Consider the following 71,210-nt stretch of genomic DNA (forward strand, 5'->3'; position numbering starts at 1 on the left):
AGCTGGGGGCACGGATGGTGTCACAACAGACACAGTTTGTAAAGCGATTTTTCTCTCTTTATCCATTCTACTGATGTTCAGCTTGTTTTCAAAGGTCTGTAGATTTCCGATCAGATCTTCAAGCCTCAATGAGTCCACATCACTTGCTTCCTCTATAGCAGTGACCTTATATGCGAACCGGTCTGGCATAGATCTTAGCACTTTACGAACAAGTTTTACTTCAGGGTAAGTTTCACCGAGGCCATGGGCTTCATTTGCGATGTCGCATAATTTGGAGTTGAAATCGCTCACGGTTTCAGTTTCCTCCATCCGAAGATCCTCAAAACGAGTAGCAAGCATCTGAAGTTTTGATAATCTAACAGAGGTAGTCCCCTCATAGGCTGTTTGAAGTTTTTCCCATGCTTCTTTGGCACACTCACATGCTGAGATGATTTTGAATTGATTGATATCAATTCCATTGAATATGGCATTCAATGCTTTGGAATTCATATTTGCGGCAATCTGTTCAGTTTTGCTCCAGTCTTTTTCATGTTTCTCAGTTTGAATTCCTTTTTCATCTGTGGCAACAGGTCGTTTCCAGCCAGTCAGAACTGTGCGCCATGCATCTTCATCCATTGAGTTGATGAACATCTTCATCTTGGTCTTCCAATAAGAGTAATTGGTTCCAGTAAGCAGTGGTGGGCGAGTCGTGGAACCACCTACCATATGAGCATTCATAGTTCCTATGGAAGATAAATGGCAAATAAATCAAATTCCCAAAATCACACACTATGTATATCTAGTGAGAGGCTCTTGATGCCAATTGTTGATTTATATGCCTATAAAAATCAATTAACCTAAGTTGTAACAGTTAAGTTGTGGAAAGAGTATTCAGTTACAACTATAATTCTTGTGTTAACACAGTTATAAATCTACTAAAAGCAGAATAAATGAACACAAGAAATTAATGTGGTTCAGACACAAATGTGCCCTACATCCACGTGGACCTGCAAACACGATTTCACTAGTTCAGATTTACAGTGTACATTAATAGGACTTATTAAAAACACTAAAGACTCCCTCTTTATGTAATATGCCGTTCTTGTACACAACTCGAACTTCGTGTTTCTTCCAACAGCAGCTCCACCCGCGTGCCTTGAACTTTCTTCAAGCCTGAACTCCCTTCAGAAAACGCGGCTGATCTCCCTTGAGATCTATACAGCAAATCTGTATATGTTGGCACAGTGCAACGATGGCACAGTCCTGCTCCGCAGAACGCCTTGGCAAAACTTCGATGCTATGAAGAGGTTTTTCTCCCAAATAATGCCCACGGTTCTTGTATGTCTTGGAGGCTTATATAGCCACGAAAATAAGCCCTAAGACCTAACTTGAACCCCAAGAAATCTATTTAACTAGGTAATAGAATCCTAGTTGATTTCTACTTCTATTCTAGATAAGTACAAAAGATACCTAATTAGAATAAAATACATGGAAATAAATCTAAGTCCTAATAGAAGTATTATAAGAATAGGACTCTAATAAATTCCAAAATAAATATGGAAAACAAATATTTGCCAATCTTTTAATTCCAAAACTTGGCGGATTTCCTCGATCTTCAATAGCCGGAAATATGGCGCCAACAAATAAGTAAATTCGTTAAGCCCAACAGTGCAACGCAAATGATCCCACCAAGCAAATATCATATGCTCATTAAATAGCATATGACTCGTCTCATGCTCACACATTTTTCTATCCTTAATTCAGCACCGCACCCACACACTAAAAAATCAGGACAGATGTAACACACTCAGACATTGTGCTTCACAACATTTAAAAATACTGCATAATTTATTGCATCATCAAATCATTCAATTTCTTGATCTCTCTTAACACCAAGTTATTCCATGTTGTTACTATGATAAACACACATTAATTGGTATCAACTCAAACCACAATGAGCTTCACTTTCAAAAAATATTGCCACATAGTCAGTGAGGTTGCAATGAAATATGTATAAAATAATACATGCTATTATAATGAAAATTGTACAAGTAAATAATAAATAACAAATATGTGTTGATGTTTTAAAACTTGCAGGTATATCTAAGATATCAACAATATTATAAAATTCGTGCGCCCTAAAAATAAAAAGACATTAAAAATTCTAAATAACTTCTCCTTGATCAGATTTCTTCTGGTCGAGCCAGATCTACTCACGTCTATAGTTCAAATGTACCCACAGACGGCACCATTTGATGAGCTTTGGACCTCCTCATCGTATTTTGTGTATTTTTGTGTGTATTGTTTCTCATGTATGTGCATACGGTGTTGTGTGTGCGTGTGTGTGTTTCTCTTACATTGTTCTGTTTAGTTTTGTGTGGTTGGTGAGAGTTCTGCTAGAGAGTGGCTTCTTGTTCCCTCTTTATCCCCTAATCTCCTTAGTTTGTGTGCCATCTACAGAGATAAATCGAGAGATATGAGGGGGGCTAGTGGGGTCTGGTGGACTTATTACATATGGGCCCGGTTGGTAAAGCTTAGGCGGGGAGAGAGGTGGGCTTTTGGGCCCGTTTGAGGGATTACTTAGGCTTGGACTAGGGGTGGAAATTGGAACGAAAATTCCGATTTCCGCCGAATCCGATCCGAAATATTCCGATTTTGGAACGACTTTTTCAATTCCGAATTCCGAAATTCCGATTTCCGAAAATTCCGAAAAAAATCGGATCGGAATCGGAAATACATTACAGAATTTCGGAATTTCCGATTTCCGATCCGAAATTATTCCGATTATTTCCGATTATTTCCGATTTATTCCGATTTTTTCAATTATAATATTAATATTTATTACTATATATAATATATAATATATGTATATATCTATCCGGCTGTACTAATTAATAGTATATTACTAATATTTTTTTTTACAATTATTATATATATATATATTATATATATATATTATTATTATTTTTTAATTTTCTAAAACATACAAAAGTCAAAAACTCAACATTTATTAAAACTAGTAATTCACCCGTGCGATGCACGGGATCAATTCTAAGTACAATTTTTTAATGACTAAAACACGACGATGAGGTAAATCAAACATTTTTATGAATGAAAAGAGAATGTTAATCGGCATGGGAGTAATATAAAAAATGAAAATATGTTTTAGATAAAATAATCGAACGAAAGCTTTGAATATAGTTGATATATATTACGATATAATCTAAAAAGTTTAAAAACAATAGCAATTCCATATGATTTAAGTACCGATATAAACAAAGTACATGACAAAAGAAAATATGAAATACCAAAATTGTGATATAAAAATTAAGATACATTATTTGATCCAAATTGTACAACTTTCTCGTCCAATACACTCGTATCCTTAACATAAACTTAATTCTCAAAGTAGTGATTTAGAGCATATGCATTAACATCGCTTATAACTCTCTTTGCGAGTAACATGCACATTTTTCGTTGTTCAATTGCAATCAGTGATACACATTACTGAAACATAATCACCCAAAAGTGTAAAAAATAAATACAATTTGTACTAAATCACCTTTATTAAAAAAAAAAAAAACAAATTCAGTGGAGTATGCAATAAAATTAGCATAAAGTGCAAGTAAACTAACACGGAAAAATAATTATACAAATAAAAAATACAAACAACAAATGTATATTTGAATCACAATATACAATTTTCTGATGTACATTCATATTCCCTGAAAAACTTCCTAGTAGACATTATTGTAAGTAATATTAGTCGTCTATTCCTGTTTGATGAATATTTTTATGCCACCTATACTCTTAACTCTCCATATTACTACGTATAATAGTCCATGACACCTCTACTCTTAACTCTCCATATTGCGACGTATAATAGTCCATGTCACCTCTAATACTATATTAATATTCATCTAATAGTAATACTAATATTAATACAAAAATCAATATTAATACTAAAATCATTACTAAGAGCAACTCCAATGCAAGAACTAAATGAAGTATCAAACTAAAAAACCATCATTTTTTTTCTAAAAGTATCAAAGTATTATATCAATTATCAAATGAATATTTAATGCTCTATTTTGATATCTCCCATTGGAGTTGCTCTAAGACTAATATCAATATTAATACCAATATCAATACCAATACTAAAACCAACACTAATATTTATACCAATACCAATACCAATACCAATACCAATATTAATACAAATGTCCAATACCAATACCAATACCAATACCAATACCAATACCAATACCAATACCAATACCAATACCAATACCAATACCAATACCAATACCAATACCAATACCAATACCAATACCAATACCAATACCGATACCGATACCGATACCAATACTAATACCAAGACTCATACTCGTACTCATACTCATACTCATACTCATACTCATACTCATACTCATACTCATACTCATACTCATACTCATACTAATACTAATAATAATATTCATATTCATACACATACACGTACGAATACTCATACTAATATCAATATTAATACCAATACTAATACCAATACATATACCAATGCTAATACCCCAATACTAATATTAATACTAATATTAATACTAAGCCGAGTCTTCTTGACTTTTTGAGTGTTCTGCTTTATCCGATGTTTTAGCAGCCGCCACCTAATACTGATATTGATACTAATATTAACACCAATTCTAACACATTACTAACACTAATACTAATACTAATATTAATACTAATACTAATACTAATACTAATACTAATACTAATACTAATACTAATACTAATACTAATACTAATACTAATACTAATACTAATACTAATACTAATACTAATACTAATACTAATACTAATACTAATACTAATACTAATACTAATACTAATACTAATACTAATACTAATACTAATACTAATACTAATACTAATACTAATACTAATACTAATACTAATACTAATACTAATACTAATACTAATACTAATACAAATACTCATACTAATACTAATACTAATACTAATACTAATACTAATACTAATACTAATACTAATACTAATACTAATACTAATACTAATATTAATACTAATACTAATGCAAATACTCAACTATTATTAATACTAATATTAATATATACTAATGCTAATACTAATACTCATACTAATACTAATAATAATAAACCCATTATAATACTCAAAGTTTAAATGTTTTATGAAATTGAGTCGCAATACATTAGAAATTTAGTATTTTCCCCCAAAAAGTAAAAATGTACTTCCTCAACTTAGATAAACTTGTTATCGATCGTATGCCGACATAATAACCATCTGAATAAAAACGATTGAAGTATTATGACAAATAGAAATGAAATCTTCACCAACCTATTGACCTATTTACAACATCATATGCACATGAAGCAATCTCCTACCTAAAGAGATTGCAAATACATATTGACCGACTTCTAAAATTCAGAAAAAATTGCACCTTACTGAAAAGATAAGCAATGAGTACTCAAGCAAGGATAACCTAAATAGTATAATTAAAATATTATTAATATTATATCTATCTAATTTTTTAAATAATTTGACTTCTTATGAAATTATTAATTATATTAAGGGTAAATGGCAAATAGACCCATGACAAGGACACTTAATTAAAAGAGGGACATCCAACTTTTTTTTCTTTCAAAAAAATCCAGCTCATTCAAACTTATTTGCAAATAAGGAAAATCCCTTTATATATACCAAAATTACTCCTAATTCATTAAAACTCAATTCAACTACAATTTCATGATTTACACCCCCAATTTAGCCAAATTTCATTAATTAACCAATTTTAACCATAATTTCAATTTTGACCCAAATTTTGACCCGCCACCACCGGAGACCGGTGAGACCGCCGGTCTCCGGCGTTGACTTTTTTTTGTTTTGAAAAAATTTTTTTCCACATAATTTTTTTCCGGCCGGTGAACTGCCGTTGACCGCGGTCTCCGGCGTTGACTTTTTTTTTTTTTTTTTATAATTTTTTTTTTTTGTTAAAAAAAATATTTTAATTAATATTACTGTTATGGCTGCTAAATTACTGTCTCCGGCAGTTATTTAACTGTCGGAGACAGTAATTTAACTGTAAATTGACTTTTTTTTTCCTTCAAAAAATTTTTAATTAATATTATTGTCGTTGCTACTAAATTACTGTCTCCAGCAGTTATTTGACTGTCGGAGACAGTAATTTAACTGTTAATTGATTTTTTTTAAAATATTATAATTAATATTACTGTATTCGTTGCTAAATTACTATCTCCAGCAGTTATTTAACTGTCGGAGACAGTAATTTAACTGTTAATTGACTTTTTCTATTCTTAAAAAAAATATTTTTAATTAATACTACTGTATTCGTTGCTAAATTACTGTCTCCAGCAGTTATTTAACTGTCGGAGACAGTAATTTAACTGTTAATAGACTTTTTTTTTTTTTTCTTAAAAAAAATTATTTTAATTAATATTACTGCCTTGGCTGCTAAATTACTGTCTCCAACAGTAATTTAACTGTCTTAGACAATAATATTAATAATATAACTGTTCGGCAATATTCATAATATTACTGTCCCAGACAGTAATATTACTGTCTGAGACAGTAATTTAGTAGTCAAGATAGTAATATTAATCAACGCCGGAGACCGACGGTCAACGGTGGTTGACCGGCTGGAAAAAAAATTTCAGGAAAAAAAAAAGTTTTCAAAGAAAAAAAAAAAAGTCAACGCCGGAATCTGGCCGGAAAAAAAAACATTTCAGAAAAAAAATTATTTTCTGAAAAAAAATATTTTGGGGGGTTAATGTGATATATTTGTTTAAATTCGGGGTCAATGTGTAATATTAATGAAGTTAGAGAATAATGGGTGGAATTGATAAGAATTATTTTATGTAGGGTATTTTAGACTAAAGACATGGGGATGAGTTTAATAGAGAGACTGTTATTTTTGTACCAAAATGCATTTAAGTCCCATGTGATGGGTTTTTTTGTCATTCGCCCTTATATTAAAATCATCACAACAATCCTTAATAATATTTATTTCTTATGATAGACCGTAGTTCATTATTTGATTAAATGAATTTGACAGTATTTTCAATATCCGAGAAAATATCAATATCAATATATTATATATATATATATAATATATATATATATATATATATATATATATATATATATATATATATATATATATATATATATATATATATATATATATATATATATATATATATATATTATATATATATATATATACTCTTACATGTTACATTATATTTTATAAATATTTTCACTATATTACTATTTATGAATATATATAATAATAAAAATAAAATTTTGTGTATTTACATATTTAAACCCTTACAATTTTGTTTACTAATTTATCAAAAGCAAATTGTCAAGAAAAGGAATTCAATTTATGATATTGTATACATAGCCATTTAAATGTTATTTCAGTAATGTTTAGAACTCTAAGATTAAGCAAAAAAAACTTAAAAATTTCATTACTTAAATTTATAGCATATTTAAATATCTTAGTACAATTAAATATTTTAGTAACTATAATGTAAAAAAGTAATTATTTTTCATCTATAGGAATTGTGGAAAGAGTAAGTACGAATATATATTTAATAACTTTCAGATATGTGAGGTCCATAATACTAAAATATTTTGTAATATATCACCACATGCATGTATAATAATAACCCATAGAAATATTTATATGTTTACCAAATATTTTGTAACTTAAAAATCAGAGTCGTAATAACTCATTTAAAAGTTTTTTTTTTAGAAACTCATTTAAATGTTATTATAGTATTTAAGTTCTAATAAATCGACGTCATGTCAAATTATGTTTTATATTTATTTTGATTATATCTATTGTAAGAATTAGTTACACATGTAAGATAAATTATATCAAAATTGACAATTAATATATGAAACTAAATCTAGCAAAAAAAAAATAAAAAATATACCACCTATTTGTAGTTGGGGTTCTGATTTTTTTAGTAAGTAATATTCATGTAGGTAACCAAACTAAATACGATATTTTACATAGTAGCTCGAATTGCCCATTAGTAAATATTTTGTTATATTATCAATAATACCAATATTGTATATTAATAATATGATTAAAAATATATTTTAATAAGGTAAAGTATGATATACTATTTTAAAAGTTCTTTAAAGATATTTTTTTATTATATATATATACATAAAAATATATTTCTACCAATATGTTTGATAATTTAAGACATTTAAGGTTATGTGAACTGTTCAAATATTTCAGCACACTAATAGTTCTAAAAGCTCACTTTTACATTTAAATTAATAATTAAAGATTTTACAAAATTATAATAACCAAAAAAAACAGTTTCATTTATAGATAATACAAAATATTTATTTGTTTCGAAATTTTATAAGAACTTATGGATTAGAAAAATAAAATAAATATTTCACGTAAGAGATAAAAAAAAAAATTATTTCTTCGTTACACTAAGTACTGAATTATTGTAAAAAGTCCAGATGAATAACCAGAACAAAATTTTACTCAACATGAATCATAATGATTAAGAAAACAACATAGATATTTGAAAAAAAATGAAAATCAACATTAAAGAAATTAAAATAAGCAACTAAATGCAATCAAATCATATAGTATCAACAATCTTAAACATAGAGGAAAAAATGTCTATTTTGCACCATAGAAGAAAATGATACACAACGAATCTTGTATTGCGGCAATACTCACTGTATATATATATATATATATATATATATATATATATATATATATATATATATATATATATATATATATATATATATATAAATTCATATGAACAATTGGTAGACCAATCAAACTCCACTCACCGGCTCTCTTGGCCCAATCCAAAAAAATACAATTATTTGATGTCACCGAGTCTTGAGTCTTACCTATAATCTCTATATTGTCATCGAGTCTTGAGTTTTTCCTTGCAATTTCAAATAAGACAATTATTTAATGTAATGATATACTATTATGGAGTTAAATCTTAACATAAAATAATCAATCAATACGAAAAACAAACCTTTGCCGACTATATCTGCAATAATAAACAAAAAAAAATAAAATGTTAGATATACAATCTTATATGTAAATAAAATTATAAATAATTATTGTATGAATACGACATAATTAATAATAAAAACGCATAAATATAAAGCATGCGAAAATTAACAGAAAAAATGAAACTTTATGGAAAATTTAGTTTTCTAGAACGAAATTGGATGAAAGTGATGAGTGTAGGGTAAAAGTTATTTTATACTTGTCTTTAGTTTGCTAAAAAGGTAAATAATACATAATTAAGGCACAAATCAATTAATTGTTAAGAAATCATTCTTTTCCGGAAATCAATAAGCAAATTTAAATAATTATGGTACAATATTGTGGCATGCAAATATTTTATTCTCAAAATGGGAAATAAAATCAATATATTATTTTCCCATATTAAATCCTTCACATTTATCAAATCAAATAATAAAATTATGATATGTTTGCCAAAATTAATATTTGAAGATTTATCTTTTCTTAGAAATTAATTACAATTCAATATATTTAAAGCATAATATATATACTATCGGATTTAAAAAGAAAAAAAATCAAACAATTACCTAAAAACATGATATTACGAATTAGTTTGTGAAATCCTATAAATATAATATATTTCAAAGATCTAATACTAAAAAAATACAAAAAAAAAAAAAAATACAAAAATTACGGAAATATAAACATAATATAATAAAAATCAAAAATATATACATAATATTAAAAAATTCGAAAATATATACATGATATAAAAAAATTGAATATTTATACATTAAAGATTGAGTTTTCTGAATTTTAAAAAAATATAGGTGGAAAATATATTTCGAAAACTTAAACTATTAAAAAAAAATATTTTTCGAATTTATAGAATATTAAATGCATGAAATATTAAATGCATGAAACAACAACAACAACAACAACATATTCCTTTATTTTAATATTTTAGTATTTAAAAAAACATTTTTTTTATGAAAATTATTTGAATATTCGTAAAAAAATTGAGTTTCATGAATTTTTTTCAATAAAAATATTTTGAAATACTGAAAATATAAATAAGATTTTTTTTTAATTCGAATTTATAAAATATTAACTTTGGAAATAATATATATACATGTGGTAATTATTAAATGATTGTGTAAATGTAAAATAGGAAAGAACTAAAAAACATCCATAAATAAAAATGCCACCTAATCAATTGAAGAATCCACCTAATCAATTGAACTCCAACTAAGCAATTTTGACAAATGACATCATCATTTGCCACATGTCAATCATATAGAGCATAGATTCTCTTTTTATATTATATATAGATTACTTCGAAACCCTAATTTCCCGACTCTCTCTCTCTCAGCAATCCGACCGTTCTTTCTCCCCCACCACCACCAGCGCCTTCTCCGACGACCACCACCACCACTGCCTCTCGGTTCTCCGACGACCACCACCACTAGCGCATCTCGGCTCTCCGACGACCACCACCACCAGCAGCGCCTCCCAATTCTCCGACGACCACCACCACTTGCGCCTCCCGATTCTCCAACCACCACCATCGCAACCAGGCCTCCCGGCTCTCCGACGACCACCAGCAAAGCCGCTCTCTCTATCGGGTATTTGTAGAATAAATCTAATTTAATTGATTCAAATTTAATCTTCATTCAATTGATTTAATTTAATCATCAAAAAATTATAAATCCAATTATTTGCATAATTTATTTGACAGTATGTCAAGTATGTCTTCAAGTGAACCAAATCTTTCCAAAAGCACTGTGGAGACGAGTAAGAAGAAAAAACTTACGGGAAAATCGGGATTGTCTGGCTTTTAATTGGTTTAAGAAATTGTTTGTTGTTTTATTAAGAATATTTGTTTGGATTTTATTTTCAATTAAGCTATGTTTGTGAATTGTGAGTCGTTTTTGTGTGAGTATGTTCTGTTTTGCTACTGTGTCGGTGCTAATTTTTTATTTTTTGGGAAAATTCTGAAAAATTCCGAAAATTTCCGAAAATTTCCGAAATATTTCCGAAATATTTCCGAAAATTCCGAAAATGAATATTTCCGAAAAATTCCGATTTTCCGAAAATTCCGAAAAAATCGGAATCGGAATCACTTTTTGAATTCCGAAAAAATCGGAATCGGAATCGGAAGTCGTTTTGGAGTTCCGAAAAAAATCGGAAATTTTCCGAAACACCCAAATCCGATCCGATCCGTCCGATTTCCACCCCTAGCTTGGACAAATCACCCCAAATCAACAAGGAATAATTTTGTCTGGTCAGTTTTTAGGGTATGAGTGTGACTGTGTTGAGAGAGATAACTTGGGGAAGAGAAGGCAAGGAAGGGTGAGAAGCATTTATCGTAACCGTGACTGGTGTAGCCATGATTGGACTAGAAGAAAATGATAGAAAGAAAGAAGAAGGAGAAAAAAAATTATGGTTTTGCTTAAAGGCTCTGTACCATATAAAAAATATGTTTGGTAGAATGATTTGTATTATATTTTCTACTATTACAAACCTCTACATATATACAAGGAGTTGACCAACTGTTACAACTAAAATAGAAAATTACAAGATTTAAGCCAGAGACTAATGGAGAATAATACACATTAATTATAAGATGATTTGTGGCCTTGGTGCTGATTCTTGGAGAGATTATCGGATGATTGCAGCCTCGTTTGATGTACATGTAACTGTAGTAACTGTAGGTTTATCATCTCCCCTCTCACTCTCTCTCTCTGCTCTCTCATGTACCCCAAGACAAGAAAAGAAGCATAAATGAAGAGAAGGAGAGGACATGCAGGGTAAGGGGGCTTCCGTTGGTTCTTGAGAGGAAAATAGCTTCTCTCTCTCCCTGTGCAAACACACACACCAAGATACAAGAGAAACACCTACAACACCATAAACACACACACAAAACACTCTCAACACACAGGAGAAATACTTATTGGATCAACAGGAGTAATGTTTGGATCCAACCTTGTAGCGTCTTTGGTTTATTTAGTAGTATTAGGTTCATTTGGATCATTCCTTTTCGATATAGTTACATGTTTATAAACTTGCGTAACTTTTTGCTTTCTGTCTAAATTTAGTGATCGGTCGTCTGCCCACAAGAAATGGCCGAAAATTCGCAAGTTTTTGGTAGGAGATAATGCTAAAGCATCGAAAGGTATATATACTGGATGAACGGGATTGTATATTTTTATTAACATAGTTTTTTAATCAAAAAATGTTAATCATCGAGCATGGGCTGGTATACTTTGATATGAATTGGTTTGGAATGACAATACCGATGATTACTTTGACAGTAGTTCCTATTTTATAATTACACATTCTAGTTTTGTTGGCAGCAAGTAGAACTTGAGGGACTCCCATGTATTCTATAGGATTTTACTTTTGTGTTTCTCTATAAGATTTGATTAGTTTTGGCCATACATAACCTGCCTAACAAAATATTCATAAATGTATCTTACGAATGAACAACTTTTCGTAATTTTATTAATGTATTTTTTGTGTTTGCGTTTTTGTCAGGAAGAAATTTTAATAGACAAAATCAAAGAGATGAATCGGAAGGTTCTCTTTTGATGTGGGAAAGGCGAGATTTCTTATTTTGGGGAAACCAAGAAAGAAAAATTCGTTCAGCAAGAAAATGTAGAAATGCAACTTGTTGTCGAATTAATGGTATGAATTGAAGTTTATCAATATAAAGTATTTAATTCTTTCTTGCAGTGTGGTTGTACCAGCACACCAAGCTTATTTTAGAGATTGTTTACGGTTAAGTTATATGTATTACAACAAATAAAATTCTTTAATGCAATTGAAACAATTTTGTTCTTGAGTCTGTGTCAAAATATGACTTGCTCTCTTCAGAAAATATAATACAAGCCATGAAACAAATTGATGTCTAATAAACAAAATCCCTACTAGACATTTCTTCGAACACCTTCAAAGCATTTCAAATTGCAGAAGTAAACGTGAGACTCAAAGCACGGTTTTAATGCCACAGAACGAATCATTGTTGCAAAAACAAGAAAACAAGCTTTTGTCCAATCAAACTTAAACGCAGAAGAAAGGCTGATCCAGTGAGCCACTAAATTTACATGGGCCTTAATAAAGTATTAATAACAATAAAATACACAATTAAGGAGTAACCGAATGTAATTAAGAAAACGCATCCCACATCGGAAAACTAAGATACAATGAAACTATTTATATTGGCGTTGTTAAGGAAGATATAGTACGACCTTACTTGAACAGGATCTGTTCTATAGGCTCGTACCTCAGTATCCTTGAGTTCTAAGGAGACTGGAAACCAAGTCTGGTGGATGAACCAGGTCTGCTCGACCAGAGCGTGATTAACAGACTCGCTGGCTCAGCCCAGTTGACTCGGTGGATGATCGTTCTCGGCTAGCTTCGGCTTGTCGGGGTGGTTGTGCAGCTGTCTGACAGACTAATAAACAAATCTTTTTTGCTCCTTTTCCTGTTTTTGCAATTTCACACACACATATATATATATATATATATATATATTGAGCCATTTTCCACTATATATTTTTACCATTGTCAGTCAATTTTACGTTGAAAATTTTGGTATTTATACTTTTTTCTCCAAAACATCTAATAGCTTACATTTTTTTTATTTTCTAAATAAAACCTTTTATTTTTGTCATTTTGAGTTTCTTCATTTTTTTTTCTTAAATGTCTTTCGGTAGTTCAAACATTCTAAGATTACAAACATCTTGACAATCCTATTATTGTTGAGAATTTGAACTACCGGAAGACATTTAAGAAAAAAATGAATAAATTCAAAATGACAAAAATAAAAGGTTTTATTCAGAAATTAAAAAAAAAAATCTAAGTAATTAAATGTTTTGAAGGAAAAAATAAAAAAATAAAAATTTCCCAAGTAAAATTGACCGAAAATGTTAAAAAATATAGTGGAAAATGGCTCAATTACATCCTTATATTTATAGGTTTAGCAGGGGTATTTTCTTCATATTTTGGAAAAAATATAATAACAGGGGGGGTTTTGTATTTATGTGTAGTACAGAGGGGTAAATGATATAAAGTCCATAGTACAGGGGTGTTTTTGTATTTAACCCTTAAAATAATTCTCAACACAAATCAAAAAATTAGTTGATGAATCACCTTAAATAAGTGAGGTAGGATGAGCTAGGAGAGCAAAGTGGATCACTGGCTCACGAGCTAGATGGTCATGTGATACTGCGAACAGAGAACACGTGAACTAGGCCGGGGTTGATCCGGCGGAAATTCTTCTAACACTCGAGTTAGAAATGCGGATAGTGAAGTAGTTGAGAGAATACAAATTGTAGTATTGCTCAGATAATAGGGCGTACATTTCATAAATGAATTAAATTGTTATTTATACCTTGTCGATTGGGCTAAGGTTAATTTATTGGACCCAAACTTTATTTGAAGATGATTTGCTTTTATAATAGTGTTCTTCTAAATCAGGCTCGTGGCTCAGTAGATAGATAAATTGTACGCCTATGGGGCTGGCCTAATTAGGCATAACATTACTTTAAATTGATTTATCATAGGGGAGATATATACCCCATAGTTTGAAAAATGTTCTGAACTAAGTGTCGTTGAGTTTAAAAAAATTTCCATAGATTTGCGTGAGAAGATAAAAATACCCTTAACAAAAATAACCCTCTCTTATTGTCGACTCTTTCTCCATCTCATTCTTCCTTCTCGTTTCTCACCCCCACTTTCAAAGTGTTATATCTTCTCTCTTCTCTCTTTCTCACCATATCCTAGATCTTCACCACTACAGTCGCCCTCCTTCCAAATTTTACACCACCATCGCCTACCTCTTTCCAGATTTCCACCACCATTGTCGTCTTTCTGGACTAAAATCTCTATAAAGTCGATGACTGTGTGCATGAACGGTCCTGAAGATTCATCGACTCACATTTATGCGAATGGAAGGGGAGAGAGATGTTGTGTGTATGTCCCTTGATCGAGTTGTGATGTGTGTAAGTTGGTGGTGCTGGTGTCATATGTGTGTAATTATTTTTCATTTTTGCTATTATTTTATGTAATTGGGATTGAAATTAGCATAGGAAAGAGAGAAGTGTTTTACTTGTTGGAAGGATTTGGAGGACATTAGCAATTCAAGCTATATTCCTGTACAAAGTGATTGTATATGACTATAGTCATATATTCATATGTAGATATAGTCATAATGATGCTAATTATTGTTGTTTGTTGAAAAATGTATGCATAAGATTGTATTTTATCTTATTACATGCTACAAATTAGTAGCTTTTCTCATAATCAACGATATTCGGTCTTTTCAAATTATTAGTTTGGATATAATTGATTATACTACACTGTATAATGGTGATTCTTTTATAAGTTGAAAATGTAAATAACGGTAATATAAAAAAATAACATGACTACAGTTGACTATAGTCAAATACAATTATATTTGATGTAGTAAACTTATCAGATTTTTTTTTAAATTAATATATTTAAAAAAAATTAAAATTTAAAGAATTTAAAAAAAAAATGCTAAATGCAATCCAAATGATAAATGCCTATTTCTTAGTAATTTGAGGGGCATATTGCTAATAAGTAATAACCCCTTTTTCACATTGTTTGCAAACACTCCAATTTTTTCTTGTTAATAATTATATCAAACTTTATTGATAAGTAATTACAAATTCTAAATCCATATTGGCACCGCGTTACTAACTTATGCCTATTAATTTGCACTTAGTCCCTCTACTTGTAGAGTAAATTACACTTTTCTCCACTGAGATTAAGATGTAATGATGCAACTACAACTATATCCCATATGGTTTGAACTTTGAAGAATACATGTATGTAACTACCTCGAGATTTGATATTAGCTAAATATAGAGTAAATTACATTGCTCTCCCATAAGGATATTTAATTGCATAAATACCCCTCGTATTTTAAAATATTACAAAAACCTCTCTTAACGTTAAATTCTAACTAAAAATTAAATTTAAGTTCATTAATAATATTTTTATTTTTAAGAAAAAAAAAAAGTTAGCAATATTGGAAATGATTCGTCTCTTTTGTTTGAAAAATAACTGTATGTCATTTAATTCATTATATTTTAGTAAAAAATAAAAATATTATCTAATCCATTTCATTTTTTAGTTAAAATTAAAATGTAAGTGATGTATATGAAATATTTCTGAAACACGAGGGGTTTATAAATAAATAGACTTAATTCCAAGGAAGACAGTGTAATTTAATTAATATTTGGTCAAGGGTAATAATGGAAAAATTTCAAAAATTCAATGGTCAAAAGAGTCACGTGATAGTTTAGAGGGATTTTATTGAGAAGCTCTTTTACCAACCATCTTTATTATTTTAGGTTTAAGTGTTATATTTTCATTTCTAATAAGCTCATCCATTTAATATGTCTTATAAATAATGATAAAATAAAGGTATATCACAAAATTATCCACAACACGTTAAACTCATTCCTAATTGTGACTCTCATTTAACTTCAATTTCATCAATTTTGACCAAAATAATTCAATTTTAACTCTTTCGTTTTCCAATTTTCTTTTTCAGAATAAATTTTTTCTGCCGACGATTTTCGGCGTTAACCTTTTTTTTCCGCCCGTCGCTAACCGGTGACAGTAATTACATTCGTTGATAGTAAAATTACTGTATACACAATAATATTACTGTCAACCACATTAATATTGAAAAAGAAAATTGGCTTTTTATTTTGTTGACCAGTCAACATAATAATATTACTGTCCAGTGTCCACTATTGTAATATTACCGTGGTTGACAGTAAAATTATGGTAAACACAATAATATTACTGGCAATCACATCAATTTTATTCATTTGTTTTCTGCCTTTTTATTTTGTTTGATACAATAAAATTATTGTAAACACAATAATATACTGTCGTTACAGTAATATTACTGTTAACCACAACAATATTAACTTTTTTGACTTTTTATTATATTTGTCTTTGTTGACTGGTCAACATAATAATTTTATTGCATTACACAATAATTTATTATGTAACATAGGAATTTTGTTGTGTTAATATTATTGTGCTAGATAGTAATATAACAATATGACTATATTAAAGAATAATATAGTTAATATACTGTCAACCACAGTAATATTACTGTTTTTTATTGGGGCCAAGAAATGTTTCAGGGAAAAAAAATAATAAATAAGTCAACCCCGCCAGAGATCGGCGTTGACCGTCGGTCAGCAGCAGCAGCAGCATGAATAAAAAAGAAAAAAAAAAGTCAACGACGGTTAATAGTGGCTGGCCGGCTGCGGCAGCAGAAAAAAAAAAGGATAAAGAAAAGAAAAATGAACATTGGAGCATAATTGGTGTCAAAATTGCGGCTGCGGCTGCGGCGGCGACGGTCAAAATTGGAGTCAAAATTTGTTCATGGTCGGTCAGAATTGAATAATTTATGAATTTTATAGTCGAGTTAAAGTTAAATTGAGTTAAATTAATGAAATTAGAGCATATTTAAATGTGAGGGAATATTTTAGTTTTTTACATATTTCTGAACTTCGCCTATTTTTTATAAAAGAGATTTTGGTCTGATACTTTATATGAATAATAAGTAGCCCATGATTGTTTATATCAAATCTCATGTGGTATGTTAATTTTTCAAATTAGAGATATTCTACGTGTAATAACACATAAACTCACAAAGGCATGTGTAGTTCATCCAATAGGGCAAAGTTCTCTTTGCACCCCTGAATTATAGAATGTATGGCACATACACTCCTCAATTATGAAACATATTAAATACTCCCCTGTATATTCTAGTCAAACTTAAAAAATATAAAGACATTAGTTTTGTAATGTTTTCTTGAGCAATTAGAATCTTACCCCCACTTTTAGTCTATGGAAAATATATGTGAAGTATGAACTTTAGTATTTAGAAATATTTAAGTCAAAAAAAAAATATAAAGTCATTTTCCAACATAACTCATCTTGCAAATAATATTTGGATGATTATTTAAGCAACTATTAACTTATTTTAATATTTGATTAAGTTGAGCATATTTTTCGTAGGTTATAATTGCAAATCATTTTCTTATAATTAAAATCCATTATGGAGATATGCTTACGGAGTTTGATTATATTGGGTGTTTGACTTACATTAAGTGAGAAGTTTATCCCAATTTACTCTCATATTTTAAGATACGTGGTTTAATTAAAGAAATTAGGTATCGAGTTGTGATGCGGTTGGGTTTTTCCGCTTCAAGGAATCTCGAATCTTCGAGTCCGTTCCGTGTTAGGCCTGTTCGTCACGAACCTGCAAAAGGGACCGGGAGAGGTGCTCCCGGCGTTAGCACTCCGACGCCCAAGTTAGAACACCTCAAAGATTCAGAGATAAATATATTCGAGAGAAAATGGTGTGTTGAGATTCAGAATGCTTACCTTGAGGGTGATGAACCCTCTATTTATAGAAGAGTATTTTCGGATGTCATTCATTTTATCCAATTCGGTTAATAGAGTCGTTTGATGTCCATGGAACTTTATGAGTCTTAGTGGTTAAGTTATGAAGATATTTAATTTATATGCCTTAGTGTTTAAGTCATGAGGTGGCACCTTCAGCTCGTCGCTTGCCGCTCGACATTCGGCACTCGTCGTTCGGCGCTCGACACTCGTCACTCGGTGCTCGTCGGCTCGTCGCTCGGCGCTCGACACTCGTCACTCGGTGCTCGTCGGCTCGTCGCTCGGGGCTCGGCACTCGTCACTCGGTGCTCGTCGGCTCGTCGCTCGGGGCTTGGCACTCGGCACTTGGCACTCATGAGCTATCTTTAGCTCGTTTTAGAGGTCTCCAGCTCGTCGAAGAGCTCTCAATTCTCCAGCTCGTCGTCGGTCTCCTTGTTCGTCTCTACTGACAATGTATTATATTCTTTGAGCATACACTTGTGGGCTCAATGTTTTGGGCCATTTATAAAGATCCGATGAAATGGGCAAATAAGCCCAGATCCCATGTGGTCTTATCTCCTCCTGGAGTGTGGGCCATCTCGATTGGGCCTTGCTTTATTGGGCTCTACAAATCTGTCCGGATCAAGTTGCTAATGTGATTTGATAAGAATTGCTATATAAAATTGAACTTATGATAACAACTAGAGTTAGACATTATTGTGAAGTTAAGAAAAAAAGATAATAGCAAAAATGAACTAATTTCAAATGAAACAATAAAGGTCAAAAAATAAAATAAGTCACTATAAGCTTTGACCCCTTACAAAATAGGGGTAAAAAAGTTTTTTTTTTTTTTTAAACAAACAAGAAAGTCAATAGGTGGTGTCATCATATTAGAAAGGAATATAAACATGAGGGGGTGTTTGGTACATTTCGTAATTGATGGATATGTTTGCAACACATCCCATAATTCAGGGTGCAAAGAACTTTGCCCTACCCAATATTATTATAGGCCGGCTATTACAAATAAGTTCATCAAGGACTACTTATTCATAAAAAAGATTCAGACAAAAAAGTCTTGCACAAAATAGTCTAGACAAAGTTCATAGGTGTGTAAAAGACTAAAATAGCCCTATCACATTTTAATATGCTCCAATTTTATCCATTTAACCCATTTTGACCACAAGTTTCACCAATTATTCAATTTTGATCGCTAACCCAATTTTGACCGTCGTCGCCACCAGCGGTCTCCGGTGTTGACCAACGGTCTTCGCCGTTGTTTTTTCAGCTGTTGTTGCCGGCCAACGCCGGTCTATGGCGGTGTTGACTTTTTTTTCTTTCCTGAACATTTTTTGGTCCCGTAACAAACAATAATATTACCATGGTTGACAGTAATATTAACTATATTATTGTTTAAAACAATCATATTACTAAATTACTATCTAGCACAATAATATTAACATAACAAAATCACTATATTACATAATAAATATATGTGTATTATAGTAATATTATAATGTTGACCAGTCAACATAAACAAATATTATAAAAAGCCAAAAAAAATTAATATTGTTGTGATTGATAGTAATATTAGTAAAATTAGTAACATTACTGATAACCACAGTAATATTATTGTGTTTACAATAATTTTATTGTCAACCACAGTAATATTATTGTATTTACAATAATTTTACTGTCAACCACAATAATATTTCAATAGTAGACAGTAATATTATTACGTTGACCGGTCTACAAATCAAACAAAAAAAAACAATAATAAAATTGATGTGGTTGACAGTAGTATTATTGTGTTTCCAGTAATTTTACCGTCAAATACAGTAAAATTACAATAGTAGACAATAATATTATTACATTGATCGAACAACAAATAAAAAGGGCATAAAAATAATAATATTGATGTGGTTGACAATAATATTATTGTGTTTACAATAATTTTACAATATTACTATCACCAGTCAGCGACGGGCAGAAAAAAAAATGTTTTGACAAAGAAAAATTCAAAATTGGATTTTTTTTGAGTCAAAATTGATGAAATTGAAACTAAATTGAGATTACAATTAGAAATTGGATTCAAATGATTGGGAGTAATTTTGTTATATAAGTTAAATTTGCATTTATTTATAATATATATGAAAAGTATGAACTTATTGACAAATATATAACACTTAAACATAGAATAATAAAAATAAACTCAAGGACATACTCACATAAATCGCTATTTTATTCTGCTTTGAGTGTGCAAAATATTGCCATCGTCGTCATCGATGTCGTTGTTAATATTACTAGCATTACTTCCCCCGTTCATGTACGTGATAGCATTTCAAAATTGAAAATAATGATTAGTTTAATACATGATAGTAAAAATTATAATAAAATTTATTAGTGAGTGATAGCGTAAACCTACGTATGAAAACCGCAAGTGTAGAGTATCGCGTTTTGTAGAATATTGAATTTCAGATATCGATCCATAGGGAATTAAGTTCCTAAGTTTACCAAGTACCGTAATTATAATATCCTAAACTCCATCTAGACGGACGAAAGAATGGGGGATGAAATAAAGCTAAAAATAAACAAAAATAAAAACAATGGTCCGCCAGGACAAACGAAGAATTCCGGCGTGTGGTGGCTTATAGGGTAAAATCCACCAGTGTACTATCGATAAAGATCTACAAATCCGAATCTAATGTCAATTCAATATTCGCTAACCGAGACACTAAAATAACCTAACCCCCTTCTCCAGTGTAGTTAGAGTCTACCCACAGGTCCGACGTCTCCCTTCAGAACCTGATATTTAGAGAGCATTTAGGTCAAGTCCTTAAGGGCTACCCGAGGTGCATCACGTCTCCGTTTCCACAATCCGAGCTATGTTTTCCTAAAATCAAACGAGAAATCCTCTCTCGAGTTCATTCCCAATTACAATAAATTCAATTGTTGGCCAAACAATCAAAAGCATTTAATACGGGAAAATATAAACAGAATCAAAGAACAACAAATAAATCACAGGTTTGTAAATCAAAATCAATATATACAAGGTTTCATTTCCCTAAAAAGAAAATGCTCAGTTTATTACAACGAGAAATCATAAACTAAACGTAAAGAAAAAAATTATGAAAAACTCGAGTCGAAACCCTTGTCGAAGCTTCCCACGGAATGCTGGCGAAAATCGAAGAGAAAATCGAAGAAGAAGTCAAGAACTTGAAAAATGAAGAAGTCAAAGAAAAATATATGGTCTCGATTTATGTGCCCAGATCGTGATCTAGGATTCTTGGATCGCGATCTGGCAACCTCGAAAACTGCGCACCGCCTTCCCAGATCGCGATATGGGCTTCTTGGATCGCGATCTGGGCCTCTGTTGTGTGCTTACTGGAATTTGCCACCAGATCGCGATCTGGCATCTGCATCAACTTCAAACACTGATTTAACCCATTTTAAGCCCGAATTTGACAAATATACATTTCACAAAATGTGCAGCCCTTGAAGTTGGCTTTCTAAATCCCTTTGAATCATCTCAATCGGAGATCGTATGCGAGAGTTATGCTTGCAATACCAAACACTGCCACAACACTAGAATGCACTTTTGCACGTATTTGGTTTGATTCTTGGCTTCGCTTCCAAAATAGTTTCGAATCGGCAAAAATAGTTTCTCTTTACCTAAAATAGAAATAAAACAAGAAACGCATAATATGTACAAATAAAGCCGAAAACTCGGACGAACGAAGACCAAAACTCGAAGATTCGATAATTAAAAATCGTGAAAACGAACACTTATCAGTGATATTGGTAACGACATTAATATTTATACAAATTTAATAATACAGACCCATTTCGAAAAAATATATATATACCTAATTGTCATAATATGAAATTGATCATTAAATAAATGAAAATAATAATAACAATTATAAAAATATATTATTTATTTTTTACAGTGATTAAAGAGTGAAAATATATTATAGTATATGGGTTCAAAGTGGAATCAAGTATCCTACAAATAAAAAGCGAAAGAGAGAGTCGTGGCGAAAGCTTTCAGTTGATAGTTTAGTCGAGGCGACCCAATGCTAAAAAACTCCTCCGATGATGGCTTCTCCCTCTTCTCTTTCTCCTACGGATGTGCCCATGGAGTTGCACGCTCTCAACAGAAATAAGCTCTTACATTCATTCCGCGACCATCTCTCTCTCTCCTCTCGCCCTCTCCATGGTTTCATATTCCTCCAGGTTCCCAATTCTCTCTCTCTCTCTCTAGTTTTTTTCTTTCCAATCTTCGCTTTATATTCATTATATCTTTTGATATTCGTCTGATTGGATTTTCAATTTTATAGGGTGGCGAAGAGCAGACTCGGCACTGCACCGATCATATTGAATTGTTTAGGTACACTTTATTTTGTTTATTTATATTATGCAATTAACAATCACATGAATTGTTTTCTTTTCTTGTGCATGTATATTCGGAAGGGAGAATTGTTGATACAATAATACGGCTAGGTATCTATGTGCAATTAATCCCAACACATGATATTTGTTGAACTCTTATATTCTTGTTGTATAAGTTCATGAAAATAATTGTCCCCATTGGATTCATTCTTATAGTAACGAGTGACAAGTGCATCTGTTTATGAAGGGAAAAATATGGGTTCCAGAAGTGGTTTTAGATACTAACACATATTGGCAAAAGGATATGTTATCCGAGATGGGGTTTATGTACTCCAATAAGGTTTCGGAACTTGTAGACTCATTTGTAATTGAGTCTACACGGAAATATGTATGTTGTCTGGTTTCTTGGAACCCTGATTTTGGATCACAAATAATAAAACCGGCACTTAATATCTTCGCTCCCAATCCGTCAAACCAACATAAAATCATTGAATTTATGTGCTAATCAAACCAATATCAAGTTATTAACATTAGCCCATTGCTAGATCTTCCAAGTGTTTAGAGGTTATATGGAATTTTTCTATCTGGCTATATTGGTGTCTTGGCATTGTGCATTAGCAGGGTTAGTTATAGTGAGAGAAAGCTCTAAATCTGCCAATTATCAGAGAATTGCCAATCTTTTCCCTTGACGATAAAGATATGCTGTTAATGAGAATATTTTTTTTTTTTGTCATATACTTCTGTAGATTATCCAAATTATACTTTTTCCATGTCCTGGTTACAAAATTTTGAAGCTACAGTGCTAACAAGATGCATTTTTTTGTCGAGACTTGAAATATACAATCCTTTTTCTTTTGTCACGAGGTTGTTTCTTTTTAAGTGTTCTAACTGACATCTTGTTTCCTTCTTTTTGAACTGAAAATTGTATTGGGTGATTACTTTTTTTTTTTTTTTTTTGATTACCTTATTTTATGACTCAGTTGTTACTAATTGATAGTTTTATTGATGCCAGACAGGAGAGCTACTTTGCTTACTTGTTTGGAGTTAAAGAGCCAGGGTTTTATGGAGCTATTGTAAGTTTACTGCATCTTGTCTTTTCATTCAGTTTGAAATCTTTCAGAAAGTGGTATTATATTGGCGTCACCATGATTAAATGGAACTTAATGTAATTTGGTAACAATCAAAGAAAACTAATTTTGAAGTTTCACCACTTTTTTTTCTTTTCTGAATGAAGGATATAGCAAGTGGGGAATCAATGCTTTTTGCACCAAGACTACCTGCTGACTATGCAGTTTGGTTGGGAGAAATTAAGCCATTGTCCCACTTCAAGGTGACTGTCAAAAGTTCAAGGAAAGATGAATCAAATTGAGCATACTTGCTGAAATTGCTTTTATATCTCTCTTTTGCAGGAAAGATACATGGTTAGTTCTGTATATTATACTGACGAGATTTCAAAACTTTTGCACGACCAATACAAAGGATCAGGAAAACCATCCCTCTATCTACTGCATGGGCTCAATACTGATAGTAATAACTATTCGAAACCAGCAGACTTTGAGGTAATTCAATCTTTTCATCTTAATAAATGAGTTAATAATTTTATTATGTACTCGTAGCGACTAGATCCATTTGAATAAACACAAATGTACTACGATCCTGCGATTTCAGAGGCCCTAAGTGTTGTTCATAAAGATAATTTATCACAAACTACTTGTGTTTTTACGTACCGAATACATGAACTTTATTTGTCATTCTAACTATTAACTAGTTTGTTTGATAGGTTTATAATTAAAATATTGCTCGTGTTAAATACTCCTCAACCCATAATGCATATTGGTAATTGATTTAATCCTACTGTTGAAAGTGGCTCAATAAATATTTTGGAGTATATTCTAGAAGGCCAAACGTAGAGGTCTCTAGGGAGTTCGTAGAAATATCTACAACTTGGTGGCAACTTCTTACATATTTCTACAATATCCCTATCTACACAAGTGGTCTAGTTTGAGTTTTGTCTTGTTTGTTAGTTGTCTTGCTCTAGTGAGAACATCTTTGGCCTAAATGCTATAAAATTTGATCCAAAACGGACGGACCATGACACTGCAGTCTCATTTCATAATACTTAAGTATTTAAATTGTTATTGTATATTCTTTTGACAAGTACTTTATCTATCAAAATAATTATATTTTAACACACGCCGAGTATTGATGCAAACTATTTTGGGCTTTGTGAGAATTCTCAATGATAGGAGAAATTTATCTGATATATAAATAATTGCACTAATGAAAGATGATAAAATATGCATTTTATGTTTATATTAGGAGAACAAAGATGAAAGATCGATTTTTGAAAAAATAAATTTCGAAAGTTGATATCTCGTATTTCAAATTACAACTATGCTTTGATTTCATTTTCTAAAAACATTAAATGTATTTCTAGTCATTAAACTTTTATACAAATATATATATATATATATATAAACGACAACTTTGTAGAAGATCTAAATGCTTATGGTTGGTTTAATGCATATATTTTCTCAGGGGATTGACAACTTTGTAGCAGATCTAAATGCTTTACATCCCATTTTGACCGAATGCCGCGTCTTAAAGTCAGCGCTAGAGCTTTCTCTCATCCAGTTTGCCAATGATATAAGCTCTGAAGCTCACGTTGAGGTTAACATTCTTGAACTTTTCTGTCTCGAATATGGAAGTCAGTTTTGTCTTATTGTGATGGTGGATGTTATGTTTCTATTTAATGTTTTGAAAATTTATCGTACGAGAATCAATTGGTTCTGATTTTCCATGTAACATATTTGTTAAATATCAGTCTTAGATATGCATCTTAGGTTGTTCTTATTCTGACGGTCTGGGTGTTAGTTTTCTATCTCCTTTGTGATTCAATGGATTGTACTGACTTTCTTCATGCCATTGTTTTTTCCTCAAACATTATTTAGGTTTATAGTTACTGTTATGTTGATCTGATGATCAGGAAATTAGGGTCACCCTCCGAATCTATTCGAATACTACACTTCCTCTCGTCATATTGAATTGCCATTCCATCACTGTTGTTTTGTCTTAAAAAAGGTCCAGTTGTAATAAGCTGGTTGAGTTGGGTCTTGCTATAAATAATTTCAGTAACGTTTGAGTAAATTGATTTTTTTTTTCTTTTTTCTTTTTTGGGTGTGACTACTTGTCTGACGGATGTAGTTAGTTGACATGGTATATGTATTTTTGAGTAGGTTATGAGGAAAACAAAAGTAGGTATGAAAGAGTATCAATTAGAAAGCTTGTTTCTTCATCACACATACATGTACGGTGGCTGTAGACACTGTTCGTATACATGTATATGTGCAACCGGTGACAGCAGGTATGTCACTTTCGTAATTATTTCTATTTTTTTATTTCTATGTACAATTGTCTTAAGGACTATAAATTATGAATTCACTGCTTGCGTTTTAGATAATTGTTCGATTTCTCTTGTTACAGTGCTGTACTCCACTATGGTCACGCAGCAGCTCCTAATGACAAGGTACGTTGACAATTTTACCCTTGCATCTGAAGCATTACACATCACACAACTATTTTGTTATTTTGTTATTTTTATTTAATGGACCAATGAAGAACGATTAGTAAAATTGTCGTACGGAATGTTTGTTTCAGAAGATGAAGCGCCGAATCGATTCTAATGTTTATACTTGTTTGTTTGTTTGCTTTTTCCTTTCAGACTTTAGAAGATGGAGATATGGCGTTACTCGACATGGGAGCTGAATACCATTTTTATGGTTCTGACATAACGTGTTCCTTCCCCGTAAGCATAACTATCTCTATAATAATTTCTTCGATAAATACGCACAAACTCACGCTTGAATATTTGCACATACTTTTTGCGAAAAGCTAATAATATGAGGTATGCCCCGTAGAATAAAAAAGTTCTACGTAGTATAACTGAGCCCCGTAGAATAAAGACAAGAAACGATAAATTATCTACCTTGCTATGTTATATATTTAATATTTTCGTCGTCTTCATGCTTTACTCTACAACCGTGGTCTTCACTCGATTCTATTTCAAACTAAATCTTTTTGTGAACGCAGGTCAATGGGAAATTTACAACGGATCAATCCATTGTGTATAATGTAAGTATTCGTAATTTCCAAGGGTTAACTAATGGAGAAGCTCTCAAACATCTATATTAACGATGTTTTGTAGGAAAAAGGATCGAATAAATACTTTTTCTTCGGGAACTGATATGTCGTATTTCGTCATTTTCAGGCTGTCCTTCGTGCACACGATGCTGTCATATCCAATGTGCGACCTGGAGTAAGCTGGGTCGATATGCACAAGTAAGAAACTCAATTTGTATTTCATGAAAAAAAACTTGTTTCTAAGGCTGCAGTAAATAATTTTTCCTCGATTCTCAGATTGGCTGAAAGAACTATTTTGGAATCACTGAAGGGAGAGCGCCTTCTTTTCGGGTATGTATTTTATTTAAATTAATTTATATTATGTATAGAGAGTGGTGCAGAACTAGATTTCGGTTCTTGATACGGCTCTTCTGTTTCTTGCTAGTGAAATCGATGCTATGGTTAATGAGCGACTGGGTGCTGTTTTTATGCCCCATGGGCTGGGACACCTATTGGGGATCGATACTCACGATCCTGGCGGTTATCTACAGGTAGTTGTGCAAATTCTATTTACAGTTTTTTTTTTTATTAATTTTTTTTAGGGCAAATTACGGCCACTCCCTGAGGTATGGTCAAATTACGAAAAAAAACCCTTTTGTTTGGGTAATTACAGCCACCCCCCTCCTTTTAAATATTTTTACATAAAATTTATGTAATTTGGTTATTTGCCGAACTAAACCGTATATTCAGTTCGGTAAACGGTATGAAATGTTGGCGTACTGAAATTTCGGTTCGGTTTTACCAATTTGACATCCCTAAATCTACCTCTGGAGGGGTATGTTCGTAAGATAACGCATAGTTGAGGGGTGGCTTCTAATTATCCAAATAGAAGGGGGTTACGTAATTTGATCATAACTCAGGGGGGTCGCCGTAATTTGCCCTTTTTTTTTATTACATTTTAAATAGTGATCGATTGCCTGTTTGCGAACTTATTTTGTTTTCAAATTTACAAACTGTTGTAGGGAGCGGAAAGACCCAAAGAAGCTGGACTGAAATCTCTGCGCACGAGTAGACAACTCTTGGAGGGGATGGTATGTAATTGAATTTATACTCTCGTATGAGCGGATAAATACGATTAGCAGATTTATTCTTAAAAGTGACGAACCTATTTCCGTAATTGCATTGACCTGAGATGTTAAAAATGCAGGTGATAACGGTGGAACCCGGTTGTTATTTTATCGACGCGTTGTTACTTCCTGCAATGGAAAATACACGAACGTCGAAATATTTCAACCGCGACCAGATCAGTAGGTTTAGAGGCTTTGGCGGGGTTCGAATTGAAAGCGATGTGGTAATTTTTCTTTGCTCACCTTTCTTCAATATTTAAAAAAAAAAAAAGCACTCTCACTCCGTCTCTGAACAAATACACGAAACCCGAAAAATCAAAATTAAATTAAGAATTTTAATTGACCGGTCAAGTGTGTTATTCTTTGCAGTATGTTACTTGCGATGGTTGCGTGAACATGACTAAGTGTCCACGCGAGATAAACGAGATAGAGGCTGTGATGGCTGGTGCTCCTTGGCCGATTATTCGGACAAGTATACCTTCTCTCAGTACGAAAACTTAACCTGCCCAAGCTTCGGTTTGTCGACTTTTTAACCGTCTTCTTAAGTAATCTAGTATTTGATTTATCTTTCTTTATAAATTAATAAACTCGTGTCTTTTTTTAGTTTATGATCTTAGTATTTCGGTCTAAATTTATCGACTTCGGAAAGGTTAATGACTTGATGTGGAGTTGGATCTTGCTTATTTCAAATAAATTGGATTGTTTGCATCCACCGGCTACTTAGCGACCACGCTCCAATTAATGAACTAATTTTTCATTCTAATTTTTGAGATTCTTGTTTTCTGGTTTTCTGATTTTTTTGGGAATACAATTGGAATAAGAAAAAAGTTGATTCGGTGATCTTCTATATAAAACATACATTTGATTTTAATTTAAAAATAAAAGTAGGATTAATTTGCATCCATCTCTTCTTCGGTCTCTTATATACTGCTACACATGGTGAAATACATTGAGTAGATTTCAATTTTGATTTGGAATCACGATGAAACTTTGGAACCTCTTAATATAAAAAATGAATAAAACATATATAAAGCATTGAATAAACAAGTGAACCAGTTTGAAAAAATGACAAATTATTTACCAAGCCGAACAGAATTTCAAAATTACGGCCCCAAAGTTTTTGACAATTTTCAAAACTGAAATGATTTGTGCAGACACAATTTAATCGTGCAGGCACTTTTTTTTACCATTCTTGAAAAAACAAAAGGTAAATTTTCACAAAAATTCTCTCAAACTTTTGTATTTCGATTTCAGATCCCGACCGAGACGATAACAGATCGGAGGTAATTCTTATATTTTTTTGATTGTTTTGTTACGTAGATTACGATTATTGATTTTTTTTTTAAACCGAAGCATTTTGTTTTACTCGCGTGATTCTACACGAGTACAACGGAGTTACTCGTGTAGAACCACGCGAGTAGATGAATGTAATTTTCTTTTTCTTTTTTTTTTAAATTCATATGTTTTTTATTGAAAAAAAAAAAAAAAATCGAGGTCGTGTGTTATTATGCGAACAGAGGGTTTGTGCTCGTGTGAAACCACGCGAGCTCAGTTTATCACACGAGCTTAAATTTTCACACGCGAGTAAAATTGGTCTACTCGCGTGTTTTCACGCGAGCAACTTTAATTTTTTTTTTTTTTTAATTTTTTTTGTTTAAATTAAATACTAATTCATTTTTTTTGTTAAATTGTAGATGGCTGGAGCCCGGAGATAGAGGGAAAAGTTTAACGAGTCAAGTTACGGGAAAATGTAAGAGTTTAATGAAAGCTTTGGGTCGGAAGTCGAACAATCCGGATGATCCGGATCGTATTGGAGATCGGGGAATTCTTGCATCCGATCGTAGAAGGAAAGCGACGGCAATTTATGTCAATCCAGCCACAGTTACGTGATTTGATGATATATGCCCCATGCTCAGTATCTCCATCTTGTACCCGAGAGTAGACATGGCCACGAGGCGGGTGGGGTCCCGGTCCGGGTCAGACCCGCCGGGTCCGGGTCCGGGTCCGGGTCCGACTTTTAGGGGACCCGAAACCGACCCGCGGGGAGCCGGGTCTGGGTCCGGGGCGGGTCCACCCGGGTCCATCCGGATCCGAGTCCAACCCGGTTTTTCAAATTTTTTTTTTAAACAAAAAAACTTATATTGAAACTTGAAAAAACATGAGATTAACTTTAAATTCAAAATTAAAAAATAATTGAATTTAAACATTAAAAAATTTTAGAAAAAAATGAAACGATTAAGACCTTGAGACATAAACTAAATAAAATGAAAGCCGTGAAAAATGAATTATGGGTAATATAAGTGAAAATAATAATTTAGAAAATTTTCAAAATTTCAAAAATCAATATTCAATCTTTCTTTTAAATTAAATCGTATGTTTTTATATTTTTCAAATGTATTTTTTTATATTTTTCAAATTAAATATATATGCATTTGTTATTAGTCGGGATTTTTGATGTTAATAATAGTCAACATGACAACTAATAATTTATAAAACATTAGTTATACAATTATTATAATCATTTGATAGTGTTATTTATATTTTTATATTTATAGTTAGGATTATTGTAACAAGGAATATATATAACATAAATGAAAGGTGTATAATGATTATAATAAATAATGTTAAATAGATAATTAATTATCATATTAATTATTATTAAATAATTTAATTAGATTATTAACAAATATAATATAATAAAAAAATTAAAAAAAAAGAATGGACTTGAGCTTAATCCATTTAAATCTTACGATTCGATTCTAATATTTGAATAAAATGTAAATGTAAAAAAAAAAAGATTAAATCATATGATTTAATTCTTACGATTTTTACAAACTAAACCAATTATTAAAAGAGAAATCACATCATAATATTTTGATTATACTAGTCCATATACAATGTTATTTTTCAAGTAAGAATATTAATTGAAATGAGATATAATCTATTTTTATTAAAATAAACATCATTTATGTGTTTAAATAATTTTATGATCTATTTTTTTTCAAATATGTTGGTTGGTCCAGTGGTAAAGAGCTGCATATTTTTCCCCATTGCCTTGAGTTCAAACCTCAAAATGTGCATTTTTGGACAAAATAACCGCATATTTCCGGGTTGACCCGCCGGGTCCCTGGGTCCGGGCCCTCGGGTCCCCCCTCCGGGTAGACCCGTCGGGTCCCGGGTCAAATTATCAGGGCCCGAAATCGACCCGGACTTGGCCAAGTCCATGGTTAACGGGGGATCGAGGGTTAGAGGGCTCCTTCGACCGTACACCCGGTGATAAACATCGGGTGGGTCTTCTGATGCCACGTGTCCCTTTTTTGTATTTTATACGATGTTTATCACCGGGTGTAGGGTTAGACAGTAGGAGTAGGATGGTTATGACAAGTAGGATTTTTTGTATTTTATACGATGTTTATCACCGGGTGTAGGGTCGAACAAATCAGGGTTAGACAGTAGGAGTAGGATGGTTATGACAAGTAGGATGGTTATGACAGTTGTTTTTTATTTTGACTATTATTTTCCATTTTCATTGGTTATGTACTAGGATGATTGTTACTCGTTTTTCTATTTTGATTGTGTGTAACAATTAGTTGTTTTTTTTTTTTTGAACGATTACTCGATTTTTTATTTTTATTGTGTCAAAAAATTACTCTATTTTCTATTTTGTATTTTAAATATAATTAAAAAAAAAAATAATAATAATTGTAATCGCGTAGTTTTACGCGAACAAAGACCATGTACTTGTGTAATTCTGCGCGAGCAAAAGCTCTTTGTTCGCGTGAAACTACACGAGTACAATTTTTAATTTTTTTAATGCGATTTAATTTATTATTAATTGAAAAAAAAACTTACTCGCGTGATTTCACGCGAACGGGATGTTTTGCTCACGTGAAATCACGCGACCAAAACTTATCTGTTCGCGTGAAATCACGCGAGTAAGTCTTTTTTTTTTAAATATATTTTTACGACTTATTATTATTATTATTTAAAAAAAAATTGTGCTCGCGTGATTTTACACGAGAACCGACTCAGGTCTCGCGTGATTTTACACGACCACTGAGAAGGTTCTCGCGTAAAATAACACAAAAAAAAATAAAAAAATATTCATCTTCTCGTGTGATTTTGCACGAGCACATGCCATGTGCTCGTGCAAAATCACACGAACACAAGAAAAAAAAAATCAAGTACTCGTGTGATATTACGCGAGCACATGCCATGTCCTCGCGTAATATCACACGAGTACTTGAAGATTCGAGAAAAAATTAAAATATTATCTCCGGGTCTATATTTGTTGGATCCATTTTAGAAATTGTTGAATATCTAATTTTTTTTGCAATGAATGTTGAAATTTGGTTTTTAAAGAATTATAGGATTTAAAAATAAAAATGTAAAATGGTAAAAATTTAAAGTAAAAAGATAAAAAGTTATGGTAAAAAGGTGCCTCTTCGCCAACATAGCGCCTGCGTATATAACCACCATTTTAAAAAATGTCGACACATAACAACTGAAATTGATGTCCATACTTACCATTGAATTTTTTAATAAAAATTAATTTATGTATGATAGGTTTTCGACTTCAAAATTTTGGGGGGAAAATGACATTAAGAGTCTCGCCATAAACTCGACATATGTATGTCGAATATGCTACATAATATCGCCCGTTGAAGGTCGAATTTTTTGAACAACTAACTCTGGGGTGCATTTGGAGGAGGAATTTTAAATCCATAATAACAAATCCTTTGGACTTGTTTGGATTTAAGTATTTGGGGATGAATTTCAAATCTATGCCCCTCATTTTTAGTTGTTTTTTGAGCAATTGTGGTGGAATTTCAAATGACTCCATATTGGAGTCATTTCAAATGTATTCTCCAAATCAAATCCTTCCAAACGCACTCGTGGATTTTTTGATATCTTTTCGGATTGTTTTCATGATGGGATTAATTTTAGGGAAACAAACTCAAATGCCTAATCCTAACTTGTTTTATATTCAAGCTACAGCTTCAATTTTTTTTTATTCTTTTTCATAATTTTATGGTATTTAATTTATGTTGGTCTTTATAACAATACTTAGTAATGTGAAATAATCACACCCTAAAACAATAGTCACAGACACAGTTGACTTTGACCAACCCCCAATGCGGCAAATACCCAGCAGATTATTATATTTATATTTATATTTATTAATAGTTCAAATCAGTCATAAACCCTAGTACAAGTTCCAGCCACCCAATTCTTCCCCCCTCTCTCTAAAACCCTAAAAAACCAGAAGAACTCACCACCCCCAAATAATTTCTCCAATGGATATTCAGAACAATGTCGATGCTGAAGACAGCCTAAACATGGGAGTCGCGACGAAAATCAGGTTCGAGTACGAGGATGACGAAGTGGAAACCATTGAAGAAGTCGCCGCCTCGAGCTCGAATCTCGAGGAAGACTCCACCATGTTCGAGCCGGAGGATTCGTTGCTTACCGGCGATGAGAAGACCAGCGCCGATTATTACTTCGATTCCTACTCACATTTCGGTAATTTACACCCCTTGTAAAAATCGAGTCTTTTGTGTTTTTTTTTTTCTCCTTTTGAAGTTTAACTGTGGGTTAAGATTTAATTTGGAGTTATAATTATTGATTATGCTGAGTTTGTATGATGTGTTTAATTGTTCTTATTTCTATGCCGTCAGGTTTTTTCGAAAGATGTTGTAAACGGTTAAATTCTGTTTCAAATGTGTAAATTTTGTTCTCTCTTCTTATATTGTTCTTTCCTCTCAAACATTAGAAAAAGAAAGGAACTTTAAGCTAAAATTTGATGGGGTTATAGGTGGTGTTTGCAAAAGCTTTTACAAATAGATTATGAGCTTTTTTTTTTGCTCATAATCTATTTTTAAGTGCTTGCAAAATGGACTTTTGCGTTTTGCTTCTCTTAAAATAAGCAACTTTAAGCTATAATATGTTAAGCACCCATGAGGCTGCTTTTTTCTATTTAAGTTGATTTTCCAATAAATTTGCAAACACCCCCAACTTTTAGAAATAAGCACTTAAAAAATCAACTTAACTCACAATCCATAACTTCTGCTTTTAAATAAGCTTTTGGAAACACCACCTTAAGATAAAACTAAGTAAACAGTCTGAAGATGAAATAAAGTTGCCTCCTTTTTCAATCTTGGGTTTTTTTTTTCCGCATGTTAATTATTGCTGATTGGAAGATTTATTAATCGTTACCTTTCTAATCTTGTGCAGGTATCCATGAAGTAAGTACCGAACTTTGGAATTAGATGGACTTGCGGTTTTGATGCATTTGTAGCATGTGGAATCGGGAAAATCCTCTTTTTATTTCAGATGTTTTTATTGTAGAGTTGGCAATATGATTTATATGACTTTCTCGGTGCAGGAAATGTTGAAGGATTCAGTTAGAACAAAGACGTACCAAAATGTCATTTATAAGAACGCCTTCCTTATCAAAGACAAAGTAGTCCTTGACGTGGGTGCTGGGACTGGAATCCTCTCACTTTTCTGTGCCAAAGTTGGCGCGAAACATGTTTATGCGGTAATGAAGTCAACTAAATTTATTATTTTGCCTTTTATTTAATTTGATATAGTAAAACTTCTACAGTGGTCTAAATGAGTTGCAAAGTCATTTTCTTGATTAATACAGACGATTAACTTTTGCCTGTTGTAGCCTGCATTTATGCATTCGCTACGTTTTCATTTCTTCATTGAGTTTCATATTTTTTATTGCTGACGAATGATATCCAGAAAATTTAATTGGTATCGTTGTTCTTAGTAACAATCTGATTATGACAATGAAGACGACTAAACTATGCTTGTAAATATCCGTTTAATTCTTATTTACTCTATCGTTGCTGATGTGATTATATGAGATATTTGCTCAAAATGCTGCAGTATGTTATTGAATGTGAACACTCGATAACAGTGCCTTCAATTTTCAGGTGGAATGCTCTAGTATGGCCGATATGGCTAAAGAGATTGTTGATAAAAATGGATTTTCAGATGGTAATACATACTCCATTTGGCCCATTCTGATTGGTCTTACCGATTTCTCCTATCCTGACCCACCTCCCTCGTTTTGTTTAATTTTCAGTTATAACAGTTCTTAGGGGAAAGATTGAAGAGATTGAGCTTCCAGTTGCTAAAGTTGATGTTATTATTTCCGAGTGGATGGGTTATTTCCTGGTCTATGAAAACATGTTAGACACAGTACTCTACGCTCGTAACAAGTGGCTTGTAAGTTTTAACTTCTTATTTCAATTAAAAGAATTTATTCCTAAGTTGCAGTTACTGCACGGGGATAACGTAATTATGTATTGCAGGTACAAGATGGACTTGTATTGCCGGATAAAGCCTCCCTTCATTTGACTGCAATTGAAGATGCTGACTACAAGGAAGAGAAGATTGAATGTGAGCTTAATATATTTTACATGTTTATGCTCGTATAAAGCCGTCTTCTATTTTTTTTGACGTATTTATGTGCTACCACAGTCTGGAATGATGTATACGGATTTGACATGAGCTGCATTAGGAAGCAATCAATAGCTGAACCTCTTGTTGACACCGTTGACCAGAAGCAGATTGTTACCAGCAGCGTTTTACTCAAGGTTTGGTGGTGGATATTCTTGTTTATTATTACACCTTAAACTAAAAAAATAGAATTTTTTAAGTCCGATAAAAAAATAATGTCTTTTTGGTAAATTTCACAGACGATGGACATTTCCAAGATGGAATCAGGGGATGCTTCATTTACTGCACCTTTCAAGCTTGTTGCGGAACGCGATGACTACATTCATGCCATTGTTGCCTATTTCGATGTTTCTTTTACCATGTGCCATAAATTGATGGGTTTCTCTACTGGTATGTTTTGTCCTTGTATCTATTTTACGTTCTTGGTTGTTGGTAATAAAAATCTTTTCATGGGCGATATATCTTTGGTCTCAACTCTCAACACATGTTATCTGAAAAAAAAACAAAAAATCCATTTATTTCCATTTTGAAATGCACAAACTATGTTGCACTTGTGCTTCTAGTCAGAGTTTATTTCATTTAATACCCATATGTTATATTGAATTGCTAAAATGGGCTTTTAGTGGTAGTTTGCTGAAGGGGGGTTTTCGCTAATATTTATAACAAAGGGGAGTTTTTTTAATAATTAGAGTAAACACAGGGTGTTAAATACAATAAACCCCTTGTAATCATGGATATTATGAATGAATATTTCAGGACCCAAGTCACGTACGACTCACTGGAAACAAACAGTACTTTACTTGGAAGATGTGCTTACTATTTGCCAAGGGGAGGCTTTGACGGGAACCATGAGTGTGGCGTCCAATAAGAAGAATCCACGCGATGTGGATATTACGCTCAAATACTCTATGAATGGCCGACATTGCCAGGCTTCAAGAACTCAATTTTATAGAATGCGTTGATCTATCTTTCTTTCGCCTCGTGTCTTATTATTATTTGTGTCCGTTTTGGGGGTGGATCGATTGTGTGTTGTTGGGGGGGGGGGGGATTGAGTAACATATTTCTCGATGAATGCAATTGAGAGATATGCAGAACAAAAGCTGAGGGTATGTTGTGGAATATATTTCGACTTGATATTTATTGCTATTCGATCCCTCCATTACATTTATATCAAAATTAAATTCGATTTTGCTTATTTTATTGGATTTTTTTTTTTTTTTTTTTTCAACCTTTTAAGCATCGTGTACGAATCTTATGTCAATTATTCACGACGAATTTAATGAAAATAATGAGGTCAGATCTTGCAAGGTTGGCCTTTATTCAGTGCAGCTTAACTTATCGATAACCAACGCAACAACATACCATTCGTCACTAAACATTTTCGTAACTGTGTGATGATAAAAGTGAAGTGGCTTTAGATATATTTATTATGGTTGATGATTAAAGAAAGATTGGATTTTTATGTTATCTTCACCTTTATATTATCCGGTTAGATGGATAATATAACTGCAGTATAATCAAGATTAGACAATTAATTATTTATTTAAATAACTTTTCGTAGTAGAATAATTCGAAATTATTTAATAAATAACAGATAGGGGGATGACTGACAGATTCATAGAACTTCATCACTGATGGATTTGTTAAATCAAAGGACAAAGTAAAGTTCACGAGATGACCTAATGAGAAAGAAAAAAGGGTGTCGAGATCAAGAAATAATGTAATAATGGAAATGGTGGAGTTGCCACAGTCGTCCTAGTGTATTCCAACTCGTGTGCTAATGTAACAAGTTCTGGTCATTCGCACTTTATCATTTTTCTTACCCTATTTGGCAACTTTACGAGTATAAAAAAGCTCGACTAACCACACACTTCTAGAAGCACCTGGTTTTATATATAGTGTAGTAAACTATTATTACGAGTACGAGATAGTCATGCAGGAAGTGGAATTACGTAAAGGGCCTTGGCTCGAAGAAGAGGACGAACAGCTGTCTGCTGCTGTAGCTGTTTTCGGAGATAAACGATGGGATGCATTAGCTAAATCATCAGGCATTTTTCTTTTTATTAAATCATCTTGAACATATTTTTAACCATTAATTAGTAGTTGGGAATTATTATTAATTTTTTTTTTAATTTGTTTGATTATATTTTATATATATGTGCAGGTCTAAGAAGGAATGGCAAGAGTTGTAGGCTGAGATGGATGAATTATCTGCGTCCGAATCTGAAGCACGGAAATATTTCTGCAGACGAAGAGCGGATTATCATTCAACTTCACGAGAAATGGGGCAACAAGTACTTCTTTTTACCTTCCCTTCACAAAATCGAAATCAACGATTTGATCATAACACACTGTACTGCACACGTTTATGAAGTGGGGTTTCATTAATAATTTTTTTTTAACTATTTGTATTTTTAAGGTGGTCGATGATTGCGCGTAGATTGCCAGGACGAACGGATAACGAGATAAAGAACTACTGGAGAAGTTATTTGAAGAAGAAAGCTCTAGCTTTGGACAAAGGTAGTAATAATTATAAAAAAAAAAAATCAATGTGTTAATCGACAAATTTCAAATATATTTCTTTTATTATGTTTTCATGCAACAGAATGCTTGAGCAGCACTACAAATACTTGTTTGAGATCAGAAGAATGCGAAGCGGACAGTCCATGCTCAGTCAACGATGAGATTGTGGGGCCCACGACCGATTCTTCCGATGCATTGGATATTATGCTGAACATGACAAGCTCGCCTTACGAAACAAGATTGACCGAATGGATGATGTCATCAAATTGTGATAAAGACGAGTTTTCGAACTATGACCTCTGCTATTCCGATGACTATGCCACGTGGGATTTTTCTCTCTGGGATGGGGAGTGACATATCATTTCATTTACTGTATATATAGTATGGTTGTAAAAGGAGTAATAATAATATACCTTGTGGTGTAAGTATGATAAAATAAATGTACAAAAACTGTAAAATGTGGTAATTAATGGGATTCTGATATTTTCCCCTTTTGTTATTTGACAGTAATTGTTATTTTGTTTATAAGTGAAACTATAACCTTAAAGGATGTAATACTTGAGCTTTTGTTTGTCATATAAAACAACATAGGAATTATGAACTGTTGTAAGAATATAAATCAAGAATTAAATTAATTACCCCTTATGACTTATAATGCTGAGATGATTGTTGTTCCATGATTGTACTCAAATATATATATATATATATATATATATATATATTGCATGTCACCATTATCAAACTCTAATCTCGGAAATTTTTTTCCGCGTGAGATTAAGCACGAGTGGTTGATGCGACGGAGCAAATGTGAACTAGTAGTATATCGAAATTTTCTCAAGATCATGATTGCCCTTTGATCTACGTTAATAAAAGACAAATGTTTTTCTTTTAATTGAAAATTAAATTATATCTGAACTATGGAATGATCTTTACGTGTCGAGTGGGATGGGATTGTATTGCTTTCGAGCGTTGCGACTTGCGAGTACAAAGACGAGATAAAACTAAGTGCTCGAATTTGTTGTGGCATTGGTAGTTAATATTGCATTTGTTATCCTAATAAATATATAGGTCAAGTTGTTGATCAAGTGAGGTTCAAAGAGTACAAGATAATGTTTATCTATTGGCAAACAAAAGCTGAGGGTGGGAGACAAACAATCTATGCATATCGAAATTAGTCGAAAAATGTTTCATCACTCACACAAAAATAAAATAAAAAAATAAAATGAAAAAAAAACAAAAAAAATTGTTTTTGCAATAATTTTATGTTTTTTTATTAATCTGTCAATAATACTTGCTTAATTTCTGTTTAGTATTTAAAACTGTTTAACATAAAGATAATCTCAGTGACTAAAATGAAAGCTGATTATAGTAAATTTTAAAAAAGGAGACAGGTTTCAGTTTTGTGGAAGTGGACAGGGCTTTAATTATTTTTATTTATTTTTTATTTCCAAACTAAATAACTTTTAGGTAATACACTAATATATAGTACAATATCATGTCCCAATACGATATTTGCTCAAAATTGTCTTATTGGACATTTAGCAGCTTCCTCTTCCACACAAATATCTTTACTTCATTAAATAAATATTATATTTTGATATATGTCTCTTTGTTAGGGTGCAAGTTGGAACAAAAATTCCAATTTTTGTTGGTTTCGAGCCGAGAAGTTCTGATTTTGAATAACTTTTTTCATTCTGATTTTTGAATTTTTTCGATTTTTTTTGGATTGAAATTGGAATTATATAATTTTATTTTTTGAAATTTCCGATTTAATTTTAGAAATTAAATTAATTCCAAAAAATTCCGATTTTTTCCCGAAAAATACACCTATAAATAATATATATTGTATAATACTTTGATGCTTCAAGAAAAAAAAAAATTCATTCCATTATTTGCTTAAAATAGATTAATAGATTATCAAATTTTAAGTATATAAATAATTATATTTTTAAATGCCACATGTCAAATAATGATAGGTTAATGGAGTGGTTATATTTTAAATACCTCATTTTTCAAGGAGCATTTTTGGACCTTGGGGTAGTTGAATATCAAAATAAATATCACTTTAATACCTCCGTTGGAGAAGGATTTTTTAATTTTAGAGTATCTCACAGTTTTTTTCCTCTAGTTTTTTGATTTGACACTCCATTTGATTCCTGCATTCGAGTTGCTCTAAAATATCAAAATAGAACCTTATTTGGTAACTCCAATAGAACGGAAATCTTTTTAGCTTGAATTATCAAAATATGGTGGTTAAGGGTTTTGAAATATTATTAGTTTGAATTATTAGTTTTACTTTTATTGGCGTGGAAGTTCATATTTTTGAAAAATTATGAAATTTTCAGAAAATTTCTGCTAAATTTTGAAATTTTATAACTTATGCGATTTCCGATTTTTTTCCGAAATTCCGAAATTTGCGGGCGTTAATAATAAAGATGGATGACTGACAATGGCGGAACATATAAGGGGCAGGGTGGGCTGTTGCCCCTTAAGATTAATTTTTTTTTAGGTATTTTGGCATTGCAGTTTTTGAATATTACTTTTGACCCCCCTAAAATTTTAGTAAATATGTGTCTTAACCCTCAATTTTTTTTCGTTTCTTCTCCCCAATCTTATATAAATTATACTTGTATATATCATATTTAATATAAAAATATTTAATAAAATGGTTAAAATTTGTATTATTTTATATAATATTTATGAATATTTACTTATTTTTTATTTTTTTATCGATGTCTCTTAAAAATAATATGAGACGGTGCCATTAATCTTCAAAATATTTAAGTGCAATACATTAAGATTTTTTTGTCATGCTTAAAATATGATAAAACTATAATATATATGCTATTTTAATTAAAAATTATCAATATAAACTTATTTTTGCTATGTCTTGTGAACCTAATTTTTTTTCGGAGCGCTGCCCTGAACCCCGAAATTTTAGATAGCCCCCCTACATTTTTATCCTGAATTCCGCCCCTGATGACTGATGAAGGACGATGTATGCAGCTTATGTAGAAGATGTGCATGGAAGGATCCATAAGCTAGTGGAGATCGATAATATTAGCTTGTGCAAGTTAGGGTTTAATCGAGTATATGTTTCCTTAATTCCTTCCCCGGTCGATTTAAGCCGTTTTCTTAGTCGAACCACTTAAAATATTGAGTGTGTTTTTTATTGCTTTCTACATCAGAATTATCTTCTCAAGTCATTATATATAGTTTTATGTTGATTAGTTTCTAGATCATTAGTAACTGTTGTTCTTGGATCATATGTATGTATATCAAGAATTCAAGATCCTTTGTGTTCTTTGGTTTGGCTTGTGATGATGATATACTTCCAATTTCAATAACAATTATTTTGATACCTCATCGGACTGAAACAAACACGGGTAATTGTCGAAAAAATGTACTAGTTTTTTGTACTTTCGAGATACAACAAATCATTCACATGCATCTTCAATTATTATTTTTTTTTTTTAAATTTAATGAGCCGTAATTTCACCTTGTTAGTTATATATAGGGGTGAAAGTCGGATGGATCGGATCGGAATTAGCATTTTCGGAAAATTTCCAAAAAATTTCGGAAGTACAAAATCAATTCCAATTCCAATTCCAAAATTTTCGGAATCTAAAAATTCATTCCAATTCCAAAAGGCCCGGAAATTTCGGAATTTCGGAAAAAAATCGGAAATCACATAAGCTTTAAAATTTCAAAACTTAGCCGAAATTTTCTAAAATGTTCATATTGTTTCGAAAATAAGAGCATCTACGTTGATAAAAGTAAAACTAATAACTAATAAATTTCAGTTCAAAAAAATAAATGAAAATAAACAAAGCATAATATCCAATAAAACTTCTAACAACAATTCATTATGTCAAAATCCTAAAACAAAACTTATAGGTGTATTTTTCGGAAAATAAGTATTATATAATATATACTATTTATAGGTGTATTTTTCGGAAAAAAATCGGAATTTTTCAGAATTAATTTCGGAATTAAATCGGATTGGAAATCGGAAATTCCAAATTTATTTTATATAATTCCAATTCCAATCCAAAAAAATCGGAAAATTTCGGAAATCGGAATTTCGGAAGTCGGAATGAAAAAAGTTGTTCCAAAATCGGAACTTTTCGGATCGGAACCGGCGGAAATTGGAAAATCCGTTCCAACTTGCACCCCTAGTTATATATTTTCAGGGTGCAATTTGTCAAAATATGTTTTCTATCTTCCTCAACCCTTCAGTCCAATTTTGAAGCTACACGATATATGTATACAAAGAATTTTAAAATTGTAGTTCTTCATTTTAGTTGTTTTTTGAGGTATTTTTGTGGATTTCAAATTTATTCCCAATTTTAGTCATTTTAAATCATTCCTATTTTTCTCGCAAAAAATAAAAAAGATAAATTTCATATTCGGATTTATTCTAAAACCGTTCATTTTACAAATCTCTCAATCCAAACGCAGTCTAATCGGCCATTTTCAAAATAAATATGTGTAGTATTCAATTAGGATAATTTCCTCTTTTCAATATATTTTTATGTTCATGGTGTAAAGTACAAAGTTAAGAATTTATTTCTCCTTCATCAATTTCTCACCATTTGTTTGAATATTATTTTTCCCTATACCTTTTTATTTAAAAAGATCACCAAAAACCAATTCAAATAAAATACCTGTCGCCTGATAATTTGGTGAGAAACGGTATTTTATGATTTTTTTTTCATTGCGTAAATTGTCAAATTATATAGTGGGATACTTGTTTTTTTTTTTTTTTTTTATTTATTATTACTTTATACGATAGAAATTAGATTGAAGGATGAATGAAAATAATGCTTTAATTTAATATTTTGCACCCTAAAAAACTCACTAAAAAAATGATATTCCTTTATTAACTTTTAAACAAATCAATTTGGTCATAGTGAATGATTACTTGAATTTGAAGCCTGAAAAATGCAATTAATCGACAGTGTAAAATGTCAAAATGCTACATCTCACGCCGCCCAAAGTGGAACTAAGCCATTTCCTAAGATTAACCGAGAATCCAATTACATCAACATTCCTGATGTAAAGAGACACCTAAATTACACGAGGGAATTAAAGAAACTAACAACTTCTTTTAACCAAAAATCATTTCATACTTGGAAGCAAAAACACACGATCAAGGCCGTAAGAGAAATTATAACGAGAGTGAAATTATCGGAGCAATAAAGCCTTTGGCTCCCCGAATAGTCATCGTAGTCCTCGAATACGCCTGAATTTGCATCGTCATAAGCTCCCAAACCATTGTTTTCGGCCGTCCACTTCCCCAAATTGTTACCCCTGCTTTTTGCAACACAAAGAATCCACCCACAATCAAATTAGTACATTTATGTATAACAAGTAGAAAATTATAAGTAGGTGTGTGTGCGCGCGCGAGTATGTGCAGATCAATTAAGGATAAAACAAAGAAATGGTTAAAAAAAAGTAAGCCCGTTTTTCAAAGTGAATGGCCCAACATTGGGTATTGAAATGCAACATAAAGTAAAAAGGGGCTTGCTTTTCTTTTCTTTTTTCTTTTTTCTTTTTTCTTTTTTTATTTCTTTTTTTGGTTGATTATTTATGTCTAATAAGTAAAGAAAAAAAGAAAAAAACGAACCTGGTGCCAAGGACACCGGCGTTGAGGGTTAATTGGTCAATATAAGCAGCAGATTTGGGCTCGACGCTGTACGCCTTCTCATATTTAACTTCAACACCTTCTCCGGAAGCAACAAAGTATGCTCCATTTCCCATTATATCCCCTTCGCTTCTCCAGTTCCAATCCCTCCACTTCTCCTCCGATGTGTCCACGCGCTTCGTTATCTGCACCATAATTCATACTCATCCAATAATTTGGTGCAAACAATTTCTATTACATACGCTGAAATTCTTTTAGAAAACAACAACATCAAGAAAAAATGAACAAGGTGTTGTTGTTACCTCCTTGGCATTGCGATCAAAGGGAGCCATGTAACGATTCCCCTGGCTATTAATGGTGGGATTACCACTACCTCCAATTGCATACATTTCCCACCTCGTGAAATCATTATTAACTACATGTATATACCCTCTCCTACACCTCGGCATCCTCTGTATCAGTCTCTCCCCGAAATGGTTGAACGCTATCGTCACCTGCATCCCCGAATCCGGCATGTAATCGTCGCTGTGTCCCAACAGGATCACCTCATTGTGGTGCGCGAAGTGGTTGTTCGATATCGTCACCCCCGTGGACCCCATCACCACGTCGATCAGCCCGTCCTTGCAGTGCCACATCGCGCAGTGGTCGATCCATATGTCCCTCGACCCGAACACGGATATTCCGTCCCCGTCCGATTTCGTCCGCCACCCGTAGTGCGTGGGGCTCGAACGGACGTTTGTTTCTCCGGATTGGTAGCAGTGGTGGACGTGGACGTTGTGGATGATCACGTTGCTGACGTACTGGAGCGTGATGCACCCGCCGCCGGTGATGTGGACGTTGGCGCCGCGGCCGTCGAGGGTTTTGAACGAGTTGAAGATGAGTTCTTGGGAGAGGTGGATGAGCATGTTGGAGGGGAAGACGATCCAGAGTGGCTCCGTTTGGATGACGGCGTAGCGGAGGGTTCCGGGCTTCGGGTTGACGGCATCGCGGTCGGAGGAGTCCGTTACTACGTAGTAGCGGCCCCCCTTCCCGCCGAGTGCGTACTGGCCGAAGCCGATGGCGCAGTCGGCGAGACGCTGGCGGTTGAGACGCCAGTTGGGGTCGCACCGCCAGCAGTCGTCGATTGGGTTGCCCGTAGGGCAGGCATAATGGTCGCGGGCACCGGTTGTGGTTGTGTAGGACGATAGCGTTTCTCTTCTTGACAACGACGCGTTCACTATTCTGCATGATTAATTTTAATTATAATTAATTTAATTTGTTCGGGGTTTAATTAATTATGTTGTTAGTATTAATTCATTAATCAGTATGAGTATTGTATAAAAGTATAAAAAGAAAAATACATGACATAGGATACCATGAGACCGGTAGTCAACAGAAAACTGAAATGATGTTAACAGTAGGCCCCACATATATCAGAGTAAAAGCAATGATGCCAGAAATCTCTCTCTAGATCTTCTCTCTCTCTCTCTTCTTTCTCTCTCACACACAAAAACACACACACACACACACTGACAGTGGTGGTCAAGAAGAAAGAAAAGGAAAAGAAAATAAGAGACAAGAAAGGAGCGTAAAAAGCACTAATAAGCAAGCAAAAGTCCAATCCTACTGTACTAAGCATTAATGCTTGTGTTGCAGCAGCTACACAAAATTAAATGAATCCAAATTTTTAATTAATTAAACATGCTTCTGACAAATTTAGTGCTAAATACAATTAAGTCATGAGGGAATATTCACAATGCAAGTATTTATTGCTATTTAATAATTAGTTGGAAAAAATCAGAAAAAAATGAACTGGAAAGATTATATATATGTATATATAAATTAGTGGTCATCTTGCCTGTGAAGATGGTGAGCAACGAGTTCGGGGCTGGGATGCTGACCGGGAATAGCAGTGAAATTGTTGAGGCGGCGGCCATCATCATCATGTAATAATAATAATGAAGATTCGGCGGCCATGTAAGAAAAAGATCCCAAACTTATTAGTAACACAAACACAATGCAGCTTCTGCTCCTCATAATTATCTTCAAGAATGTAATAACGTTGCTGCTGCTTCTCATGAAATTAATTACCACTTGTAGTTTTCAACAAAATGTGTTGGAAGAACATTTAATTTCTTTCTGGTGTGAAGAGAGAGAGAGATCTAGAGAGAGAGTGAATATATATATTTGAGACTTGAAAAAGAAAAATAGAGGTTGGCTCGGTGTTACTAACTACTACAATTCCACAACCATTTCTTTCTGCGCACAACATTGTGTGTGTTCATCTAACAACTCACATTTATACTCATTTGTGAAAGAATCACTTTGTTGTAGTTCGGCTGGGGGTTAAAAAGAGAAACTTATAAAGTAAAAGGACTTATATTTTACATAGTAGAAGACTTTCTTCTTCTCTTTATTATTTTTTTCTTCCTTTTTGAGTTTTAACTGATGAAAAATAGCAATTACTACCTACCGGAGCTAGTATTGAACATTTTATTTAGGGGAGCCCTAAAACAGATACGGTTTATTTCTTACTTCAATACTCTCAACATAAAAAATATAAAACAAATAGGTAATGAAATTAATACCCTTAATAAAATCAATATCACATAAATTTTGTGCATGGTATTGATTATCATTAAGGGTAATAATGTCATTACCTATTTATTTTGTATTTTTTAAGTTGGTGGTATTGAAGTGAGAAAAAAACCGGTATTTATTTTAGCTGCTCCCTTTTATTTATTCCTTCATAAGTTATGATTAGGGCTGGAAATTGGAACGCAACTAATATTTTTTGCCCATTTTGATTTTAATTGGATGAACACTTCTCATTCTAAGTTTCGAAAGTTTTTAACTTTTCTATTTTCGTAGATTTCGATCTGATTTTAATTTTCGTAACTATTTTGGAAAATTCGATTCTTTTTATTTATTTATTTTTTTTCTTCTGAAAATTATATTTGTAAAGTATGTTATACAATAGTGTATTTAATCTAGCTCTTTGGTTTGGTGATTGTGGAAACAAAGTAATCCACAAGAATGTAAGTAACGAATTGAGAGATCTGTTTGGTTTGGTGATTGTGAAAACAAAGTGATCCACAAGAATGTAAGTAACGAATTGAGAGATATAGAGAATTGTGGAGTGTTTAGGTGGCGAGGGAGTCTTTCTCACAAGTATGGATGTAAATCACTGGAAGTTGCATAGAAGTTATTTCCTACACCCATAATGGGGTTTAAGAGCTGGAAAGTGTACACTAATGAGAGGTTGAGAACTCCATCAAAGTGGTTACGTTAGCAAAACCCCACATTCCACTTATTTACGACATACTCCTTTGAGGATTTCTATCAAAACACTATTTGTTTTTTCAGTTGCCATGTTAAAACTTAATGGGAAAAAATAAGATTTGCTAGGAAAAAAAAATTGCAACGCACAATCTTTCCAATCAACATATGTTGTCTCGTTAAAATCTTAGCGAGTAACGAACAGTCAAAAAATCTTTGGGAAAAATAAATCTCGCACGAAGGAAATAGAGTACAACATGGCTCCCGAGTATTTTCTGGATATTGATTGCCTACAGGGTACTACCCTCACGTTAACTTCTTCTGATGTCTACGAGGCAACAGACTCGTATAATCTACTCAAGTCAGTAGCCTTAACATGTTTTTTTCCAAAATAACTTTAGGCTAACACTTAGTAAATTATCCATACGCATTATCTGTTGGATCATTATTGTTTTAACACCTATTGTTGTCGATTGAAGAAAATGTACAACATAACTATGTGCTTGGAGTTGTCACATTTAGTGAATCATGTCTTCATTTGCGTAATACATGTTGCATTACAGTACAATAAGCCTGATACTACATCTGATTCATGCTTGAATAACTCACTAAAAATTTTGTATATAATATTAGTAAGATTGCATTTGGTTAAAGGGTTTAAAATAACTTCAAATAGAAAATATTTGAAATGACTCCAAATAAAATTGAATTTAAATCATCTACAATTGCTAAAAGAAACAAAGTCGAGGGCTATAGGTTTCAAATTCGTTGTCAAATAACTCAATCCGAACAAGTTCAAATCCAAGTGCAGCCCAAAGGAGATTAGATGTTGGCAAACAATTTTGGTATATATGTGTAGGGGTGGGTTTTTTTTAACGAATTGCCCTACCAACCCGTTGCCCTACCGAGCCCTACCGATTTTCTACCGAAATATTTCTACCGAATTATTACCGTACCCTACCGTACCCTACCGAAATGTTTTGGTAGGGCAACGACACTCAATATTATTAAAATGGTATATTGCCCTACCGTACCGAAATATTATTAATAAATAAAATTTTATTTTAATAATTCATTTATCATATTTAAAAAGTTAATATAGTATCCTAATTAACTACTATTAGTTAAAATTAATTATACTCTTTAGATATGTCAAAACTATATTAAGTTGCTTTCATTAATAATGATATAATTGATGTTAAAAAAATTTATGTTATAATTTTATTTAAAAAATATTTTATATTGGGTAAATTAAGAACATATATTTAGAATACTTATATTTTAAAAAAACTAGTTTTGTACATTTTAAACATGTATACCTTGAATTGCTTTGAAAAAATGATTTTCAATTTAGACTTAAATAGTAGATAACATAAATTGGTAATTATCATTACCATACCCTACCTAATATGTGTGCACGATTTGTAATATATTTTTTTAAGGGGCTCCAGATATATCCTCAAATATTTAAATAATAGAAAAAAATTCAATTCTATTTTTTTCATTAGACAAAAGTTCTATTCTTTGAGTAGTCTCTTCACCTTTAATCTCCACATTATCAACTTAGCTTCCCAAATACAAAATCGCAAAAATATATTTAAACATAGTTTATTATTTTAAATTTTAAGGGCTTACTTTCATAATCAATCCCATATCTAAAGAACATATATAAAAAACAAAACGAAACCCAATTACCTACCTTTTGAACAAACAACAGGTCCTTTATTATTTTTATAAACCATTTTTCAATTGAGGTAGAGGATTGGCAGACAACAAAAGTAGTTCAAAGTTCAAAATTAAGGGCCCATGATTTCTGTCACCAATTAATTAAAAATTAATTAATTAATTAAGAATCATTATTTTGTATTTTTAGGGGATTCATTCAGAACCTCATTTCTCCTTTTCATCATCTTGTTCTCTATAATGGGGCATACCCTATGTCTTCCTGCTAAGTGCTAAACCTTTTTTTTTTCTGCTTTAATTTTAATTAATTTCGTAATTAGCCGCAATCGTCGTTAAATGCTGCCCTAAACTCGAGGTTACATTTTCCAGCCCTTAGTTAATTTTTTTTTTATAGAAGTAATGACATAATATCTTTTAGGTTTTGATTAAATTAAATAATGCGTTTCTCTATCAGTTTAATTTTTTCAGTGAGGTAGTCATTTAACATTGGGAGATAGATGTTATACTAAGACTATTTACACCGAATGTTTGTTAAGTGATGTTGATGATGTTAAATAATCATCCACTAAGCGCACATACGCATGAGATTGTGTGTAATTATGTGTAGATTTACGATTTTAACAGTCACCCGATGCAAATAAACTAATGTAGCATCTAACTATTTTAAAAAAATACACGTGCAAGAATTCAAAATGAGATATACACCCCTTTTAAAATGTTCCGGGTCCGCTCCTGATCAAGCTGCAATGAACTACTATATGTGATTTCTTTCTTCTTCTTTTAATTTCTTCGTAGTGTTGACTATTTGATTCTTGAGCAAGCTTTAATACTTTAATATTCCTTGTAAGCCGTGCCCGGGTGGGTATCTTTGAAAAAAAAAAAAAGATAAAAGATAAAAAGATGATGAATACTTACAAGCATGCATGCGAGAATTCAACTTCCTCGATTTATTGTTTGTACTAAATATTGTGTGTTTGTGGTAGTAAATTGGGTTACATTTAGAAGAATATTTTGACTATATTGGGTACTCGTGTGAACATATATAGTTACAAAGTAAACAAAATAATATATCACTGTTCTACTTATATCTTTCCAGCATCTATGAGAGTTGGGGATTCGGTTTTAACCCGAACTCCAATATCCGACCCTTAAATCTCTCACGGATCTGAACACACTTGGGCATTGTGTTTCCCTCACTTAGAGATGTTCTCATTCACTCACAAAAGAAAACAGAAGAACGACTCAATCAGTAGGGAAGCCAGTGTAGGGCCGGGGGCAGTGACCCCCCCAAATTTTAATTTTATTTTACTATTATATATGTATATATAACTTATTTTTGAACAAAAACATCAACTTATATTATCATTTTCAGCAAAAGAGAACAGTTACAAACTTTAGTAGTACATCTGGAGTAGTTACAAATTAAAAGAGATCGGTAACCAAATAGATTGTTGAAAACATGAAAACAAACAAGTAGTCCCCATTTTAGCACACACATCAGCAATGCTATTAAGCTCCCACCATTCTCCTGAAACATTTAAGTCCACCGTGTAACAATATTGGCTCGTCACTTGGTTGAACAATCATTGTTGTTAGTATTTTCTTTACTTTACTTTAATGCATATTCGACCCTCCAATAATGAAATTTTGGATTCGCCACTGGACTTAGACATGACCACGGTTCGGTTCCGGTTCCAAACCGTTGATCCCGGTTCCGGTTCCGGTTCCGATTTTGGAGGAACCGGAACCGAACCGAATATTTCCGGTTCGGTTCTTTATGGATCGAAGCCACGTAGTTCTTACTTACCTTACTTACCTATCGCCCATCGGCCTCGGAAATTTTGACCGTTGCATTTCTTCTTTTTTCAATTTTTCTTTTTGAAAATCCGACCGTTTAGAATTGCCACGTGGATTTATTTTTATTATTTTTGTTTTGAAAATCCAACCGTTTGGAGCTGCCACCGTGGAATTTCATTATTTTAATTCTTTTATTTTTTTTAATCCGACGATTTAAATATTTAATTTTTTTTATATAAAAAACAGGTACGAATGGTTAGAACCGCAGTTCTAACCGTCAGTTCTCGGTTCCAGTTCCGGTTCTGGTCAAACCGCATTCGGTTCGGTTCAAAAATCGTTGACCCCGGTTCGGTTTCGATTCCAGTTCCGGTTCTAACTGAACCGATGGTCATTTCTAACTGGACTGAAGGCATGTTGGTTGGTTTCTCGATCTCTCTATGGTTTGAATATAAAGATGGAAAATTAAGATGGTTTCAGTTGGGAGACCTCTTTTAGTATAACCATCGTCATAGTCAAAGAACATGTTGCCAAAAATAGAAAATGAATAGTAAATGTGGTGGTAGGGCGAGAAGAGAGAGATAGACAAAAAATAGAGATTTGGGTTATAGAAATGCGTCGGAAGAGCATTTTGTTTCTCAAGTGAATGAACATGATCAATGGGTGGAAAGTGGAAACATACAATTCAGATCAAAGATCGAGAGGGTTCCGAAAGTTAAACGAACTAAGTTTGCAGTTGGCCCACCGCAAGTGGAGATAGCTAATGGGCCGAATCCGATTAATTCATTTCAGCCCAAAATCCAACGAATTTACTTTCTTGCACCATAAAGGCGAAAAACCTCGCCCCCATACGGTTTTGCTTTCTCTTATCTACTTTAGGCGGTTTTAACTAGTATCCTGATTTATACGCTGGCATGCTCGAAAATTCAAAAATCGATAATTAGGAACTAAGCAATGGCTTTTCTTCCATGAAATCTATATATATATATATATATATATATATATATATATATATATATATATATATATATATATATATATATATATATATATATATATATATATATATATATATATATATATATATATATATAATGGGCTTCTGAAGCCATCTAGGAGTCATATTTCTGATTCGACCTTACTGAACTAAATCTGTATCATTGTCAAACATGTTATTTACATTGAATAGTAAAGAGATCAGGTGACCACAAAACTATAGATTAGGTGAAGACTTTAAAAAGAATTAAAATTAAGATATTATGAGAAAATCTGATTTGAAATGGGAAAATTAGCATGAACCCCTCATTTATAAATATTGAGAGAGAGATAGAGGGAGAGAGAGAGAGAGAGAGAGAGAGAGGGGGGAAAGAGAGAATGGGGAGGAGAGAGGGAGACGTGAGAGTGAGTGAGATTGAAGAGTGATTGATAAGTGAGATTTATTTGATAAAACTCACTCATGGAATTTTGACTTTTTTATATAGGCTGCGGATATATGTAATACTAACTTCACTTGTGCAACACCAAATTAAAGAAAGATTCCAAAAGATTTTATTTTCTTAAGATGAAATGATAAATATACCCATAAATAAAATTTGCTTTTGTTTGCTCATGCAAGACCAAATAATAAATAGTGAAGGGAAAAAAAAAACAACGAACATGAGAAACTAAAAAAACCCACCACCCCAAACCTCCCTCCCCCCGTGAAACCCTACTATACGCCGAAGCTTCGCCGCCGACCGCCGCTCCTGATGCGACGTTCTTGATGTCTTGTACATATTTTTGAAATTTTTGATGAATTTTGACAATAAACTGCGTCATCGCATTCGCCTTTTGCTATAACAAATAAATGAATATTGAAATAAAAAGTAATTGGAAAATAGAAAGTTGAAAAAATTATGAAATAACTAAATTTCGACATTAAAGTGTCGAATATATGTCCATAATTTCGACACCTTAATGTCGAAATTTAGTATATTTGGACTAATTTGCTAACTAGTTAAACTTCGACACTAAGGTGTCGATTTTGTGCTCCAAAATCGACATATCAACGTCGATTTTTACCTATAAAATTCGACATGTACATGTCAATCACGTCTGCGCGGAATTTAAAATATATATATATATATATATATATATATATATATATATATATATATATATATATATATATATATATATATATATATATATATATATATATATGAAACAACTAAATTTCGACATTAAGGTGTCGAATATATGTCCATAAATTCGACACCTTAATGTTGAAATTTAGTATAGTTGGACTAATTTGCTAACAGTTAAATTTCGACACTAAGGTGTCGATTTTGTACTCCAAAATCGACAACTCAATGTCGATTTTTACCTATAAAATTCGACATGTACATGTCGACTGCGTTTGCACGAATTTTTTTTTTTGGAAAAACGATATTTTAGCTAAAAAACATATAAATGCATACTTTCTTGGGTTCTTCCACCGTAGAATCTTCTATTTTGATGTCTTCTGACTCCATACTTGACATCTTTGTAAGATTTATTGAGTTTTGATGATTTTGAATGTTTAGGTTTTGTGGGTTTATGGAGGAGGAAGGAGAAATGTTTTGTGGGTTTTGGAAGATGGAGAAGATGAGAGTTGGTCTTGTGATTTTGTGATAGGGTCTTTTGTGTTTTTGAGTTTTTGGTATTGCACATTTGGAATTTTCTATTTTTTTAACAAGTAAGGATATTATAGTATTTATACATTGAAAAAATTAATTTGATCTTGCACAAGTGGAATTAGTCTTGCATATAGCCGCAGCCTTTGATAAATCCTTAATGTGTATTGACTTAAATTCAATCAATCTAAAATATCGTATATGCCCCAACTAACTATTACAATAGAGTGGGTTTCATGTTTATATAGTTGTTATACATAGTGGTTTTCATGTTTATATAGTTATTTATACATAGTGGTTATCGTTAATTACCTAGCGATTTTTTATTGCTTAAATATTGATTTTCGTCAATTACATAGTGTTTTTTGTTAATTAAATAGTGGTTTGCGATAAGTTTATAGTGGATTTTCGTAACCGAATACGTTAATCACATAGTGGCTTTTTATAAGTTTATATTGAATTTGAATTTGTTAAAAACAATTTTTTTTTTTAAAATTAATTTGAAAAACAGTAGTAGAAAAATCAAAAAATCAAAATTAGGAAACGAAAATAAACTTTTGTAAAAAGGAAATCAAACATTTCTTATTAAAAATTCGAAAATAAAAATAAAATAAATACCAAATTTTTTAATCGAAATTCGAAAAACCAATTTTCTGAAGAAAAATAATACGAAAAAAAATACAAAAAAATTAAATAAATTGAAATGTTGTGAGATTTTTGAGGGATTTTGGGGAGTGAGCAGATACTTAAGGAGTTATTTTGGAGAAAGATATGATTTTGTTTTTCTATTTTCGGATGAATTATTAGGGGCATTTTTGGAAATCAAGTGAGTAGTTCTCAGTTCTCACTAATTGGTGTTTTAAAATTAGTCTTATCTTAATGAGAAAATTATATGAGGGAATTTGGTCAAATAAGCCCTAATTTAATTTAATTCATATTAATTTTATTGTTCAAAGTTAACAGAATGATTTCCACCTATATAAGTCCATAATTAAGGGTGTCTAGCCAATTTTCTCGAGAAATATAATTTTCTTATTTTTTTTATGGAAAGTTACAAAATGCAAGTGTGAAGACATAAAACAATACGAACTGACCTTCCTGTACTTTACTATTTGGGTTTTGAAAATGACCGAAATACAATCACTGGTCAAAATTGGTCTCCTCCCATTTAATCATCATAGTCAAAATTTGCACAATCATGGAAGTTGAGTTTCAAATTGTTTATTTTTTTTTATTTTTTTGTTCTTTTCATTTTTGTTTGTTATTTGAAGCAACAAACTGTGGTATTAAAAAATGTAGTTGCTTGCAATTACGAATTGACAGTTATGAATTTATAAGAAAAAAAAAGAATTATTATAAATTATTATCCTAAAAAAATATTTTATGGGATTAATATATAATTAAATTTCAAGATCCATATATCTAAGGATAAATTACTGATTTTCTTTTCACGATTTGATTATTTAAAAATAAATTTTGCTCCCCATTAACATTTATTATTTTCTAGATTATATCTCTTAAGGTAGTGGACTAATAGTAATTTCAAGAGTAAATCTTCTCTCCTGCCCAAAATTTTCAACAAACTACTTGCCCAAAAAGATAAAATCTCTCGTCCTAGGGTCTCCATTCACCGGCCCGACAGGTTTGATAGAGTACGTAACTCATGGTGATTTTGTAATGGGCAGTCTAACTATGGATGTAAATGAGCTAAGTCGACTCGATAAAAACTCGGACTCAAACTCGAGTTTTTCGAGCTCAAGCTATCTAACGAGCGGAACTGGAACTTCTTTATAGTTGTTCGTGACCTCACATGCCGGCTCTCAAGCCCTTTTTATTTATTTTAAATTTAATTTTTCATATGTCATTTTTAATTAAAATAATATATATTAATAATCTAATATAAAATATTATAATAGTAATATGAAAACTACATATAAAAATTATAAAAAAATTACAGTTAATTATTTTTTTTTATTTTTTACTATAACATATTTTTTTTTAATAATATAAAAAAATTAGAAAAACAATTTCAAAATAAGCTCGAGCTCGAACTCTGGATTCGAGCTCGCCAAACCAACCATACGCAGCTCATTTAACTCCTCAAATTGAAACTTATTCAATTTTCAGAATTCCAAAACACATAAATAAATAAATAAATAAATAAATAAATAAATAAATAAATAAATAGTAGACAAGGATGGATATAAATATATTGGAGATGACCTAATTGCTGATGTATACAAAAGGTTAAGTTCAATAATACCCTTGCTCTGTCGCATGCTAAATCATCAATTGTTACGCAACATGCTTACCTCTTTCTTTTTCATGCCTACTATTTTATATAAAACACGTTATTTTTAGTACGGAAAGACTAACTTTTAGTCGTAACGAATATTTTTTTTATTTATAAGAAAATCCCTTGATATTTGATACGATCAATAAATATATATATTTTATTTCATTTTTATTTATTTTACTTTCTTGTTGGTAGATGAGTAATTAGAGTAATTAGGGACATAGAGTTGTTTTTTTTTCTTATTGAAATTGTATAGGACACCATTATTTTGAATGAAGCAATAAATACTTTTATGGAGTATTTCCTACTTTAATGAGGAATTCGAGGATAATTCGATGATGCCTACATATTCTATATACATAGCCACTTAAAGTGAACTGGATAAATTTCGATCCCGTGACAATAGTGATTATATATATTAGGGTAAATTACAACCATCCCTGATGTATGGTTAAATTATGGAAACCCTTTTCTGTTTGGATAATTACAACCATCCTTCTAAAATCTAATTTTTTGTACACTCCACCCTTGCAGTTTCAAATTTAATAGAATCTTCTAGATTGTATGGAATATTCTTAATTTTGTACCCGTTTTATCCCATTCGAGCTCCAATGTGTTTTTTTGGCTTGTATATATCAGATTGTTGTGCATCAGAAACTGTAGTTTTGCACAAAACGAGTACAAACTAGTGAACATTCCACATAATCTTGATGATTATGTTGAATGTAACACCGTAAGAGTGAAGGTGTAAGAAAATTCACAAAAACATGGGTTACCTAATTCACATTTATAGTTAGGGGTTCATTGAGAATTAAAGGGAAAAAAAGGCCAAAAAAATAAGGAAAGAAAGAGTTATAGAGTTGTATTAATTAACACAGCTAGCATATGGACTTTTAAACATTGTTTAATTAAGTTGGATTTTGTACCCACCGAATACTGCAGTAGATTAAGATATTAATTAAGGGATTCGATTTTGTTCAAGACAATTTCTTCTCCAAATCCAAATTTTAAAACAAAGCGTCAATTGCAAAGCCAATATTTACATAATTATATTTATTTAAATTAAGAACACGTATACTGCCATTTCAACGCTTTCGATTTTATAATTTCAAATTTCGTGATTACCAAATGCCACATCAATTCTGTAGGTAAGAGCCAAAAGAAAATTTGCTATTTCCTTTTGTTACATAATGTTTATTAAAATGGCTTAATCTCACTTTGCACCATTGAATTATAGTTTTTTGGCGTTCTGCATCCGCAAAAATAAAAATAAAAATTAATAGCACTTTACATCTTCCGAACACAGTAAATCATGCATTACGCACTCTGGATGAATTTTTAAAGTTAATAAAAGTAATTTAATATTTTTATTGGAATTGTTTTAGGATGTCAAATGCAAATCAATTTTTTTTCACTAATTACAATAAAAGATCCATCAACCGAATAATTTAGTGAGAAAAAATATTTATTTTAGTAAGAAAATATAGTATATTTCAATAATTCGTTGTGATTTTTTTTTTTTTTTTGGTATTTTGTATGCTTGAAATTATGTTGGAGGTAGAAGAAAATAATAATTAATTTTTTTATTTTACACTGGAAAAAAAAAACCAATAAAAATGAAATAATTACCCTTATTTAGTTTTAAATATTCAATTTATGGTGTATTTTCGAGGGTGCAAAGTACTATTAATTTTTTTTAAGGGTGCAAAGTGTCAAAACACTATATTTCAAGGGTAGAAAGTGAAATTAAGCCATATTAAAATTGAAATACGTGTGGTTAGATCTCATTAGGTGCCTAAATCTGCCAGTCCTACTATATTTATTTAATATTGAAATATCACGTTCACACGCCGATGCTACAACTATGCAAGAAACTTACAGGAAAGCCCCTCCCCATTAATTTATTAACCACCACTCCCTTTTTTATATTTATATATACACCCTATAATATAACACAACTCAACTAATCAAACCATTTCCAAACAAAGATTCTCACATCATTGTTTTCTTCTGTTTCTCCCAAATAATACATATAGTTGTCCCCCCTGCAATAAAAAAAAAATTAATTTAAAAAAAAATGATTAAGAGCAAATTAAACAAGTCTTGTTTCGATATTCTGATCGTCGCCTGCCTCGTTTTGCTTGCTGCAAAATCCATTCATGCTCAAGAAGTAGGTATGTATCTATATTTGTATGATGTATTTTCATGAACTGATCAGTTTAATTTCCAATTTTTATTTATTTTTTGTTTTAATTGAAATTATCAGAGGACGAAAGAGAATTCGATTACGCGGAGAAAGGCGAAAAGGGTCCGAGAAAATGGGGTCACATAAAGGAAGAATGGGCTGCATGCAATAACGGAACCATGCAATCTCCGGTCGATATGTCGAACGCTCGAGTGAGGATTATTTCCAAGCCGGAGAAGAGGATTTACCGAGTTTCTAACGCAACGGTCAGAAATAGAGGTCACGATATTCAAGTAAGATTTTTATTTTTTTATTTTAAATCAATTATTTGAATGATTAAAATATTCATTCAGTCACAATTAGATAGCTGGCTTGTTGTTCTTAAGTACTATTATAATAATTTTGATTTGATTAAGATTGTTACATATATGTTTTTGTAAGGACATGCAGTCAACTACTTCAGATGATCAATTTGATGAACAATATAGTAGTATAATATTTTGCATCCTATTAAATTTTTATTTTATTTTTTCGGTGGTGCAGATTCAGTGGTCGGGGGATGCCGGGTCGATATTAATAAACGGGACCGAGTTTTCTCTCCGATATGCCCACTGGCACTCTCCGTCGGAGCACACTATCAATGGCAGAAGGTACTTATAATTGATAACTACTTACGTATTTATTTTAATTTTTTGTGATTCCTAATTTGCGACGTAACAAAATTAAATAAAGATTTTTTTTCGTAATAGGTACGACATGGAGTTACACATGGTGCACCTCAACACAGATTCGAATGTAACAACTAAGATAGCTGTCGTCGGAATCTTGTACAAAATCGGCAAACCTGATAAATTCCTCTCCAAGGTAACTAATTATTATGTTTCTTGATCAAAATGATTTTAGAAATTAAAAAAAAATGTTGAATAACGGTGAATATTATCGACAGTTGATGAGGAATATATCGTCGATCGTGGATAACAAGGACGAACAGGTAAATATCGGAATGATTAATCCGAACGACATTAAATTACGCAGCAAACGGTACTACAGATACATGGGATCACTCACAGTTCCTCCTTGTACAGAAGGTGTTATTTGGACCTTAAATAAAAAGGTATTATCATCTCATTATTCATTTAATCTGCTGCATCACTTAAAATCGAAAATTCGCCGAATAATTAATATTTATTTGAATTAATTATTTCAGGTGAAGACTGTTTCGAGGGAGCAAGTTAATTTGCTCAGAGAAGCTGTTCATGATGTAAGTACTAATTAATTTAAATATTTTTTTTCAAGAATTAATCCGATCATATTTTCGTATTTAATATTTTCTTTTTCGGGTTTTTTTCGACAGTACGCGGAGGTAAACGCGAGGCCGTTGCAGCCACACAACAAGCGCGGCATATACCTTTACGGGCCAGGTGCTACCGATTGATGATATATAAATTAGTACAAAATAATTTTATTTTTATTTTTCTATTGGTTGAATGTTGATTCTAATTCATGTTTACTGAAGATTTTTTTTGAGTTTCAATCTTCTTTCGATATGATTTATTTATTTATTTATAATACACTGTTTAATTAATTAAGAGTTTTTTTTTTCTGGCAACTTGGAACAGAGCAATTTCTGTAATAATTTCCTTAAAAAGCATATGTTAGTTCCTCCAACTTTCATTTCATTATTAAGATCTATTCTTTACTTGGTCACCTTTATTACAAAATATTAGCATAATTGACTAACCACCTTCAAGATCGATCGTACACGGTTTCGTCGTTTTTTAACTACTGTTTAATGTATTAATAAATAATTTATATTTCGGTTTTCTAAAATCTTGAGAGATATTGAAAGAATATATATTTTCATAACAAAGTCATTATATATTATTACACATCTAGAACTTGTCCTCCGAGGATGATAAAAAGACCGAAAAACCTAATCGAGGAATAGGTTTTTACATTAGCATTTTTAGTTTGATACAAGATGGACACAATTATTCTTTAAAAGATATATACATAAAACAATAAAATAAAATAAAAAATAAATAAAAAATTCCGATCATCTAACCATCTCCGATATCCTGGATGAGCATGGTCTATGGCCTCCTCTAGTCTGCCTCGTATTGTACGAATTGCAATTCGTGCATTTGTGTGCCAAAATATGATAATTCACCTCCGAAGTTTCTCCACAGTCATTGCAGAGTATCCATACCTAATTCAAAAAATAAAATCGAGTATCGCTCGTCTCAGCTAAAATATTATTTTACATAAAAAAAAGGCTAGGCATTGATTATATATATATATATATAATATATATGTATATTAGTTAGCTGTTAATCTTACCATTTTATCTTTATACATTTGAGGCATAGGTGTTGAGGCAATCTGAATTTTTTCAGACAAAACAAACGAGACGGTTAATAATATTAATGTCGATATTAAGCTAATAATAACTATATAGCAATTGTAGCCCACCTCCTGGTCAAGCCTTTCCCAAATACGAGTCATATCGCAATATGATTTTGAGCAAACAGGACATGAATACCTGCAATAATATGTCTAATGTGTTAGATATATATACGTCGATTATAGATACAAAAAAATTGGAAGGGCCGTTTATAAACGAGAAAAAAAGGGTGACTAACTAAAAAATCTTACTGGAAATGGCGTTCCATTTCTTTAACACAGTTAAGATGTATGGTGTGACCGCATGGAAGCACCGTAGTGTCTCTTGGTGTATCGAAGAGATACTGTATTCAGACATAATAAAATTAAAAACAAATAAATAAATAAATAAAAAACTCTTTAGTACAAAACGATAAAATGATATTATTTATATATGGATTAGTTGACTCTTATTTACCTCAAAGCAAATAGGACAATCGTGGTGCATTGCTCTCTCGATGCATATATGTGAATCCTTCAATAAATTTGAATAGCAGCATCCTGAAAGAAAGAAAAAAAATCGATTTGAATTATTAACTGCGCAAATATTTCTATATTTAGGAAATTATAAGGGTGTTCATTCGTTAAAACCGTACCGGAATTTCGGTACTTAAAAAATTTGTACCGTTTACCGAACCGAACTATTCGGTTTCGGTACAGTTTTTAACCGAATTAATTCTGTTTTTTCGGTTCAGTTGGTTTACCGACCGAGTGAACACCCCTAGTAAATTATTAGATTTTATTTATGACTATATATACTGTGACTCACCGCATTTATCACAATGGAAGAAGTTTTCTTTGCCACCGGTTCTAATTGTAACAAACAGCAGGCACAGAACAAGAGAGAAAGTTATTAGATGTACAGAGATGCACGTAAAAATTGAAGGTACAAACAGAAGGGTTAAAAAATTAAACCTGCATATTCCACATTTCTCGCAGTGATATTGATTCTTCGAAACCTTAACAACCAAAAAAAAAATTATATAATATTGGAGCACCAAACGAAAGGAAGATACGTTAATTATTCACGAATTGATTGGGGAAAAAATCTTACATCATCATCGAAGAATTTGCATATCGAGCAATAGTAATTCCCCATACAAATCCCGCAATTAATACACATCTGTTGAACCTACACGACAGTCGAAATATGAAACGTCAATTAAGGAAATTAATAATGGAAAATTGTAACTTTTGAAGTCTAGATCTCGAACTCACATCTTGTTCTGTATTACACAACGAGCAGATGACCTGAAGACACGTATAAAACAACATAAGTAAATAAAAAAGTATTGCAATATAGATACATATATATAGGATCACTTAATTGGAACACAATCAAAGAGGAAATATGACAATCTATGCAAATTATCGGCGAAGCTTCAAAGAGCCGAATAACGAAATTCGTTCAGTGAAACATTATTTACTATTTACTTCAGATCGACATTATAAGAAAATTGCTTCCAAAAAACATTAGTAACTTTGTTCGTTGTTTTCTTTTTGTACGAAAAAAATGTCATAAAAAGAACAGGATAAAAAAAAACAGGGAGCGTCTAATCTAATCGAGGGCGGCGAGAAACAAAATTACAAAACTAACCCTTTCGAGTTGATGTCGTGGAATATCATGTCGATCGAGTGGTTCAACTTCTATCGAGTTCTGCTTATATTTAGATAGCATGAGTTAGTATTTGTATGAATCTTTGTAATAAATTGAGATTAATCATAGTAAGCTCACACATGAATAATAATAACTATGTAATAACAATTAAATAAATAAAAAAATTATGAGTGAACCTTAGCATCATTGTGGCAGTGCCTGCAATCAAATATCTCATTGCAACACGGTGCTATGATCTTACACCTCCTTCGATAATGCGAGCACCTGAAATTAATTAATTCAACAACATTTATTTATTTTTGTTTCTTACATTAAATTTATGATTTCTAAAACTAATAAAAAGGGCAGATGAAAAAACAAAATAAGGGTAAATTAAGAGAAACAGAGAAATTAAAGCAGGGCAGAAATAAAAATTACCCATATGATTTCTGATATCCCATCTCCGTCATGCATTCGTCATCCACACACAGATCCCTCTTCATACCACCCTCCATTTTGTTATAATTAATTAATTAATTAATTACGGTGAAAAATTCAGAATTCGTCCCTAAATTTCCCTGAAATTCGGAAGAAAAAAAATTAAATTCAGCACTCTACGCAAAACAGATCTAAATCGAAATGTAATTTTGACAATACTAGGCAGCAATAATATATGCGTGATGAACTGATGATTTATTGCTGCTACTATATATATATTCTCAGTTTCTCACTCATCATCAAAATTTGGAGGAGAGAGAAAGGATGGAAGTAGAGCGGGAAAGCTTACAGAACAAAACGACGTCGTGCAGGAAATTTGAGTGACTTCAGACAGACAATTGTGTTGTTGGAGTATGAAATGCAAGATCCCTCCCTCACTCGTAAGTTCATACTTTATAGACAACAATGGATTGATGAGCTCAGAATGTCACACTTTTTCTTTTTTTTTTTTGTAATTTAATTGTGGTCCTATTTTAAATGTGAATTTACCAAAATGTCTTTCCTTTCTCATTTTCTGTATATATAGTGTGGTATGTATCTTTATTTTATCCATTTATTTATTTATTTATTTGTTGTAGATTTTCAATCTCGAAAATTATAATTTTTTCGTTATTTGTGATGGAAAAGTATCTCTCTTGTTTTAAAATTATTATATTTTGGAAATGAATCTTCATTTGTGTTATTTGATACATGCAAGTTTCTAATGTACGAGTACGAGGGTGTTCGAGTGTATTACAAACATTTGATAAGTTCGATATTTACATCTTATAATTTTTTTTTTGAAGAGTTGATAAGATGTTATGTGTTGTTGAAAATTGTTTTTCTAGAATATTTATTTGGATGATGAGGTTATAAATTATTTTTAGTGAATATAAAATCTTAAGTGAATAAACAAAAAAAGTAAGGCATGTGTACTTAAAAAGAGGTATAAACTCTATAACAACTTATTTTTTGAATTTGTAAATATTTTAGATATATACACGCTTAATAATCTGATAAATTTCTTCCAGTACTAAAAGTATGAACGGTGGTGGCCTATAAGAGTCACAAGTCTCGGTCCGTGTGTGTTTTTGTTACTATTGAAATTCTTTTGGACCATATTGATATTGAGGAATATTGAAAAAAAATAAATAAATAAATAAACATATCATCACTATAGTTGATAGTGAAAAATCTCCAACCAATTTATGATCCACTTCTTGATTTTTTTTTATTTTTTTTTTATTTTTTTTTTTTTTTGTGCGTGTGGGGAGGAGGGGTATTTTGGACAAACCAAGTGAAGAGATTGTGTAGGTGGATATATGTGATGTCGGACAAACAAATGGATAAATTCCTTTAGATTTGCTGACAAGGATCTGGTCCCACTTGACAGCACTCAGTTCCGTACCTCACTTGATACCCAGTCCATGGTATTATATATTATTATTGATACTAAACTTTGATACATCTATGTAAAATATGTATATATAATTATTTATACTTGCATTTGATAAAATAAAATCAATAAAATTTATTTGGTGTAGCATATAATAAAATGCAATAAATTGTTACTACATCATCTAAGCATAATTTTCTATCCGAGTAGTCCACCTTGTGAGCACTATTCAAGTAAAATCGAGTGTTGTCTCGTAAGGATGACATAGCGGTTAAAGTAAGTGGTTGTTAAATCGAACTCATCACTCATGATTAGTCTAATGTTGTTTACGTCTATCGTATGATTTACAAACTATAATACAAGACGGTGGATTTTACACAGTGCAGCTATAAGGTTGAATGTGAATTCTTACATTACCCAGAAAAAAAAGGTAGAATCAAGTGAGAATGTATTACGAATTGAATTAATTTGACTTTTCATGAAAATTTAAATATATATACTTGTTATGTTTTAAATTAGGGTAAATTAGAACCAGTCATAGTCCATTAGAACCCTATCGGAATAATGTATCCAATGCATTATCCCGTTAGAGTTTCTAACTACGTTTCAGGGGGGTGAGTGTAATTATCAATACCACAGGGACCTTAAAGTTATTTAAGCATACCTCAGGGGTGTGGGTGTAATTTACCCTTTAAATTAAATGAGTTTTAATCATGTTATACATTATTAATAATTATATTTCATAATTTCTTATAAATCACTTGGATAGAGTTCGATATTCCTAAATTCAATTCGTCAAACATATATCAACAAATAATATAATTTAACTTTTAGTAATTTTCAGAGTAGTGATAGACTGACAATTCCAGTTCTTATCTACTAAAGCCGACGAATTTGACCAACTTTATTTATTTTGGTCACAAATTAGTTATTTTACTTGTGAGGACATTTTCTTTTAATAATTTTGCTACAAGAACATAGAAAACGGAAAATACAATTCAGTCACATTTATCAAATAAACTTAGTACCTACAAGTGTTAATATATCTTACTTCTAGTTATGTTTGTCACACGATTACCCTGATGTATTCTACATCTTCTGAAGTTTACGAGTTATTGCACGATAACAGAAATTTGCTCAATTTATTATCTTGAGTTACAGCGAGTTCTCTTATCGATGAAAATAATAATATCAAATACAAATTAGTTAAAATAAAAATATCATATAGTGGTGAAACATGTTTTTTTTTCCAGATCTCTTTACAGTAATACCTCTGTTTTAAAACAAGTGTCGCTTAGCCGTATTTTTTTCTTCTCATATTAAGTATTACTCTCGAATTTCAAATAAAAATTAGTTTCTTTCTACATAATTTGCCATTTATCATTGATTGTTCACGTTGCTTATTGAAATTAAAAGAAAAGGGCATGTAAAGGGCGGTTTGAGAATTTTTTTTTTTCATAGAAGGAACATAGGCTATTTATTATATTTCTTAATTGCGTGTTTTACCTTAAACGACACTTATCATTAATTGACAGACTATTGCACAAAATTAACAATTTTTTGTTTAACCCTCTCACTTGTATTTGATTTGATGAATTTGAATTTTATATAATGATATGAGCAAATGAATTTAAATAAAGTAAATTTCACAATAACTTAAAAAATAATTAAACTCTAAAAAGATTCAAAATATATAGTACAATGAATTCAACCAAACAAAACAAGGTTGGAAGATAAATATGAATTCTAAAAAATTAACACTAAATCTTTCTTGGAAATCACAATGTGAAGTTGTAGAAATGGACGTTAAAAATGAGTGTGAAAATTAACGGTCGATATCAGGGTAGTGCGAAAACATATGGGGACGTTAACGTCAAATCAAACGGTCGGTTTCGTATAGGAGAATAGTGAGTAGAATATCTAGTCATATGTTTGTCTTTATGAATCAGTTATACTCTTTCTAAAGCTTTCTTCGCTACACGCACTCACTAACCTTATGCAACTTTAATATCTACTACATCTTTCTCTATCTATTCTTTTTACATTTCATTTTCTTGTCTTCTATTCATACTTATTTTATGCAATTCCAATCTTTTATTTATACATATATATATATATATATATATATATATATATATATATATATATATATATATATATATATATATATCCCATAAATATTATCGGTATAACCGATTCATATTCTTATATTTTATTTTATTTTTAGGGCCTCTTAGATATAATCTAGACATAAATCAGAACCGGAACCGAACCGAATATTTCCAATTCTTTACGGTTGGGTTTTCGGTTCTACCTGGTAGAACCGACGGGTTCTAAGCAATTTTTTTTTTTAATAATTAACTTAAAAAAATAATTAAAAAAACTTTTAAAAAAAGTTAATTTGTTTTAAAAAAAAAAATACTTATTCATTTTTTGAAAAACATATATTTAATTTTTTTTTTAAATACTTCAATACTTTTCGTTGATATATATATATATATATATATATATATATATATATATATATATATATATATATATATATATATATATATATATATATATATATATATATATATATATATATATATATATATATATATATATATATATATAATTTTTTTTTTTTTTTGTTTTAGAAAAACCGGTTCCACCGGTTCTCGGTTCCAAAAATGGGGAACCGGAATCGAACCGAACCGGTTTTCTCGGTTCCGGTTCCGGTTCGGTTAAAAAAACCGTTGACCCCGGTTCGGTTCCGGTTCCAGTTTCGTATCTAACCGAACCGATGATGATGTCTAGATATAACCCCTAAATACTTCTTTTAATACGGACATGCCCAAACTATTTTGCACCATTTGAAAAAATCGCCTTCCTAATTTCAGCCACCCATTTTTTTCAATTGTGCCCCAACCACCTCATTAACACTATCACCAATTATGTCTCATCCACCTCATCAGCCATTTTTTTTTTTAAATTAACTTTTTTTTCTCTCTATCAGGTATATTTATCGACTATGAGATATAAGATTAAAACTTAACTTTTTAAATAAAATTAAACATATAAAAATATATAATAAACAAACTAAATGAATTTTTCATGTATGTTTGATATGATATTTGAATATTTTTTAAAATAAAATGAAGTGTAATAAAATATTTTAATGAAACGGTGCTGTGAAAGTTTTATTTTTTTGTTGCATTAATATATTAATATAAAATAAAGGTTGTAAAAGAAATATAATTTTCTTTTGATGGATAAAGAAAATATAATTTATTATCGAGATAATAAGAATATTTGTGTATTTTTATCTACATATAAAATATAAATAGAGGATAATTTTGTTTTTACAATTAATATGATAATGATGATAATTATATTTTAACTAATTAATCTTGATTAAAAAAAGACATGTTTTGATAAAATATAAATGTTATTAGTATTCATGTTATATAATAAAGTATTTGAGGGTAATTTTGTATTTTGAGATTTTGAGTAAGGAAACAAATAAGATCTTATAGAAAAAAAAGTGGGGAAGATGTACTTTTTTTTAAAACATCTTATAAGCTCCCTAACAGCTTATTTTTTAGAAAAAATAAGATCTTTTGTAATTTTTTATCAAACACCTTTTAACAGATTATAAGCTTTTAAACATCTTATAACATGTTTTTAGGAGTTTATAAACTTAGCCAAACAGGCTCTAAGTATTAAACATTTAACTACCGTATTGCTGTTGTTTTATAATCTATACACGAGTTATTTTTAACAAAAATATTCTTATTTTCTTTATATTACTTCGTATTGACTTTGAGCATGGACAACGCAAAATGTTGAAATTTCAACTAACAAAATTTGTTGAATTTTTTATATGTTACAACTTGAATAATTTCAAATGGAGTTGGTATGAGAAAGATTTGATCGAAATAAATTGCAAAAATTAATATTTAATAGTACTTGATTTGAATCTCAATTTTTTTTTTCAATCGAATCACTATTAAGATGGTTTTAATTTAAATAAATTGTTGACCATGATCCAAATCGAATATCATAATGTAAAACAACTTGTATCAAAACATTGGAGTTTTTGTGAGAAAATAATGATCTACTCTACATTACTTACTTTATTCAATATTATTGTCTACACAATGTCATTAATTCAATAGAATTTTTTACTGTGATCCAAGTTGAATTCTTAAACATTTTTAAACACAAACATTGAAAAATTGTCATTATCTTTCAAATAACAACATGAATCAACGCAGTCGAATTTTGTATGAGAAAGTTGCATAACTTTTCGTTTGATCCTAATTCATCAACTTGAATCAGCGCAATCAATTGTATGAGAAATTTATGATCGAAATAATCGAGAAACAAAAGTTACATTAGATAATCTCAATTCCTTGTTGATTTATGATTTTTTGAGGGAACATGGAGAATTATGCACTTAATTAAGTTATGATTTTTTTTTCTCTTATTAGAGTTAATATTTTATAAGTAATATTTTCATCATATGCAGTCATTTCCGAGCATTGGATGTATAATAGGCTATGGAATTCAGTACTTAATTGAAAAGATGTGCTTTACTACATCTTGTATATGTTCATCCATATAGGCAAAGAGAGGAAAGTAAATTCCCCCTTTAAAGAAAGAGGGAAATTTATTTAGATTCGTGTTACTTTTGGACGGAAAATATAGGTAACGATCGACCTCTATGCATCAAAAGGGCTGAAAATTAATGAAAAAAAAGTAGGATAAAATTTGGCGGACTCAACATAGGTTTGATGGGCGCCTAAAGCAATATTTAGTGGATCGTCCGAATATGTATTGGTTGGTTAGAAATCTTATCCTCGTTCTTAGATTAGGAAATGCGGCTACCCCAACAATGGGTTCATTGAGCTTACGCACTACTTGTCGACTATGTTAGAGTGTTGGACTTCTTTGAATAGGGGTTCTTTGAATAGGGGTATAAATGAGACGAGTTTGACATATTTATCGAGCTAGAGCTCAAGTTAAATCTGGCGACAAGTTCATCGAGCTTCCATTTTCGAAGTTCGATCTCGAATCGAGTTTGTCAAGCTTGAGCTCAGATTGAATTCATTTTCTTCTTTTTTATTTTTATATTATTTTTATTTTTATTATTATAAAATTTGTATATTATGATATTTGATAATTTGAACAAAGAATATCATATTAAAAAAAAGAGATTTGAAGAAGAATATTATACGTTCCGCATTCATAAACTAAACCCACTAAGAATATGTAAAATGTGCACTGATTCTGTCGACTCCGTTGATATTATTTTGACCGAATTCTTCCTCTATATCGGGTTTTGCAAAATAAGATCAGAAAAAGAGAAACCGGACTTGTGGCGGAGTTAGCACTCCAACAGCAAAGTTAGTAGGTTTCTTTGATGTAAGATGCTCTCGCAAGTTAATAAGCTATTTTTTTAATTATGGATGCGTACCTTTGCTTATCGGATTTTTGACTATTTATAGAAAAAGTCCGGATATGAATCCGGATTTTACTCTAATTTAACCCGTCTAATCAAATTATTTCGGACTCCAAATAAAGATTCAATTGAGCTTAACTTGTCTCTTCAAGGAACAGTGTTGTGTGCTACATATTCCCAAGGCTGCATATTCCTTGATATTCCTGACACATGAGGGGACATGTATTAAATGCAAGGCGGCTATGTCGGACCTCTCGCTTACGAGAAGTCAAGCTCTTCTTCCTCGCTAGCGAGGGGCGTCCTCCTCTCGCATCTAAGCTGGGCCTTGTGGGAGTCTTCCTATTGGGCCCTTGTTGGGCCATCCTCATTAACGGACCAAGATATTGATTTTACCGAATCAACTAGTCCCCCACTCGTGGGAAACAAGCTAAAGTATTTCGCGAGTAGGTTTATGAAATCTTGAAACAAGGACCCTCTGGAAATATTATTCGTTTATGTATATATCATATTATTTTATTATTTATTTTCTCTCCTTTGCTTTTTCTCTTTTTTTTTTAAATAGAGGGGTCAATTGCGCTTCCCCAAGCTGCGGCTCCCCCCTTGATGAGACATGTCTTTTCGCATTAAATGCGACGCGTGGGTTGGCCTAGGTATCTGTGCAGCCGTCTTTTCTTTACCCCCTCCCCCCTTTATAAAAACCTCTCTCCTTCTTTCTCATTTCTTTCCGCTCTTCTTCCTCCTGCCATTTCCTTCATTTTTCCGCTCCTCCTCCGGCGTGCGTTATCCCTTTTCCGGCAAGTCTCCCAGCTTTCCCCCCCTTTTCCAGGTACTTTTATTCCTTGCTTTGGCTTCTTTATTGTTCATTTTTTCTCCCGGTACCTATGGCTTCTTCTTCTGGGGAGAACCTTCCCCCGCCCCCTGTGGTTGTCTTACCACGCGCCACCATACCGAAGAAAAGCAAGAAAACGGTGACTTCAAAAGTCCGAGGTAAACTGATGAGATAGACGGAACTCCCGCCGTTCCCTTGTCCAAGGGTCGCGAGATCTTGCGTGAATCCAAATCGAGGTAACCCACCCTACATATCCCTTCCACTTCTGTCAAATCAATTTTGACTGCCGATGATATAGCCGATCTACTTCTGCGACAGGGTTTAGATGTGTTATACTATATAGCTCTTCCAGATTCTTTCCAAGATTCCCTACATCCTCCTCTCGGTTTCAACACTTGGTATCTGGACCAATTTCTCGCGGGGTTATCCCTACCCATTCATCCTTTATTTCTCGAGGTGGCGAATAAATATAAAGTCCCCCTTAACCAATTTCTCCCCAACTCTATTAAGTTTATGTCCGCCTTTTTTATGATTTGTCTCGAAGCAGGCCTTGACCCCACGGGTGATTTATTTCACTCTGCGTTCGTTATAAATCATTCCCCTTCAGGTTTTTTTCACTTGACCTCTCACCCCAAACTGGGCCTTTTTAGTGGATTATCAAATAAAGTCTAGAATTGGCCTCAGAGATTTTTCTTTCTCCGGCCCCCTTTTTCCGAGGTTTTCCCCACCTACTTTCTATTAGATTCCCCGACACCCGAGGTGGTGTCCGAGGGGTGCAAGCCGCTTCTCGCTCTTTTATCAGCTCGTCCTTGCATTAAAACAATTAATCATGTTATTAAATATCTTGGAGATGATTTGACATGAAATTGCTTGGTAATGCTAAAAGGATACTTGGCATGGATATAATCAGAGATAGAAAATGTTGTTCATTGTTTCTAAATCAATCTTCTTATACTGAAAAAATCCTTGAAATTTTTTCTATGTAATCTTTAAAACCTGTATTTGTTCCTCTTGCTGCTCACTTTATGATAAGTAATGAACAGTCTCCCAAGACTGAACCTGAAATTTCTGAAATGAAGAATGTGCCACATGCTAATGCTATAGGGTCTGTTATGTATTTGGTGGTTAGCACTAGGCCATATATTGCTTATTCAGTGAGTTATCTTAGTAGGTATATGTCTAATCCAGGTTTGCCTCATTGGGAGGCTCTTAAATGGTTTCTTAGATATTCAAAAGGATCTGTTAAAACTGGCTTGCTGTTTTCTAGGTGTAAAACTGATAGTGAACTCTGTGCGTATGTCGATTCTAATTTTGCCAATGACAGAGATAGCAGAAAATCCTCCACTTCTTATGTGTTTACTTTAAAT

At 31.8% G+C, this 71,210-nt stretch overlaps 7 protein-coding genes and 1 non-coding gene across 9 annotated transcripts; 6 read left to right on the forward strand and 2 right to left on the reverse strand.

Annotated features, from left to right (window-relative positions):
- The first annotated feature begins 1,231 nt into the window (after positions 1-1,231).
- Positions 1,232-13,541, forward strand: LOC148767272 (uncharacterized). Its single transcript, XM_088823898.1, has 4 exons — positions 1,232-1,262; positions 10,368-10,692; positions 12,166-12,242; positions 12,605-13,541. Exons 1-4 carry the CDS (start codon positions 1,232-1,234, stop codon positions 12,763-12,765), a joined length of 594 nt encoding a protein of 197 aa, XP_088680024.1. The 3' UTR covers positions 12,766-13,541.
- LOC148767273 (small nucleolar RNA U3) lies at positions 13,313-13,525 on the forward strand. Its single transcript, XR_016034155.1, has one exon. It is a non-coding gene; the product is annotated as a small nucleolar RNA U3 (small nucleolar RNA).
- Positions 13,542-22,503: 8,962 nt separating the features above from the next.
- LOC105952862 (Metallopeptidase M24 family protein) lies at positions 22,504-28,855 on the forward strand. Of its 2 annotated transcripts, none has more exons than XM_012976444.2 (16): positions 22,504-22,741; positions 22,846-22,895; positions 23,910-23,970; positions 24,132-24,227; positions 24,307-24,456; positions 25,436-25,567; positions 26,134-26,261; positions 26,381-26,423; positions 26,619-26,702; positions 26,987-27,028; positions 27,165-27,235; positions 27,314-27,367; positions 27,462-27,570; positions 28,039-28,107; positions 28,224-28,367; positions 28,513-28,855. In XM_012976444.2, exons 1-16 carry the CDS (start codon positions 22,601-22,603, stop codon positions 28,642-28,644), a joined length of 1,506 nt encoding a protein of 501 aa, XP_012831898.2. In that variant the 5' UTR covers positions 22,504-22,600; the 3' UTR covers positions 28,645-28,855. The 2 variants fall into 2 exon arrangements, with proteins under 2 accessions (XP_012831898.2, XP_012831899.2); XM_012976445.2 differs by having other exon boundaries at positions 27,462-27,567.
- A 4,460-nt stretch (positions 28,856-33,315) lies between these two features.
- Positions 33,316-36,811, forward strand: PRMT11 (arginine methyltransferase 11). Its single transcript, XM_088824174.1, has 9 exons — positions 33,316-33,666; positions 34,378-34,388; positions 34,529-34,684; positions 35,088-35,151; positions 35,240-35,382; positions 35,469-35,556; positions 35,638-35,753; positions 35,856-36,006; positions 36,373-36,811. Exons 1-9 carry the CDS (start codon positions 33,441-33,443, stop codon positions 36,576-36,578), a joined length of 1,161 nt encoding a protein of 386 aa, XP_088680300.1. The 5' UTR covers positions 33,316-33,440; the 3' UTR covers positions 36,579-36,811.
- A 529-nt stretch (positions 36,812-37,340) lies between these two features.
- On the forward strand, positions 37,341-38,553 carry LOC105952772 (myb-related protein MYBAS2). Its single transcript, XM_088823937.1, has 4 exons — positions 37,341-37,662; positions 37,755-37,910; positions 38,036-38,136; positions 38,222-38,553. Exons 1-4 carry the CDS (start codon positions 37,550-37,552, stop codon positions 38,491-38,493), a joined length of 642 nt encoding a protein of 213 aa, XP_088680063.1. The 5' UTR covers positions 37,341-37,549; the 3' UTR covers positions 38,494-38,553.
- Positions 38,554-42,997: 4,444 nt separating this feature from the next.
- On the reverse strand, positions 42,998-46,291 carry LOC105952861 (putative pectate lyase 12). The gene is made up of 4 exons (XM_012976443.2): positions 45,624-46,291; positions 44,089-45,007; positions 43,769-43,971; positions 42,998-43,452 (listed from the first exon to the last, which is right to left on the reverse strand). The coding sequence occupies exons 1-4, from the start codon at positions 45,842-45,844 to the stop codon at positions 43,266-43,268; spliced, it is 1,530 nt and encodes a 509-aa protein (XP_012831897.2). The 5' UTR covers positions 45,845-46,291; the 3' UTR covers positions 42,998-43,265.
- Positions 46,292-57,428: 11,137 nt separating this feature from the next.
- Positions 57,429-59,363, forward strand: LOC105952771 (carbonic anhydrase Nec1). The gene is made up of 7 exons (XM_012976350.2): positions 57,429-57,645; positions 57,738-57,949; positions 58,200-58,306; positions 58,406-58,520; positions 58,603-58,770; positions 58,864-58,917; positions 59,011-59,363. The coding sequence occupies exons 1-7, from the start codon at positions 57,549-57,551 to the stop codon at positions 59,089-59,091; spliced, it is 834 nt and encodes a 277-aa protein (XP_012831804.1). The 5' UTR covers positions 57,429-57,548; the 3' UTR covers positions 59,092-59,363.
- A 133-nt stretch (positions 59,364-59,496) lies between these two features.
- On the reverse strand, positions 59,497-62,683 carry LOC105952770 (E3 ubiquitin-protein ligase RZFP34). The gene is made up of 13 exons (XM_012976349.2): positions 62,483-62,683; positions 62,134-62,273; positions 61,893-61,980; positions 61,696-61,755; positions 61,317-61,349; positions 61,153-61,230; positions 61,014-61,057; positions 60,868-60,908; positions 60,517-60,599; positions 60,312-60,403; positions 60,129-60,198; positions 59,997-60,038; positions 59,497-59,865 (listed from the first exon to the last, which is right to left on the reverse strand). Exons 2-13 carry the CDS (start codon positions 62,208-62,210, stop codon positions 59,713-59,715), a joined length of 861 nt encoding a protein of 286 aa, XP_012831803.2. The 5' UTR covers positions 62,211-62,273; positions 62,483-62,683; the 3' UTR covers positions 59,497-59,712.
- Positions 62,684-71,210: the final 8,527 nt, after the last annotated feature.

Source organism: Erythranthe guttata, chromosome 10, assembly GCF_056151865.1.
Source record: "Erythranthe guttata isolate IM_541 chromosome 10, IM_541, whole genome shotgun sequence".
NCBI classification, from domain to species: Eukaryota; Viridiplantae; Streptophyta; class Magnoliopsida; order Lamiales; family Phrymaceae; genus Erythranthe; species Erythranthe guttata.

What these genes read in the sequence shown, in the direction of transcription:
- LOC148767272 (XM_088823898.1), top strand. Translation starts at nt 1,232, where the DNA reads ATGGCACAGTCCTGCTCCGCAGAACGCCTTG. An exon ending in CTGCTCCGCAGAACGCCTTG is followed by an intron (nt 1,263 to 10,367) that starts GCAAAACTTCGA and finishes TCAATCATATAG; the next exon opens with AGCATAGATTCTCTTTTTAT. An exon ending in AAAGCCGCTCTCTCTATCGG is followed by an intron (nt 10,693 to 12,165) that starts GTATTTGTAGAA and finishes GTCTAAATTTAG; the next exon opens with TGATCGGTCGTCTGCCCACA.
- LOC105952862 (XM_012976444.2), top strand. Translation starts at nt 22,601, where the DNA reads ATGATGGCTTCTCCCTCTTCTCTTTCTCCTACGGATGTGCCCATGGAG. An exon ending in ATGGTTTCATATTCCTCCAG is followed by an intron (nt 22,742 to 22,845) that starts GTTCCCAATTCT and finishes TCAATTTTATAG; the next exon opens with GGTGGCGAAGAGCAGACTCG. An exon ending in ACATAACGTGTTCCTTCCCC is followed by an intron (nt 26,703 to 26,986) that starts GTAAGCATAACT and finishes TTGTGAACGCAG; the next exon opens with GTCAATGGGAAATTTACAAC.
- PRMT11 (XM_088824174.1), top strand. Translation starts at nt 33,441, where the DNA reads ATGGATATTCAGAACAATGTCGATGCTGAAGACAGCCTAAACATGGGA. An exon ending in GCGCGAAACATGTTTATGCG is followed by an intron (nt 34,685 to 35,087) that starts GTAATGAAGTCA and finishes TTCAATTTTCAG; the next exon opens with GTGGAATGCTCTAGTATGGC. An exon ending in ATTGATGGGTTTCTCTACTG is followed by an intron (nt 36,007 to 36,372) that starts GTATGTTTTGTC and finishes TGAATATTTCAG; the next exon opens with GACCCAAGTCACGTACGACT.
- LOC105952772 (XM_088823937.1), top strand. Translation starts at nt 37,550, where the DNA reads ATGCAGGAAGTGGAATTACGTAAAGGGCCTTGGCTCGAAGAAGAGGAC. An exon ending in CACGAGAAATGGGGCAACAA is followed by an intron (nt 37,911 to 38,035) that starts GTACTTCTTTTT and finishes TGTATTTTTAAG; the next exon opens with GTGGTCGATGATTGCGCGTA. An exon ending in AGCTCTAGCTTTGGACAAAG is followed by an intron (nt 38,137 to 38,221) that starts GTAGTAATAATT and finishes TTCATGCAACAG; the next exon opens with AATGCTTGAGCAGCACTACA.
- LOC105952861 (XM_012976443.2), bottom strand. Translation starts at nt 45,844, where the DNA reads ATGAGAAGCAGCAGCAACGTTATTACATTCTTGAAGATAATTATGAGG. An exon ending in GTTGCTCACCATCTTCACAG is followed by an intron (nt 45,008 to 45,623) that starts GCAAGATGACCA and finishes TTAATCATGCAG; the next exon opens with AATAGTGAACGCGTCGTTGT. An exon ending in GCCGGTGTCCTTGGCACCAG is followed by an intron (nt 43,453 to 43,768) that starts GTTCGTTTTTTT and finishes TGCAAAAAGCAG; the next exon opens with GGGTAACAATTTGGGGAAGT.
- LOC105952771 (XM_012976350.2), top strand. Translation starts at nt 57,549, where the DNA reads ATGATTAAGAGCAAATTAAACAAGTCTTGTTTCGATATTCTGATCGTC. An exon ending in CATTCATGCTCAAGAAGTAG is followed by an intron (nt 57,646 to 57,737) that starts GTATGTATCTAT and finishes TGAAATTATCAG; the next exon opens with AGGACGAAAGAGAATTCGAT. An exon ending in CACACTATCAATGGCAGAAG is followed by an intron (nt 58,307 to 58,405) that starts GTACTTATAATT and finishes TTTTCGTAATAG; the next exon opens with GTACGACATGGAGTTACACA.
- LOC105952770 (XM_012976349.2), bottom strand. Translation starts at nt 62,210, where the DNA reads ATGGAGGGTGGTATGAAGAGGGATCTGTGTGTGGATGACGAATGCATG. An exon ending in ACTGCCACAATGATGCTAAG is followed by an intron (nt 61,756 to 61,892) that starts GTTCACTCATAA and finishes AAATATAAGCAG; the next exon opens with AACTCGATAGAAGTTGAACC. An exon ending in GAAATGGAACGCCATTTCCA is followed by an intron (nt 60,199 to 60,311) that starts GTAAGATTTTTT and finishes ATATTATTGCAG; the next exon opens with GTATTCATGTCCTGTTTGCT.